Source organism: Rattus norvegicus, chromosome 8 (genome assembly GCF_021556685.1).
Source record: "Rattus norvegicus strain SHRSP/BbbUtx chromosome 8, alternate assembly SHRSP_T2T, whole genome shotgun sequence".
Taxonomy (NCBI): domain Eukaryota; kingdom Metazoa; phylum Chordata; class Mammalia; order Rodentia; family Muridae; genus Rattus; species Rattus norvegicus.
In genome coordinates, this window is record NC_141541.1 from 51,461,072 (window position 1) to 51,532,542 (window position 71,471).

At 47.2% G+C, this 71,471-nt stretch overlaps 1 protein-coding gene and 1 long non-coding RNA gene across 4 annotated transcripts in view; both read right to left on the reverse strand.

The window, feature by feature from the left end:
- Positions 1–6,402: 6,402 nt before the first annotated feature.
- Positions 6,403–41,564, reverse strand: LOC120094130 (uncharacterized). 2 transcript variants are annotated; one of them, XM_087564288.1, is made up of 5 exons: positions 41,421–41,563; positions 40,415–40,518; positions 37,486–37,609; positions 7,195–7,249; positions 6,403–6,516 (listed from the first exon to the last, which is right to left on the reverse strand). In XM_087564288.1, exons 1-5 carry the CDS (start codon positions 41,494–41,496, stop codon positions 6,420–6,422), a joined length of 456 nt encoding a protein of 151 aa, XP_087420414.1. In that variant the 5' UTR covers positions 41,497–41,563; the 3' UTR covers positions 6,403–6,419. The 2 variants fall into 2 exon arrangements, 1 of the variants encoding a protein (XP_087420414.1); XR_015628193.1 differs by lacking the exons at positions 6,403–6,516; positions 7,195–7,249 and adding an exon at positions 25,223–25,355 and having other exon boundaries at positions 41,421–41,564.
- Positions 41,565–65,788: 24,224 nt separating this feature from the next.
- LOC102555063 (uncharacterized) overlaps positions 65,789–71,471 on the reverse strand; it is a 7,199-nt gene continuing 1,516 nt past the window's right edge. Inside the window, exons 3-4 of one of the 2 annotated variants that reach the window (XR_015628195.1) lie at positions 66,379–66,534; positions 65,789–66,063 (exon numbers count right to left, since the gene is read on the reverse strand). This is a non-coding gene — a long non-coding RNA (uncharacterized LOC102555063). Of the gene's footprint in view, positions 66,064–66,378; positions 66,538–71,471 lie in introns of both variants that reach the window. The other variant, XR_015628194.1, reaches the window with a different exon arrangement.

Genomic DNA, 71,471 nt, shown 5'->3' on the forward strand with positions numbered 1-71,471 from the left:
AGTGTGGCATCGCAAGCATGAGCTCCTGTTTTTTTATATAGGTGCAGGGATGGAAGTCAGGCTCTCATGCTTGTATGACAAGCACCTTGCTGGCCAGCTCATCTCCCCATCCTCTCTCTGCCATTTACAAATGCCTGTCAGTCTTTCCAGTCTCGCAATAAGCCTCTTGCTGGTCTTAAAACAGGACTGGGCTGGAGAGATGGCTCAGTGGATAATAAAGACATATGCTGCCAAGCCCAAGGATCTGAGTTCGAGTCCCAGGTAGAAAAGAACTGACTCCTGCAAGCTGTCTTCTGACCCCTTCATGTGCCCTCCCTCCCCCAAAACAGACACATAAGTGTAAAGAAAAGAAAAGAAAACCCCAAGAACTATTTTCGGATCCTAGGACAAGGAAAGCACCAGGATGTGTGTCTCCCAGATCCTATGGAGGGTAAGAGGCTACCTTTGGGAGGGCGCCAAGCTCCCATTTGTTAATTTGTAGCAAATGGGTTCCGTTTTTCCTCTAGATAAAGGCCCACAGATAGTTTCCTGGTAAAGTCAGGCTGAGCTTGCGCTGTCAGTGCTGCACTAGAGTCCTCCTACTGGAGGGCTAGTTATTGTTGGTTCTGAAAACACACGGCGAATTTCTGCTGGGCTGTGCAGGGGGTGAGATTGCCTTCTGTCCTCGCAATCTCAGCGCAGAGCCAGTGATACGAATCGTCTTCTGCCTTAATGCCTTCTCAGGAAGAGTCATCTGTCTCTGAGACTGACCTTTGTGGGGAGCTTTTTCTACACTTCCCACATTAAAAAGGTTTTGCTTTTAAATTCTGCTTCCCAGTCATCCTCCCGGCTAGCCTTCCACCCATGGGTTTCCAGTCTTCTTAACCTGCCCTACTCACTTGCCTCCAAGGCCCTGTCTGCTCCTTGACTTTGGCCCCTATTATCATAGAGTGCAGCTTTGCTAAGAACTAAGTCTTGCTGTTGGAATATGGTGGGAGAACAAAGGCCACACTGTGTGAGCAGATCCTACCAACCTCCTTAGCAAGCTCTCCGCCCACGCACTTGATAGGGGTAGGGTACCTTTGGTGGGCAGGTGCCAAGGCGTACTCCTGAGGAATTACACCACGTAACAGATCTGGTATAGGAAGTTTATTGGGGGAAGGGAGAGGAGTGGGGACATGGGAGAGAGACGGTGACACATGAGGACATAAGCAGCTGCTAGGTCTTTGGGAGCCCGTGGAATTGCCTGTTTGCTAAGATACTATTTCAGGGAATGGGTTGAGACAAGGTCTCATGTAGCCTAGGCTCATCCTGAGCTCACCGGATAGCCCAGGTTGTCTTTGAATTCCCAGTTCTGACTCTACCACGTCAAACACTGTGAATATGGGTACATTTGACCTTCATCCACTTCAAAAACAAAAACAAAAAAAAAACAAAAAAAAAACAAAACAACAACAACAAAAAAAAACCCAACCCACCATATTTATGAATTTTTATTTTATGTGCATGAGTGTTTTGTTTGTGTGTATGTATGTGCACCACATAAGAGCCTCCATTAGGGAGGTCAGAAGAAGACACCGGATCCCCTGGAACTGGAGTTAAGGAAGGTTGTGAGCCACTACATGGGGGCTGGAAATGGAACCCAGGTCCTCCCTGAGAGAAGCACGTGCTATGACCCACTAAGCCGTTGCTCCTGGCTTAGCTGTTAAAGGCTAAAGGTTAAGACTAACAACCAGAAAAGCCTTCACCCACGTTTTAATTAATTCTATTTTATTTATTTACTTCTTTTTCTTTTTGAGAAAGAGTCTCACTGTGTAGCTCTGACTGTCCTGGAAGGCTCTATGTAGGCCAGGCTGGCCTTTAACTCACAGAGATCTGCTTGCCTCTGCTCCTGAGTGCTAGGATTGAAGGCTCGCACACCATCTCCAGCCCCTCGTTCATTTTTAATGTCCTCAGCAGGCCAGTACTGGCTCACAAGCTCTCCTTTAAGGCTATCACTATTCAGAAGGCTCCAAGGTTCTATCTGCCTTCTAGACTTCTTACCTACTCCTGCAGGATAGTCCATTCCATGACACATTCCTTGGACATAGCTTTGTTCACTGTATGGGACAAGGTCTGGTGATCCTTTAACTCCAAACTGGGAGTTTAGGCTCCCTTTATTGCCTGGGTCTTAGCCCTGTATCTCACAGCCTTCATCTCAGGATTCCTCTGGGCGGCTTCTCCCTGACAGGGCTGTGATATGTCCTCTGTAATGCACAGTTCTTGGAGGACCTTTTTAACCCCACCTTCCTGACCTGCACCAAGTCCGAGTAACACCAGGTTGATGGAATGACTATGTAGGCTGGGCTAGCCTGTGGCAGGTGGAGTATGGCCGTCTTCGATCAGAAGGCCAGGGTTTCCTACCTGTGAGGAGCTGTGAGGCTTCCCAACTCTCTTCACTGAGACTGACCGACCCTTTCTTAGCTAATCAACCTGTGGAAATGTATCTGTCCCAACTGGACCACCCAGCGCAGGAGCCCCTGGTTCTTTGCTTTCTCTCCAGAGTAATAAACAGAGTCGTTACGAGGTACCTCTGGCAGTCTCCCGTGCTGGCAGGTTATTTATATGCAAATTTGCCCATCCGAGGCTACGGAGGCTCATAAACATGATAACAGCAGCTTCTGTAGGAGCTGGACGTGATGGAGGGTGGGGAGAGGCCCTCTAGCTTCTGAGGGAGAAGTTAATATGGGATTAGCCACAACCAATTAGATGGTATCAAGCCCAAAGGGATCCTGCAGTTTAGCTAAACTGAAGATTGGGCTGTGGGTAGAGGGAGGCTGTGGCTGTCGGAAGGATCTGAACTTAGGCAAACCCTTCCCCAGAAGCCATGCTTCGTGCAGTCTCTCTCCAGCCCTCCAAATAGTGTGTAAGTGAGGGCTTAGTTGTGACTCAGTGGTAGATTATTCTGTAGTATCCAACATGCTTAAGGTCCTGGGTTTGATTCCCAGCACTTCCACAATGTGTGTGCGCGCGTGTGCATGTGTGTGTGCACGTGTGTGTGCATGTGCATGAGTGTGTGCATGTGCGTGCATGTGTGCATGCGTGTGTGTGCGTGTGTGTGCATGTGTGTGCGTGTGCGTGCGTGTGTGCATGAGTGTGTGTGTGTGTGTGTGTGTGTGTGGTGGATGTGTGGTATGATGTTTGTGTGTGGATGTGTGGTGAGGATGTGGTGTGTGTGTGTGTGTGCATGCGTGTGTGTGCGAGTGTGCATGTGTGTGTGTGTGTGTGTGTGTGTGTGTGTGTAGAGGTAGCTGGCACTAGTAGGCGTCAAAGAGAATTTTGCCCCGTTGAGCAACAATACTGCGTACTCATACATAATTTGGTCCCTCTGGCCAGCACGCATGACCAGCACAAATTCTCCTGGCCCTTTTTTAATATTAAACTTTATTTACTGTGTGTATGTATGTTTTAGGGTGGGGCTACACACTGCTGTGGCTCACATGAGGCCGTCAGAGGACAACTTGCAGGAATCGGTTCTCTCCACCATTTCAGAGACTGGGATTAAACTTGGGTTGTCAGGCTTGGGAGCAAGCATCTTTATCTGCTGAGCCATCGGACTAACATTTCCATCTTCTTTTTTTTTAAATATTTATTTTATGTATGAGTACACTATAGCTGTCCTCAGACACACCAGAAGAGGGCATCGGATCCCATTACAGATGGTTGCGAGCCACCATGTGGTTGCTGGGATTTGAACTCAGGACCTCTGGAAGAGCAGTCTGTGCTCTTAACCCCCTGAGCCATCTCTCCAGCCCCCCTTTTTTAAAATATACCTTTCCATTTTCTTTACCACCGATCGTCCCCTCCCAACCCCCCATACCACATGCCCTAGAAAGCCTTGCCTCCCACAGGGTTCTGTGCCGGGATCCCTGAGGGACTCTCCTTACCTGTTCCTGTGTGCAGTTAGTTAGTTAGCCTTGGCAGGTGTGAACATGCCTGTCATTGTGTTTGACTGCCAGGCACATGAGAGATCGACAAACCAAAGATCTAGACTTAATTCTTGTTAAAAGTAGGAGACTTTTATCACGTGGGGAAAGTTCAAGCTTCAAGCCTCAGCTCCCTGCCCTGAAAGTGGGGACATCAAACCCTCAGCTGACTGGCAGTTAAGTTATTTATGTTCTCTTGCTGTAGGAACCATCGAAAGCCCAGACACACCTGGACAGAAATTTCTGAAGACAGTGTTCTCACATCATTTCTCAGGAAAAGTCTCCACAGAGTATCCCTTGCCAGCCTGAAACCAGCTCTTCAAGAGTGGCCAGGCACAGAAGAAGCCAGCGGGCTGCTCAATGACTCCTTTCTGTGACTCCATAACTGACTTAAGGAAGGGGGGGGGGTCGATTTGGGGCTGTTGTTTAAAGGGATGAAGTCATTTGTGTAGGGAAGGTCCAGAGGCAGGAATACTAGCTGGCCTGTGGCTGCCCTCAGGAAGCAGAGGGAAATGAATCTGGCACTCAGCTCGCTTTCGCTTTGTTTTTGTTTGGTCCAGCACCACTCACATTCCAGATGAGTTTTCCCTCCTCAATTAAATCATTCTGAAAATAGCCTCACAGACCGGCTCAGAGATGCATCTCCTAGGTGATTTCAAATTCAGGCAAATTGACAGTGAGGATTAACCATCCCCCAGGGCATTCTGGGGTCACGTGTTCAAAGCCCCTCGTGTACAACATAATCCCCCTTCCCATAGAAAGAATCATGTGCTTAGGAGAGTCAAGGAGGAAAGAGCCCGAACTACCCTCTCACCCCCCCAACAACCTTCTGTCCTATACATTTCCTTAGTATGAATTGATCTGAACTCATGTAGTCATAGCTTCTGCCATCTTGCTGGTTGGCCTCACAACTTTTTCTTTTCTCTTTCAGAAGCTGGTATCATAGTATCGACTTCTATGCTTGTGGGACACTAAGTCCCTGCTGAACCTCACCATGAACTTCCTCTCTCCCAATCTGTTTAGGGTACTCCTAGGTTATTTCTCTGCCGGCGAAATGAGCCAATTAAAACCAGATTAGACTATATTAAAAGCAGGTTTATCGGGAAGCTGCTCTCAGGCGAGTTCACTGGCCCCAAGGACAGATGCCGGGGAAGTCCATATCAGGAGGGGTGTGAAGAAAGGAAGGGCACACTCAGAGAGAGACGAGAAAGGAGAGGGCAGAGAGATCAAAATGTCTGGACTATATAGGGAGAAGCCTCTGGGGGGAAGAGCAGCCTAGCCTTTGGGCTGGAAAGTTCAGGGTTGGGAGCAGGGTGTGCCAGGTAGGGACTGAGGGATGCTGGGAGAACCTGGAGGCCAGGTCTGCTTTGATTTGTGAAATATGCACCTCAGTCCCTGTCCCAAGTCCAAAACCAAACACTACTCTCTTGTGGGAGCTTATCTCTCAGGATAGTCTATCCTGGGGAAGCTCACCAAGAATTAATCATCTGGGGGCATCATGGAGAGCACGAGAGGGAACAGATTGGTTGAAGAGAGGGGAAGGAAGAATACTCCTGGGAGGTAGCAGGAGCAATAGTGAGAAGCTGAAGAGAAGGGGCGGCAAGCAAGGAGTCAGAGGACATGATGCTTCCTCAGCTGGTGAGTAAGGAGGAGGTAAAGGCTGTGTGCCACTGGCCTGAAAGAGTAACGCAAACCCCGTTTGTCTCCATTTAAGAACCAGGTCTGATTGAGAAAAGAAGGCCATGGGCCCTAGCTCCAGGAACAGACCATAAAATCCAGAAACAAGATCATAAAACCCCCTCCCTCCAGGGGAGACCAAGGGGCAGAAGATTAGACAGTAGACAACAGCTGCTGTTCTTGTGACAGCCATGGGTCTCCATACCAGTTCCCACACTGTCCCTGAACCTTCCCCGGTGACCTCAAGGATGTCTGAGCATTTCTGCATGTGGTTGCATGTTCCTGCGATTATGCCGTGACAATGTGTTCTGCAGAGGCTCTGACAGCCCAGGCTGCAAAGAATAGTCTAGAACTTTAGGTCCACAGCACTTACTTTTCCAAGGGTACAAGTAGGACTGAGAGCCATGGGATGGGCTCCATTTTTCAGTGCATAAATGTCTAGGCAGGCCTCCCAGTCCACACTGCAGATCATGCTGACTCCTTTATTTGTGCAAAGGGGTCATCTTCCTTCTGCACCCCGTAGGCCATACTCTCACTGGTCAACGGCCCAGCACGGGACCCATGAGATTATCTCTCTTCCCCAAGAATAATCCATGGGTAAGTTACTATAAGGGAGACATTCTCAGCTTCAGGCTTATAACTGTTTGCTGGTCAGACATATACAATTCTCCTCTTACCCCACCCTGTATCCCATCAGTCCCTCTAAAAGCCTGGAAGCCTAGTCCTCTCTTCACCTGTGTTAGTAACCTTTATTATGTGACCAAATGTCTGAAAGAAGTAATATAAGCCAGGCACAGTTTATTGCAGCTCACAGCTTGAGGGGAGACAGTCCATCACAGCAGAGACAGCATGGTGGCAGGAGTTCAGCAGGCTGCTGCTCACAGTGCATCTGCAGCTAAGAAACAGCACGAGCAGGAAGTGGGGCTGGGCTGTGAAACCTTTAGGCTTCTCTTCTGTGATCCACTTCCTCCATGGAGACTCCACCTCCTAACAGTTCTCCACAGCGCCACCCACTGGGGACCAAGTGTTCCAACACAGGAGCCCGTGGGGGAAGATTTCACATTCAAACCCCATCCTTTCCTAGCCTAAGATGATGGTGATCCTGAGCTCACCCTCTCCCCTTGGCTCTCCATGTCTCCCTAAATTCTCTGAGTTATGTTAATCCCCTTCTGAATTCTTAACCCCAGGGTGGAGTTGGCTGGATCCAGGCTTTCTAAAAGAGGCAGAAAGTACTGGCAGCTTCCATTCTGCCTCAGAACACAGAGACATTGTCTGTTGCTGTGGGTAAGCAAAGCCTGTGAGCCACCCCCTCCTCCTGGGGGGGAGGAGTGAGGAGGAGGGGTGGAAATAGCTTTCATTCTTTTCCAGAAACTTGTAATGGAGAAGACAAGCCACAGCTAGTCTCTCTTCACAGGCTGTTCCTCCATGAGGCACTGTTAGCTTCCTGACACAGTTCCAAGACAAATCCCATCATGCATCCTCTGCACCTATCATCTTTCCACGGTTCCCTATTGTCCTCTGGATAAAACACAGGCTCTGGGCCACACATGCATCAGGATCCAGTTGGGATTACCTTCTATGGCCTCGGAACTGCTCTTCTTCCTTCTCACTGCTATGTTCAGAAAGATCTAGAATTTAATCACATGGTTGATCCTGGTCACACAGACTGCTTCATGTCACTTAGTTTATTGGATGTACAAATACCTCCCGCCCTTTGCTTTCCCTTAAGATCAGGAGGGCACCTCCTGGTGCTCATTAGATGCTCGTGTGTTAAACCTGACTTTCTGAGATGCCTACAACATCTAGAGAGGACACCTAGAAAGCACGCAGGACACCATGATGCAGCTTGATCCTTGAGATTTTCAGTCGTATTTTGCCCACACATCAGACCTTGCTCATCTCTTTCCATGAGCTTCATGGTTTTCTATGCCGTCTTTAAGATATTTCAACAGAAGAAGTTTCATTTTAGGAGCCGTTGGGGCTAATGGCCTATGTTTTTGGCGAGGAGGTATCTGGTTCTTTCTGTTAGTGGCCCGGCGAGAGCCACTGTCTAGGACCAGCAGCCTGCCTTGACCCCTGATGAGGAACCCCAGTTTTCAGGATCACACTGAGGTTCCTGGACAGTATCAGATTCCCAACCATGCTGCCAGTGGCTCAGCATGGGTGTACAAGAGGTGGAGCTACTGAGTAGCTCCCCAATTCTTTTTTATCTTTCTCATTCTGCAGTCCAACTGCACTCAACTCAGAAGAGGTGGAGGAGCTGATCCCTCTCCTCCTGGGAGGGCTCCATGTGGCCTTTTCACAGTGCTGCCACTATTCCTTGAGACAAGACAGAGGAGGGTCATTTCTTAGGGATGGGCTCAGCTGAGGTGGAGATGGTATCTTCTGTCCTCAGTGATCAACACTTTCTCTTTCCTGTGGACTATCTTTATCTATCATCTATCTATCTATCTATCTATCTATCTATCTATCTATCCATCCATCCGTCCATTCATCTATCTGCTTATCTATCAATCATTTGTTTATTTATTTATTTATTAGGTGGGGGAAGTTAGAGGAGAACTAGAGGGAATTGGCTCTTTGCTTTCACCATGTGGGTCCCAGAGATTGAACTCTGGTTATAAGGCTTGGGAAGGTGCTTCAACCTCCTAAACCATCTGAATGACCTACCCCCTAAACACACACACACACACACACACACACACACACACACACACACACACACACACACTCATGTTTTTGACCATCTGAAACAAGAGATGGCAAGAAAGGATGCCATGCCCATAGCTAAGGGCGACTGTCTTATGACCTCTAACATGTCTGAGCTCTAGTGTTGTGGTGTGTGTGTGTGTGTGTGTGTGGTGTACGTGCATGTCTTGGAGATGAACTGCATGCTGTCTCTGATGTGCCCTGCTTTAATGGCAGTTGACAGCCATCGCTGCTGGCACACCAGGGAGGTTGTCAGTATATGGGAGGAAGCAGTTCCCTCTGTCTTCACTGACAGCCTGAACCCACCACACTGCTGTGGATTCAGCGTAGCTGTCAGAGGTCTCTGGGCAGCATGTAGTCATGAACACAGTCTTGCACTGCTGGGTCAGGGAGTCAACTCTGAATTTGAGAGTCTGTGCATTGAGAGCAGGGAGAGGAATAAGGAGGGGGACATCCAAGAAGCATTCAGAGAAGCTGTCCAGCGTACACACCTCCGTCAGAATCTTTGTGATCTCCCTGGTGTTCCCACCCTCTTAGCTTCCAGGTGAGAGTCTTCTCCAATCTCTATATTTAATTCCTCTTCTCCAATCTCTGTGTTTAATTAGTCACCAAGTCATTTTTATTGCTTCTAAGCAATGTCCACGTTAGAGGAAGTTTCCACTCTAGCCAGTCTGTCTGGGTTTCTACTTTCTCTAGTCTCCCAACTCAGTCTCCTTTCCCCTACTTATCAGGCAAATACCCACCCTGTCTCCTAACACCAGAGGTTCCCACCATTCCCAAAGCCACCATTCCCAGGACCACTTCCTTCCTTGTTCACAGAATCAAGTGTGCTATTGAACCCCTTCTGATGTCCCTAGTTTTTCTCATCACCTTGGCTGCCAGTGACCTTCACACTGGCCAGGCCACACCCCCCTTCAGAGCTCCTCCTCCAGGTGGTTCCAGAAGATTTCTCCACTCTACCTTTCCTAGGACAACCCCACCCCTTTCTCCTCCTGCACCTGCTGCTTCTCAGATCACTTCTGCCCATTTTCTTCCTGCCCAGCTCTTCAGCACTGGGGCCTCTAGCTTCCTGTTGGAGATTTAGTCTCATTGTTGTTGATTTATAAATCTACATCTTCAGTCTACATCATCTGTAATCCCCTGGTGGTGGTTGGGGCTGGTGTGGTGATCAGGAAGAAAGTACTGTGTTTGTTTTTATCTAAAAGGTAAAAACACACACCTTTCTAACTATTTAATATACATGTTGACATACATAGTACTTGTCTTAGGGTTTTACTGCTGTGAACAGATACCATGACCAAAGCAACTCTTATAAGGATGGTATTTAATTGGGGCTGACTTATAGATTAAGAGGTTTGGTTCAGTATCATCAAACCGTGGCAGTGTCCAGACAGGTGTGGTTCAGGCAGAGCTGAGAGTTCTACATCTTCATCTGAAGGCTGCTAGGAGAATACTGGCTTCCAGGCATCTAGGACAAGAGCCTTAAAGCCCACCCCGACAGTGACACACACTTTCTCCAACAAGGCTACAGCTCCTAATAGTGCCACTTCCTGGGCCAAGAGCATTCAAACCACCACAGTAGTTGTGAGAAAACACAGAGATATTGGAGGGTTTGTGGCCCCAATTTTTTCTGAAAATGAGAGTAGCAGAGATTCTTTGGTTGCCTTAGAATGTCCATTCCCTCCCCTCATCCCTTATCATGATAGAAAAATAGTGTACCTGGCTGCCTGGGACAATGACCATTTCACTCTGTCTACTTTTTGTTTAGTAGAAGTCGGGGTGTGTATCTTTGTGGCTATCAGTTGATACTGGGGAAATGGGGATTCTGCTCTTGGGACTGTAGTCTGATTAACAAAAGAATTTAAGAATGTACTCAAAAGGAAGCTCTTGGACAATTTTTATCAATGTTTAAGAAAAACCTCAGGGAGGGTGTCTTAGTCAGGGTTCTTTAGAGTCACAGAACTTAAGGGTGGTCTCTATATAGTAAGAGAATTGGTTGATGACTTAAAGTCTGTAGTCCAACTTCCCAACAATGGTTAGCAGCAGCTGTGAATGGAAGTCCAAGGATCTAGTGGTAGCTCAGTCCCACAAGGTAGGCAGGAGAAAAAAGAGAGACTCTTCCTTCTTCCAATGTCCTTATGTAGGTCTCCAGCAGGAGATGCATCCCAAATTAAAGGTGTGTACCACCATGCCTGGATCTTGGACTTGCTTTGTCCCAAAGGACCTTGAACTCAGAGATTTCCTTGCCTTAGGCTCCTGGAATTCATAGCCACTTTGCCTCAAGGTCTCCACATCAAGATCCAGGCCAGATACTTGTATCTCCCAGCCTTAAGATCAGGATCAAAGGTGAGCCTTCCAATTCTGGATTGTAGTTTATTCCTGATATAGTCAAGTTGACAACCAGGAATAGCCACCACAGAGGGCAAGCTGTAAATCTCAGAAGCTACCCAGAAGAGAATGAAGAAGAGAAGGATAAAGGGGGACTACCATTTGAGTTAAGCCTGGGAGATCTGCCAGCCACATGGAGGATAGATAACCACATGTAGTGGATGAGAGGTAGAGTTTGTAAAGAGTTCGATAAAGGTCACAGAAGTGTGAAGCACCAGAGAAAGCATGCTAAGAGCATACATAGAAGAAAAAAAAACCTACTGTCCTCCTCTGTGCCCTACATAGAGGAAAGGGAAATACTCTTCAGTGTGCTTCAGAGCATTCATAGAAAAAAAAAGGAGCAAGTCAACTTCAGAGGCTGCCTGGCTGGAGCCCTGTAAGGTGCTGTGCTAAGGGATAGGAATTCTGGGAAGAAGAAGCATATTAATTAACTCATTAAAAGGGAAGTTATCTCTCCTATCTCACCTTGCTCAAGGAGAACCTGCCTTTCTAATGATGATCCTAGCTTCTTAAGGGGTGACAGTTTCTTGATTAGTGTAGTGGTTTGAATATGCTTGGCCCATGGAAGGGGCACTATTAGGCCCTGTTGGAGGAACTGTGCCACTGTGAGGGTGGGCTTTGAGAGTCTCCTCCTGGCTGCCTTTGAATCAGGATGTAGAACTCTTGGCTCTTCCAGCCTCGTGTCTACCTCCTTCCCACCATGATGATAATGGACTGAACCTCTGCAGCTGTAAGCCAGTCCCAATTAAGTGTTGTCCTTTGTAAGAGTTGCCTTGGTCACGGTGTCTCTTCACAGCAGTGAAACCTTAACTAAGACAGGCAGATCATTGACTCTGCCCAGCTTGAATGTTAGGTCTCCGCCCAGGTCAGAGGTTCCATTCTCTCACCAGAAGGAACTAGTTTTCCCTAAATGAGCCTTCTCTGCTCTTGTGATGATGTCATTTTCTTTATTATATATAAGTTCACTGTAGCTGTCTTCAGACACACTAGAAGAGGGCATCGGATCTCTTTACAGATGGTTGTGAGCCACCATGTGGTCTGGGAATTGAACTCATGACCTCTGGAAGAGCAGTTGGGTGCTCTTAACCGCTGAGCCATCTCTCCAGCCATGATGTCATTTTCTAACTGTGCCATCGTGACCCACTTCCAGAATGTAAGCAGGAATGGTGGGCCTATTTTCCTTCCTAAAGGAAAGGCTTGACTTCCTTTTCTGCAGCCATCCTTTCTCCTGGTATCCTAGAGCTCCAGAAAGCCACACAGTCCCATAAGTTTATGTGGTTAAGGAAACCAGGTCTCGTTAGGCCACTGCTCTTCGCCTGTGACAGCAGCTGAATCAGAATCCTATCAGAGACATATGGAATACGTTGGTTTAGATCTCCCTTCCAAGTTTTCAACCTTTAGGCACTCCTGGCATCTGGAAGTCTCCACCCCTGGTACCCAACGCACCAGATGTCAGAAGCCAAACTCACTTATTACTCCCTGCCTGCTGTTGGTACATCAGCTCCACTGTGTGTTTTCTGGGGACTCCTGCAGGTGTTAATTCTCACACCCTTGCATGAAAAGTGTTAACAGTGCACTGGGGCTAGGCATGGGACAGTAGAGTATCTCTGACTCTAATGGGGCATTTTCCAGGGTAATGGAGGCCTGTTGCTGAAGTAACTGTCTAGTGAGACTGTGGACCCAATGGGGCCATTTCAGTCCTGGGCAATTGCCAATTCATGGACTGAACCACACACACCCCTCCTCCACTTTTGGACAGAGATTGTCCTGCTCTGGTGTTTGAAGGTAGGTCATAGGGACCATCAGGAGATAGCATCTTTAGAGTTCTGTGAAGTGCTGTCCCCTGGGCATGACATGGCTATCGTCCTCGTAAACTGTAGCTGTGATTACTGTGAGCTATCTTCACATGATGGAGCCCATTAATTTTCCATCATGCAGGAAGGAAGAAGCATGAGACACCACTTTTCCATAAGGATTTACAAACAAGGTTTCTAGGAGACAGGTCTCATGAGACCACACCTCTCTTCAAGATTTCTAGGTATTAATGGTTTAAAGGAGAGGTCTCATGAGGACATATTCACCTAGAATTGATAGTAAACAGTTGCTAGGGAGAGAGGCTTATGCCCCTCCTCAGGACATAGAAATAGTTAATGCTTGATATGCAGGAGAGACACTTTCTGTCTTCCTTTTTTCCTCCCTCCCTCCCTTCTTTCTTTTCTCCTTCCCTCCCTCCCTCCATCCTTTCCTTCCTTCCTCTCTCTTTCCCTCCCTTCCTTTCTTCCTTCTTTCCCTTCTTCTCCTCCTTCCCATCCTCCTCCTTTACTTTTTATTGCCTCCTTGTGAGTTTCACATCATGTACCCCAGTCTCACTCATCTTCCCATCTCCTCATATTCACCCTTCACTCTTGTAACCTCCCCTTCAAAATAAAACACACACACACAGACACACACAAACACACACAGACACACACACACAGACAGATAGACACACACACACAGACAGACACACACACACAAACACACAGAGACACACAGACACAGACACAGACACACAGACACACAGACACACAGACACACACACACACAGACACACACACACACACACACACACACACACACACACACACACACCCATCATCCTGGAAGCTGTTGTATGCCACAGTGTGTCCCACAGTATCCCTCTCTGTCCACACATCTTCACTGGCAAATGTTCATTGCAATGAGTGTGTCATTGGTTTGGTTCAAGATCTTTGGCTTCTGTGACACCATCAATATTGGATCCTTACTGAGACTCCTTCTGGTTATCTTGTTGTTGCCCTGTGTCGTGGAGATCCTGCAGCTTTGGATCAGCGGGATTGGCCCTTCCATGCATCCCAACCACTCGCAGATGATATAGATTTTGGGTCTGGGCCTAGGTGTAGCTGAGCTGAGCAGCACATCAGCTCTCCCTATGTGCACCACTAGGACAGCTCTCCAGCCCTGCTCCAGTTAAACCACCTAGCGTCATCATCCAGGAGGCAGGGCTGGCTCTCCTTCCCTCATGTCCTCGGCTCTCTCACCTGCACCCAGGTCTCCAGAGCCAGCTCCACTGTGCTGCAATCAAGGCACAGGGTCTATTTTCCCAAGTAGGTTAGACCAGCTTTTCTGCTCTCCCACCCTCGTGGTTGACTAACCAGTGCCTTTGCCATCAGGGTCAGCTCTGCTGTGCTGCCCAGGCAAGGTTCAGGGCCCACTCTTCTGAGTGCTGCAGCCAGTGAGGAGCAGGGCCAGTTTACCCGCTCTCATGACCCCAGGGTCAGCTCTCCCGACTACTGCAGGTGGTGAGGAGCGAGGGACAGAGGGGACCCACCCCACCCCACAGTAGAGGAGATATGAGATGGCAGGGCTGGTTCACCTACTTTCATGTCCTTTGGGAGAGACATTTCTTCATGGGGTAGCCTACTGTATGTTGCCTATGCTCTCTTCCATAACTTTTACCACCTGTAAGTAACCCCTCACCTGTGCTACTATAAGCAATGCTAACTCAACTCACCGGTTCACTCTCCTTGGCGATGTCTTTGCTTTGTTTCTGCCCTTAGTACCTTGTCTGAGGCAAGAAGACATTTGCTCACATCTCAGAAACAGTGTATTCAATACATGTACATGGAGTTTCACCTATGACATGACCTGTGGCAGGAAGGGTGCTACGACAGCTCACAGGACGGGGCAACATTGAGTGTAGGCAGAAATGACGTGTCCCCCTCTAGGCCATGCCCATTCTCGCCTCATACCATCCTACATCCCCTCTTTCCAATGATGTCTAGAAAAATGCTGGGGTGACAATGAAGCATTAGAATGGGGCAGCATAGGTCCCTAAAGCTGCTGAGAGGAGAATGTCTCTGGAGAAACACATCAGACCATGGTGAACAGACATGGTGATTTCCCCTGATGAACAGACATGGCGATTTCCCATGGTGAATAGACATGGTGATTTTCCATGGTGAACAGACATAGTGAATGGGGAATGTTTGTTACAGCAGCTGCCACTCTTACCCTGACTAATAGTTTCCAGTGGATTCATAAGTGGAGACAATGGGAAAAGAGTTGATGACTGGAGTTAGCAGACAGATATCCCAACTGGAGACCTCTGGGAGGTGAGATCTCATTAACCCCTTTGTCTTAAAACCTTGCCATGAGGGGCTGGGGATTTAGCTCAGTGGTAGAGTGCTTACCTAGGAAGCGCAAGGCCCTGGGTTCGGTCCCCAGCTCCGAAAAAAAAGAACCAAAAAAAAAAAAAAAAACCTTGCCATGTATAGATGCTGATAAAATAAACCCAGATCTATCTCTCTCTCTCTCTTACTGAAGTGTAAAACGTGTGCACATGTATACACATACATGCACGCACACACACGCACACACACGCATTTACACCTCTAATTTCCATTAATTGATCTAATCTCCTAGAAGCTTTCGTTACGAAGTTGTAAATGACACAGGCTTTTTGAAAAATTACATGTGTTATCTTAGGGTAATTTTAGATTCATTTACAGATGTAGAAAATAATTCTCATCCCCTGTACTGTTTCTCAACAGCCCCAGAAAAAAGTTAAGATTTATGTTCAGGCAAAAATCTGAATGTGCTTGTTCTAGCAGCCTCATCAGTAACACCCTCAAGCTGGAAACAATGTAGATATCCTTCAGCCAATGACAAGCCCTGAAGGTGACATCATGTAAGAATGTACACAGTATCTCAATAAGGATATTAGCATAATGGTAGTCAAGATACATCTCATTTTCCATGATCACAAGTATCCCTCGTATTGCCTTTGTATAGGCACATTTACCTTCTTCCTGTGTCTGCCTCTTTAATGTACTCTCATTTCAGGTTTTCCATTTCAACAATGTCCTGTGAATAGAATCCTGCAGTGAAGAATATTTTAGGATTTTTCTTCTTGGTCACTTTTGTTATTCTGAGAGTTGATTCTCTTTGTTTTTGTTTTTCCCTGCTACATAGTATTTCATTCTATAGATCTACTCAGGTTATTTAACCTTACAGGGTATTGCACGGTTACTTTGAGTGTCCTCACGTGGATCCAGCCTTCCACAATTAGCACATCAGCTGTACGTCTTTGATGCTTCTTCTCAATCCTATTTCTCTGGCAGTTTTTTTCCCCTTCAGTCACTCATGGATATTGACTTAGAAAAAAACTACTTAAAAAATTATTTGAGGCTGGAGACATGGCTTAGAGCACATGTTCTTGCAGAGGAATTGAGTTCGGTACACAGCATCCATGTTGGGAGGTTTAGGACAGCCTGTGACTTCTAAGCAATCCAATGGCCTCTTCTGGCTTTCATTGGCATCCCCACATGTGACAATCACACACACACACACAAAATACACACACAAACACACACACAGAAACACACACACATACACACATACACACACATACACACTACCCACATACACACACATACACATATACACACACACAATCACACACACACATACACACAATCACACACACACAAACACACATACACACATAAACACACACATACACACAAACACACACACAAACACACATGCACACACATGCACACACATACACACACAAACACACACACATACACACACATACACACATACACACACAATCACACACACACATACACACAATCACACACACACAAACACACATACACACACAAACACACATACATACACACAAACACACACACAAACACACACATATACACACACACAAGCACACATGCACACACATACACACACATACATACACACACACAAACACACGCACACATACACACACAAACACACACACATACACACACATACACACACAAACATACACACATACACACACACATACACTCTTAAAAATTATTTATGATTATGTTCACGCACATGCATGTGTGCTTGCATGCGTGTGTGAGTGTGTGCTTGTGTGTGTATGCATGCGTGTGTGTGTGTGTGTGTGTGTGTATGTGTGTGTAGGTCAGGGGAAGACTTTGAGAAATTAGTTTTTTCCTTCCACATTTAAGTGGGTTCTAGAAATTGAACTGAGGCTGCCCAGTTTGTGAGGCAAGTGTTTACCTGCCAAGCCATCTTATTGGCCCATGGACCAAATGCTTTCACTTCATTAACTGATAAGATCCTGAAACTTTCTTTTAGCCTGTTAGCATTTGATTCTCAAACATTCTACTAGCTTTTCATCTCTGGAATATATTCTACTGCTATCATGTAAAATTTACTTAGGTATGTATGTGTGTCACAGTTTTGTTTCTGTTGATATAATAAAATACTCTGATAAAAGTGGCTGAGGGGAAAGGTTTATTCCAGTTCATAATTCTAGGCTACAGTCTTACTGCAGGGAAGTCAGGAAGCAGAGACTGAACCTAGCTAGTCACATCCACGTCAAGAGCAGAGAGAGTAAATGTGCGTGTGTTGGTGCCCACCTTGCTTTCTGTACTCACACAGTTCAGTCTCCAACCCAGGAAGTGGTGCCACCCATAGTGGATAGTGTCTTCTCACCTCAACAATGTAACAAGACAATGTCACACACACAGTGCCCACAGGCCAAACTATCCAGAACATTTCTCATTAACACTGTCTTCCCAGGGGATTCTAGATTGTTTAAATTGACAAAAAACCAACCAGCACAGGATAGATAGATTAACTAGAGTAAACTTGGAAGAGGAAACAATAGTTGAGGAGTTGTCTCCATCAGACTGGTCTATAGGCAAATCTACGGAAGCTTTTTTTTTTTCTTTGATTAATGATTGATGGGATCTGTAGGGTCCAGCCCACAGTGAGCAGTGCTACCCTTGGGCAGGTGGTCCTGGGTGTACAGGAAAGGAATCTAAGCAAGCCAGGAGGAGCAAGTCAGTAAGCAGCATTCATCCATGTTCTCTGCTTCAGTTCCTGCTCTAGGTTCCTGCCTTGAGTTCCTGCCATAACTTCCTTCAGTGATGTACAATAATTGGTAAACTGGATAAATCCTTTATCCCCCAAGTTGCTTTTGGTCATGTTATTTTTCAGAACAACATAAAACAAACTAGGGTTGATCTGTCTGTCTGTCTTTCTGTCTGTCTGTCTATCTATCTATCTGTCTATCTATCTATCTATTTGTTTATCTATCTATCAATCATCTACCTTATTTTGAGACAATTTCTTATGTAGCCCAGGCTGACCCTTGAACTGCTGGTCCTCCATCTTCGACCTCCCATATACTGGGATTTCTGGCACACCCCATCATGCCATGCCAAGGTCATAATTTATATATTTATGAGTTACCATTTGATGATATTTTGTTAAGGATATTTTACATTTATATTCATGAGGGATATTGATCTCCGGTATGCTATTCTTTATCCTATCTTTGTGTATTAGGGTAATGCTAGCTTCAGAAATACACTGGAATTCCTTCCTCATCTAAATTCTGGCAGAGATTGTATAGAGCTGGTGTTAACTCTTATTTAAACATTTAATAGAATTATCCAGTGAAGCCATCTGTGCCCAGAGAGTTCTTTTTGAGGGAGGCTTTAAAATTATGAATTCAATTTCCTTAATAGTTATAGAAATTATTCAAATGAAATTCTACTTTATATTGGGTGAGCTGTGGTGACTCGTGTTTTTCAAGAAATTGATTCATTCTGTCTGAGTTGCTAGCTTGAAGTGTACAGAGTTGCTTGGAGTCTCCCCCACATCCCATAACCTCACTTATCTCCTCTCATTCTGATGAAGTCTACAGGGCCTCTACTGATGTCTCCTATCACTCCTGTTACTGAAGGTTTAGGTCCCCCATCTTTCTCTACCCCTCCTTCCCCACTCCCCCACATCCCCACTGTGCCTTTGTCAGTCTTGCTAGAAGTCAGTTTCATTGATTTTTCTTTTCAGGATTATTCTCCCTTTTTAGTGATCTTAATTCTGCTGTTTGGGCATTTGTTACTTCATTTGTCTTTCTTTGGGTTAATTTTGTTCTCCTTTTTCCAGATCATTATCACTTAAACATCTTAACAACTGAGTTAATTGAATGTGAGTGCACGCATGCACACACACACACACACACACACACACACACACACACACGCATATAACATGTGCAAAGGTCAGAGGAAAGCTCTTTGAGTGGGTTCTGACCTGCCATTTTATGGGACAGTGAACTGACCTCTGATTGTCAGTTCTCTACATAAGTGCTTTTAGCCATTGTCTTAGTCACTGCTTCTGTTACTATGAAGAGACACCATGACCAAGGCATATAAAAGAAAGTATTCAATTATGGCCTTGTCTACAGTTTTAGAGGGTTAGTCCATGATTAGCATGGTAGGGAGCATGGTGGGAAACAGGCAGATGTGGTGCTGGAGCAATGGATAAAAACCTATACTGTATCTGCAAGATAGTGGTAGAGCAAGAGCAGAGAGAATTGGCCTGGCTTGGGCTTTTGTGACCTCAAAGCCCATTCCCCCAATGACATACCTCCTCCAATAAAGCCACACCCTCTAACCCTTCTGAAATAGTCCACTATGAGAGACCAAGCATGCAAATATATGAATCTGTAGCGGTCATTCTTATTCAAACCACCACACCCATTGAGCCATCTAGACTCTTGGGGGTTATGTTATTATTTTTAGTATCCTATCATTTGTATTATGTTATTATTGGATCTTGCTATATGGCCCCAGCTGGCCTCTAACTTGGCAGTTCTCCTGTTTCAGCCTGAAGAGAGCTGCGGGTACAGTGCATGCCTCCACACCCAGCTTCCAATATTTCTAACACACACTCTGCTTTTAGTGCTACAAATGTCCTTCTCCGCGTTGCTTTAACTGCATTCCACAAATTATGTGCTTCCCAGTCACATGTCACCTGAGGACATTCCCATCCGTGATAGACTGCTGTTTGATGGTGGTTCTGTGAGGTTATATTACAAGTTATGTCATAGCTGTTTTATTTTGTCTAAGTACACTCTATGATGTTCACGTAAAACCGCATAAGAACACGCCTTGCAGAATGTGGTCCCATCGTTAAGCAATGCACGATTGGATTTTCTTCCTCTCCCTCTGTAACTCTGAGGCCATGAATGGTTCCTAAGGCTTGCTTCTGTCTGTTTCCCATCTATTTTCTCTTCTGTTCATGGTGGGTAATTCTTATACTCTATTTCAGCTCCTCATTCTCTCCTCTGTCCCCTTCATTCTGCCCTTGGGTCCATCCACTGAGATTTTAATTTAATTACTGAGTGCTTCTCTTCAAACATCTCCATCAGTTCTTGATAGCTTCTTTTCCTTTGCCTAAACTTTCTCCTTTTTCTTTGTTTTAAGCTTGTTTATGCTCGCTTATTGAGAGATGAAAAAAATAACTACAGTACTAGAAAAATGACTTGGTGGGTAGGTAAACTGCCTGTTGTGTAACAATGAGGACCCAAGACTGGATCCCCAACATCCACATAAAAGGTCAAGTGTGGCAACGCATGTTTGTAAGCCCAGCACTGTGCTGCAGAAACAGGTGGATCTTGGGAGCTCACTGGTCAGCAATCTAGCTGAAATGATTCAATGAGAGACCCCATCTTAAAAAATCAGATGAAGAGGGACTGAAAAAAGAAATCCAGTTGTCATCCTCTGGCCTCCAAATGTATCTGTACAAGTAAGCACACCTGCACACACCTGCACACACCTGCACACACCTGCACATACCTGTACTCCCCAATCCTGCCACAACTCATGGTTACTTGAACATCTTTGTCGGGTGACCTTAACTTCTCTCTGGTGGCCATAGGCTTCATTGCTGCTCATTTGTTATTTAGCGTGACGTTATCCTGGTTCTTGGTACAGTATGAAACCTGGATATCATAGTAGAAAGTTCTGGATCTTATTTAAATGAGATTATAACTCATCTGCTTCTCTTTTGTTACTGCCTGGTGGAGGAAGAAATTAGGTTCCCCCGTCAGTCTTTATGGGGTGATTTGGGTGAGTGGAGCAGGGTTAGAAAGTTCCAGGTATCAACAGATCTTTCCTGATACTAGACTGGGGACGGCCTTGCTACTGATGAGCGAAGGTCGGGGTCTTGACTCTCCTCTGAACCTCCTCTCTCCCCACACCAGAAGGGAGAGAGACACACATATCCTGCTATCAGATGGGAGTCACACGAGTGACGGCACACCGTGTGCTGGTGTCCCCTCGCCACTCTGCTTTCTCTGACGCAACCTCAGCTGAGTTTTGGGGTGCCTGGTATAACTCCACAAGCTTGGGAGCTGGGGTTCCTTAGTTAGCTTTGCTGGCAGAGTGATCACCATGGGGAGGAGGGAGAAAAGCACATTTTCTTCCTGTGATGTTCGGCTGCACTGCAGACATTGTCAATCTTACTGGAGACCAGGCTTTGCTTAGAATTTTTATTTCCCGGGGTGGAGAGATGGCTCAGTGGTTAAGAGCACTGACCGCTCTTCCAGAGGTCCTGAGTTCAATTCCCAGCAACCACACGGTGGCTCACAACTGTCTGCAATGGGATCTGATGCCCTCTTCTGGTGTGTCTGAAGAGATCGCCAGTATACTCACATGAAATAAATAAATAAATCTTAAAAAAAGAATTTCTTTTCTTGTAGCTGTTTCTGTTTTTCAAGTTACCAACTTCTCTAAGTCTCTCTTTTTAGAGTCTTCTTACATTTGTTTTATGGTCCAGGCTGGGTTTTCGGTTGTTCTGAGTGAGATAAAAGGAAGGAAGTACATCTACTCTATTTTCTAGCAGCGAAAGTTTCCCCATTGTATTCTTAACAGCTTAATTGGAGTATAATTCTCTTGCCAAACAATCCACACGGAGTGTATAATTCAGTGGGTTTTTGTGTGTTCTCAGAGTCGTACAACCACCACTACAATCAATTTTAGAATATTTTTATAACTCTAGAAGAAGACTTTTACTCCACCCTCCACCCTCCACCAAGGCTCTTAGCTCCAGGCAACTGCTCATCTGCTTTCTGTGTCTATGAAACTGTGGGTCGTGGATATTTTATGTCCGCGGAATCTTTTCGCGTGTCATAGCATACATTGGTTATTCCTTCCGTCCTTCGTCTCTATCTTGACATTACAGAGATTGAGGCTAGGACCTTGTTAAGCAAATGCTCTACCACTGACCCACATCCCCGGCTTCCTTTCGTTTTTAATTACGAGACAAGGTCTTCCTAAACTGGTTAGATTGAGATTGTCCTCAAACTCACCCCAAAGCCCAGGCAGGCCTCGAACTCGAAGTTCTCCCGAGTTAGCTGGGTTCCCAGGCCTGTATCACCAGCCCTAGCTACTACCTCATTTCTTTTTCCTTCCGAATAATAGTCCACAGTAAGGATTGATCACGTTTCACTCATCCACACAGCAACTGATGAATGGAGAGGCGCTTGGATTGCTTACACAGTTTGGCTACAATGAAAAATGCTGCTGTGAGCCGTTCCTATAAAGGATTTTTCTTTCCGAGGGAGGGGAGACATATGTTTTTACTTCTCTTGCATAACCGCCAATGAGCGGGGTTGCCAGATGATGTCTCGACGTGTCTAACCATTTGATGAACCGCCAGACTGTTCTCCTCGGTGGCTGCATCATTTTGCATCCCCATTAGCAATGGATGAGGGCTGAGCATTCTCCACATCCTTGCCAATGCTCTCCGCTGTCTGTCTTTTTGATTACAGCCATCCTAGTGGGTGTGAGGCTGAATCTCATTGTGGTTTTGATCTGCATTTGCTTGATGACTAATGATGTTGCACCTCTCTTCCTGTGCTTACAACCAAGTGTTTGTCTTCTTCAGAGAACTGTCTGTTTAGCACGTCTGCCTGTTTCTGAATTGGTTTACTGTCTTTTTTTTTTTTTTATTCTGTTGGTTTCTTGTCTTTGCTTTTCGCTGTTGTTGTTGTTTTGGTTGTTTTGCTTCTTGAGACAAACAAGGGATGCAGTGGGTAGCCATGACAAAAATGCAAGGTTATTCTTGAACACACGATCCTCTTACCTCAACTTCCTGAGTCCTGGGGTTCCAGACCATGCATCTATCTTTCTTGATAGAGAGTATTGTTTAAAACACAAAAGTTTTTGAAAAATTTTCGCATGTATTAATATTCTCTCTATGTGTGTGTGTATGCGTGTGCATGTGCATGTGTGTGTCAGACGTGTGAGTCACAGCATGTGTGTGAAGGTCTGAGGTATAGAGCTTGCTGACAGTAGCTTCATCCTCTGACCCATCTCACCGTCTTCACAGAGTTTCCAAATGATGCTGTCCAGTCTGCTTACCTTCCCTTTATTGCTTATGCTAAAAGATAATTCTCTAAAGGTCATAATAACTAGTGCCGAAATTGAGGAGAAGAAAAAACCAATTTTCTTCAAAGGGTTTCGTAGTTTTATCTCTTACATTGATAGCGCCCAGTTTGAGCTGACTTCCGTTTGTGCTGTGAGAAACTGACTGGGTGCCACCATAGTGTGCAGGACCAGGCAGCCGTGTCTGCTGGAGAGACGGTCCTTTCATGGTTGAGTGGCTGGACCTCCTTGTGACAAATTAACCAACCTTAAAGAGGAAACCCACTCTATGAGTTTTCAACTCGATCCCATTGATCTGTTTGTTCTTACTACATGTTAAGCTCCTCTCTACAGCAGCCAGGCCTTGCCTTCATATTTCTGGCCTCTGTTGGGGTCTGGGCACATGTAGGGAAATGCCAGGATTTGTGTCTGCTAAAGGCAGATACTACAAAATGCAACAGACTGGGTGGCTCAGTAGGATGAAATCATTTTCTCATAGCTCTGATGATCTGAAGGCCAAGACTAGAGTCAACGGGGGTGGATTGTGTGGGGGTGTCTCCTCATCTGACAAATGGCTGTCTTCTCCCTGTGACCTAACACACCCTACCTTGATGAATGAGTATCCTTGGTGTCTCTTCTTAGAATAATGTCCATCCCATTGAGTTAGGACCCCTCCCTTGTGCCTCATGTAACACTTGTTAAAGGTCCTGTCTCTGAAATGGGTGCATGGGGTCTAGAACTCCAACACGTGAGTTTTGGGTGACACCACTCAGCTCACAATCCTAGGTAATGTCTGTTGACTGAAAAGAAGCCTGGGCCGAGCAGTACCTGTGAGGGATGGAAGCGATGATGAGGCAGCCAGCAGCAGAGTAGCAGAGCATGCTCAGTAGGAACGAGCCTGTTAGGAAACTAGCTTGACTTCCTCAGGTCAAGTGAGGACCTGACATGGACAATAGGGCTGTGTGTGTGTGTGTGTGTGTGTGTGTGTGTGTGTGTGTGTGTGTGTGTGTGTTAGTTGTAGGAGGGAGAAGTTGGCCTGAGAAGAGTCTCCATGGAGGAATGTGTACACACATGTGCTGTGTCAAGTGGATGCTCTGCAGGGACTCCTGCTTCCTTGAACCAGAGAAAACAGAGGGTCTAGTGGCCATCACTTTCCCTGTAGTGATGGCTTCCCGTTACTGCTGGATATTTGCTGTGGACATGGATGAGACAGGTATATTGGGCAGGGCCCAGAGGAGCCACACTTCCGGGTAAATGAGAACTGGTGGAGGAGGGACAGCAGCATCTCCCTCTTGCTTTCCTGGGTTCTTTTGAGCCCTCCTGACTGTCTTCCCTCTGTTCTGCATGGCCCCCGAGCAAATACCTCCCTGAGAAATTGCCCCACCCCCATTATCCTGGAGGCAGGCAAGTGATTCCAGCTAATCAACAAGTTTCCACAAGACTTGGGGGTTGGGGATGGAGGGAGAAGAGTGAGGCTGAGCTAACCGATGTGGGAAGATGGGAAGACATGTCTTGCATGAGGAACCACTGGCATCTCCCAAAGCATGCCTTAAGCGTGTTATGATGCTGGGTAGAAGCTTAAACGTATGATTGTGATTCTATTGGAGGGCTCTGTGGTTAGCCGTCAAAATGCTTTTCATTTCCCAGGGCCTTAACTTGCTCACTGTGTGTAGAAAGTTCAGGTCAGGAGTGGGAACAGAGTCAGGCAGGAGGCAGAGCTGGGGAAATAAATGTGAAACTCTCCTCTATTCCTTCCTTCCCAAGAGCAGAGCAGGCAGCAGAGCTTGTGTGGACATCAAAGCCACTTTCCATCCACTGAACTCCCAGGAGACCAGCACTGTCACCCACTCTGGGCTACGGAGGTGATTCGGAGGTTAGAGTCCCAAAGGCGAGGATAGATCATGAGAGGCTGAGGTTCCCATCTTCTGCCTCTTCAGAGGAGGCTGAGAGCTCTCTCTGAGTCATTTGTTTCCACATGGGTAGGCCACTGTGATGAGGCATTGACAGGTCTCAGCATTCCGTATGCTTAGACCCTTCCGAATCTCCTTGTCTTCTTCATGCTTTGCTCTTTGCTTGCTTGCTTGCTTGCGAAGGGGGTGGTACCGCCCGTGCCTATATGACTCTCGCCTTCTACTGCATGTAACAAACCTGGGGTGGGACAGGAAGAGACTGGCAAGGCTGGGAAGGACCAGGACCCAGGAGTTTGCCCAGTGTTTCTCATTCCCTAAATAAGAAATACTCAACTATGGCTGGCACATTTTATTACAATATTCTCCCCTTCGTTGCCTCCCACCATCCATGACATCTAGTAGGGATTTTCAAGAACAGCAGGGGAATCCATCTTGAAAGTATTCTTTGCGAGTCTGTCGCTGGGATCCTGGAATTAAAAGAGGGCAGCTGGAGCTTGGGGAGATGGACACTGGAAAGACTGGTGGAAAGGACTGATTATAAAATGTTGAATGATAAATGCCCGTCAGACCAGGGCAATAGATAAATGATAGATGGATACAAGGACAGACAGACAATAGCTGCATGAGCTGGAGAGAGAAGGAGAGCGAGAGAGAACGAGAGAAACTCATTTACCACCAGTGGAGGTGACTATTGAACCAATTCCTTATTCAGAAAATTAGTAATTGAAAAGGAAGAATTAGCATTTATCCATCCTTTGTAAGAGGAATTGTAGTTAATTCCCGTCGATGATGGGGAAAAAAATTCCTTTTTGTGAAAAACACTAGCCGATAAATATGTAAAGAATGGTAGATTTAGAAAAATCATCATCTTTCAATATTCAAAGAAATAATCTATTCAGGCAAACACAATCAATAGAAGGCAAGGCGTCAGGTAAAATTGGTTGAAAAACAAGATCTTTTCGGCAGAAATGCATTGCCCTCAGTGCCTCGTCAGAGGGAAGATAAACCTTTTCACTGGCTGGGTCTGTCAGGGGACACCTTAATCAAACCATGAAAATTAGTGGGCCAGCGTGATGCTCTCTGCTTCTTCTGATGTTTGTAATATGCATTTCACAGCATCTCCTGGGAAGTTGTGTTGCTTATTCGGGCTGGCAAGCAGCCTACAAAGACAGGCTGTCATATTTACCTAGGCTGGGAAGGCATAGATCAAGATGCCTGTCAACTCAGTTTCTCCCTTCCGGGTGGGCTGTCTTCCTGGCTTGAGACAGGCCACTTAAGGTTGTGTTCTCACAGCTGGATGGAGGAATCCTGCTCCTCCTCTGTTAGGCTATTACCTGAAGACCTGAATCTCCACAAGGCCCTACCCCAAGTATGGTTGTCCTCAGGCTTAAGATGTCAACAAATAATTTGGTGGTGGGAGGGGCTCGTGGGAGGAGACAATTCAGTATAGCCTGTTTCTATGGCACCCACCAAGTAGCCTAAAACAGCAATCATTTATGACTGCAGTGTTTCTGGGAGTCAAGAATGTAGGTTGGGTGTCTTCAGGTCAGAGCATCTCATGAAGTTGCATTCAAATGGTTGGCTGGGATTAGGCCCCATCTGAAGGCTTAACAAGTTGGGTAGACCTGCTTCTAGGTCTGATTCTTGAGGCTGTTGGCAGGCCTTAGCCCTTGAATGTTGGGTTTCTACACAAGGTAGCTGGCCTCCACCAAGGCAAAAAACAAAGATGGGGGAAGAGAAGCACAAGGCAGAGGCCAGTTTCAAACAATCCTGTCAGATCAGGCATCTAATTACTTTGCCATATTTGCTTCTCAAAGTCTAGCCTTCACTGGGGAGGATCTCCGTAAGGACAGAGCCCAGAGAGGCTGTCTCATAGGCCACCTACTATAGAAGTATTCAAGCCAATAATCTCTGACTTGAATGTGACCAAGCTCAGGATAGAACATCCTAGGTTAGGCAGCACTGTAAAGGGAAGAATGAGGCAAGTCTAGAAGGTGGGACTTTCTGCAAGACCACTGAGGTGGTTTAAAGAAGATGACCCCCATAGGCTCACTGGGAGTGATACGCTCAGGAAGTATGGTCGTGTTGGAGGAAGTGAATCCCTAGGGGGCAGGCTTTGAGGTCTCCGATGCTCCAGCCAGCTCCAGTGTGACTCTCTCTTCCACGTCTGCCTGCATCCAGCTATGTTTCCCACCATGTTAACAATGGAATAAACCTCTGAGCTATAAGCCATCCCCAGTGAGATGTTTTCCTTTATAAGAGTTGCCATGGTCATGGTGTCTCTTCACAGCAATAGAAACTGTAACTAAGACAACCACCAGCACTAGTTCTTCAAAAAAGCCAATATCATGACGGATGTGATGGGGCCTACTTCAGACAGAAGAGGTTCAGCAGAATCACAACACTTCTGATTGGAATCTATTTAAAAAAAAAAAAACAGCTTGAACAGTCACTTCCGGGATAACTACAGATATCTGAAGATGGGTTTAGAGGTATCTAGTCTGTGGCGTGTGAGTTGTGCACATCTTAAGGTGGATGGTTGCGCCATGATGTTATAAAAGAGATAAATGTAGGCGCACTCTTGAAAGCTGCGAGCTTGGGCACTTCTATGATGTTACTCAAGGTAGTTCTTTGTCCTGAGAAGCCAGAAGTTTGGAGACCCTTGGAAATGGTTTCTTACGTATAATAATGGTGCTTGGAGCTAGTAGCACGTCCTTATCTTTAAAAGAAGTAGGGTGAACTATTTAGGGGTGCATTGATTTAATGGGTGCAACTTATACTCAAAGGCCTAGAAAAACACAGAGCTGAAGCAAATGTTGCTCATTTCGAGCATGTAGGCTATTCCTTGAGCTTCTCTGAATATTTGAAAGATTTTTTTTGTTTTTGAGACAGGTCTTACTCTACAGCCCAGGCTAGCCTGATGCTCTTGATCCATTTGTTTCAGCCCCTTGGATTTTCTAGGCATGCACTACTACACATGGCTTGAATTTTCCCTTTCTTTTCTCTTTTTTGTTTCTTTGTTTCTCTAGGTCCTTGTTTTTTTGTTTTTTTGGTGGTTTTTGTTGTTGTTGTTGTTTTTGTTTCTTTCTTTGCTTCTTTGTTTCTATGTTTCTTTCTTTGTTTCTTTTTTAGACAGGTTTCACTATGTGTCCTTTTCTCTGATTAGCTTGACTATGTAGAATATCCTGACCTTAAATACACAATGATCTGCTTGCCTCTGCCTCCCAAAGTGCTGGACCGTATGCACCACCATGATCTGGGTAACTGAAATACACTTTCTAAAATTGATCTATTTATTTTTATTTTATGTATTTGGGTGTTTTGCCTGCATATACACCTGTGCACTGTATGCATGCATTGTCTGTGGAAATGAGAAGAAGGTATTAGATCCTTGGGAATGGGAGTTTCAGGCAGCTGTGAGCTCCCACATGTATGCCGGGCACTGAACCTGCATCCTCTGCAAGAGCAACAGATGCTCTTAGCCACTGAACCAACTCTCTAGCTTGAAATATATTAAAAGTATTATTTGTTTGTTGTATGTTGTATGTGTATATGTATATGCAAGCATGCTATGCACTTATATGGAGACCAGTAACAACTTGTGGGAGTTTATTCTCTCCCTCACCATGCCAGTTTTCAGGTCACCAGGTTTGGAGGCAAGTCCTTTTACTCTCCGAACCATCTTTTTGGGCCTGAAATACACTTTTGTGGTAAGAAGCTGAGAGGAGGTTCCAGCCCCATAGCCTAGGGTAACCAGAAGACACCCGTGTCTATCCTGTGGCAGAGGGCACTACAGTGAATGGGTATGTGATGGAGAGAGGGGAGAGACAGGAGAGACGGAGTAAACAGTGGGGAGAGGGGAGAGAAAGTGAAGCCAATCTGTCCCTGCACTGTGCACAGAGACAGAACTGGAGTCATGAAAGTGGTGAAGAACAGGTGGATATGAGGAGCCTGTGAAACCACCTGAGGCCATGGTGATGTCTTGCCCAGGCTGCTGCCGAGGGCCATGTCTGGACCCATGGCCCTAGCGCAGCCAAGTTCTGTGTTAAGGTCTGTGGCCCATGTTGGCACCAAAGGCCATCTGGATATCAGTCTAGGCTACTGCTTGAGACCATGTTGATGTCCAGGGGCTGGGCTGATGCTGGGGTGGGGGGACTGATCTGAATGGCCTGCACTGCCACTGGAAGCCATGGTGACATCTGGGTTCCTCTTTGGGTCCCATGGTCCTATCCCAGCTGGAGTCTGTGTTGATGTCTGAGACCCATGTTGCCACCAAAGATTCTAGTCTGGGCAGCCACCTGAGGCCATGTTGATATCTGATAACTGTGCTGGGCTGGTGAGAGCTGGCCCTACCCCTTGTGCATGGGTGTGGGAGAACTGGCCCTGCCCCTCTCCTGGGCATTTCAGGAGAGCTGGTCCTGTTGGTGAGAGTGAAGGACAGCTGGTATGCTCAGCATTGAGGCCCAGATTCTAGGTTTTGATCTGCCCCACCCCAACATCTATCCTACCTATGAGCTTCTGGAGTTTGTGAAGGGGCTGGTCCCATAGATCTCCATGACTCAGAGAAATAGCAGGATATCCAAGAGGAATCTCAGCGAGGGTCCAGTTGACACTGTTGTTGAACTCAGAGACCTCCAGCCAGACCAATGATTTGCTGCAGTGAGCATTTACAAGAGAACGGTTTGGACAAAAGACTGTACTGTGTGGCATACCCTGGCTTCCAAGGCAAGACTTTCTTTTTCTCTTGTGGGGGATGTTACAAGGGTGGAAGGGTGAATGTAGATGGACTGGGAAATGAGCAGCACTGAGGTGCATGACATGAAACTCACAAAGAATCAACCAGAGAAAACTAATTGCGACAGCCCCCCTCCAAATAAAACAAGGTAAAACGAATAGGCGTTTTCTCTCCCTCGGTGACACAGACATAGGCCAGATTAGACCAGATTAAAAGTGGATAGAGACAGGTTTATTAGGCGGTAACTCTCAGGTGGGTTCACTGATCCCACAAGTGGATGGAGGTTAGTGATGTCACACATCCGGGCTAACGTAAGGGGGTTTTATAGAGCTTGGGTGAGGAGCGATGACATCAGCTAGGAGCTGGGATTGTGTCCATACGTGGTAAAAATCTGAGCCCCTGGTGGGCACTGGGTGGGTTGCTGGAAATGGGGAGACAAAGAATGATGACAGGTAAGCCTGGAGTTTTCTCCAAGCAGGCAGGAAGTTTTCTCTGTGAGGGTGGATAAGGGGAGGGAGGGCAGATGGGGTTTCCCAGCTTATGCAGGGGATGACCAGGGGTTCCAGTCTAACAAAAATGCCCCCTTCCAAAAAAAAGAGTGAGAGAAAATGAAGTCAGCTCTCATAACCGTTTAAGCCTCAGAGCAGAGCACCAGTATATTTCTCAAGCTCATGGAAAATGGTCCCAATTTTTCACCGAGTGTCTGTTTTTTCATGCCCAGTCTTGTTCTAGAAAAGATTTAATGGGACTCCTTCCCTCCCCTGCTATGGCTTGTTCCTGGGGCACCAGACCCTGGAGAGGAAGGGATCTGCCTGTAGCTCCTCCCAGAGCTGGCCTTACACAGATTTCTGGTCACATTGGGCAGATGAGTGGGTAAACAAACTCAGATTTGATTCCTGGTTCTGCTACTTGTCCGATCCAGATCAAGTGCCTTAATTGTTCTGAATATCACGAGTCTCCGTGTCTAAGAGAACATATTCCCCCACAGTTGAAGGATTAAAAGCCATGATGGGAGTCCTTGCTGGCTGTGGCTCTCGGAGTATGTGGTTGGGCATTGTTTATGTACAGAGATGTATGATGTTCTTACTTAGATGTCAGGCAGGGCAGGAGAGCTCTGAGGACTCCTTGAGGGACACCAAGAGTATGGGGAAGGGTATATAATCAATGGGAACTTCTTGCAGGTGACATAGGGTTCTGGACCATGTGGATTGTGGGTATCACTCATGTGGCAGAACACTGGCTCGCCATGTTTTCACCCAGCCTAGCCTGGGATCACAGCATTCATTCCCCTATGCCTGACCCTCTCTGTGACACAGTCAGTTACAGCTCAGTCCCCACCCCACCCCTCAAGCCCATCTCTGGTGACAGGAAGCTCTGCAGCTAGGTAATACCCAGCAGCAGGAGGAACTGGAGAGAGGAACCAACAGATCTCCTCAGCTCACATGTTGGGAGCTTTTGCTTCCTGAAGTGTGGGTTGATGGAGAAGCCCCAACAGGGTGAAGGCAGGGAATACATGGGTAAAAGAACTGCCGGGTTCAAATCTAAAAACACACAAACAGGAAGCCCAAATGAGTGCAGTCTGGGGCTTGGCACTGAGCTGACAGGAGGAGAGATGAGACTTAAGTCCAGGCATCAGGGAGCCACTCTGAGCGTGGAGAGAAGCAAAGAGACCCAACACCCATCACAGAGCCACAGAAGGGTGTCAGAGCTCATCTGAACGGCCAGGAGGCACTACTAGGAGAAGGCCTCCATGGAGCCCTCAGGACATAAGCACAGATGACTTGAGAAGTGTCAGGAAGCTTCAGGACCAGGACCACGATGTCTGAAATTCCATTAACAGGGTCTGCATTTGGGCAGGGCAGCTCCCTAAAGACCAACACGTGGCTTCAGAAGTAAGCAATGAAGTCATTCACTCAGGTCCTCCATAGACTCCACCAACAAATGCTTCCCAACTCCCTGGTTGAACCTGGCCAGTGCCAGGCTCTGCAGATACCCCAGGAATAAGCTATAGCCCCCCTTCTCTCTCTCTCTCTCTCTCTCTCTCTCTCTCTCTCTCTGTGTGTGTGTGTGTGTGTGTGTGTGTGTGCATGCGTGCGCGCATGAGTCCATGCACATGTGAGTGTCACACAGGGCATTAAATAAGCAATTGCAATGCAGATGCCAGAGCCTGGGTCTGTTGTGCTCTGCAGCAGCCTGAGGCTAAAATCCAGTCAGGGAGAGGGTGCTGAATGGGGAGGAAGAAATAGGAGAGAGAAATAGGCAAAAAACAAGGCAGGGTGTAGAAGAAGTGGGAGGCCTATCCATCCAAATGCTCCCCCAAAAGCCTGCCCAGGAACAAGCTGGCAAGGAGGAGATTTGACCTGCTGATGTGACAGAGCAGAGATGCTAAGGACTGCATCAGCTACCCTCTCTCTTTGATCCCTCGGTCCTGCTGAAGGTGACTTTCGCTTGGAGCGGATGCAACAGAGGTCTCAATGTTAGGAGGCATCAATCAGCCTCTTTGGAGGTTGCTCTGCCAGCCCAGACTCACCCAAGCCCTGTCAAGGCTGTGGGATCTCCCTGTCCATGACACAAATTTCCCCCAAGGTGACTTGGTTGAGGTGGCTTTGGGACCTGGAGTTCAGCATCCAGGAAAGTGGCAGAGAGGGAAAATGGAGAGGGAAGGCGAGGAAACTAGATGTCTTCAAAGCTTTAAAATCCTAGGACTTCTTTGTGTAGCTACCCAGAATCCAAAGGAGTCCCCTGAGGGAATTCAGGACCTCCTACTGATGGATTAAATGAAATAATGCTACCAAGTGTGGAACATTTACATTGAGCTCAGTAAATATGCATCTTCCTAAGTCCAGTACATCCCTAGCTGAACGGCTGGTGGGAGGAGGATCCTCACAGAAATATGGCAAAAATTCCAGTATCTTCCAAAAGGGAACAGGAGGGAGTGGTGGAGATCGCAAGAGCCTTTCTGAGGTCTCTGGGCAATTTTTAATTCAAGATCAGTGGCAACACTGCTTTTCTGATGAGTAGAGGAGACTCTTGATGAATGAACCCTCCCATATTCAAAAGGTGGGAAAAGGTGTCAAAGGCTCCAGAATAAAACTGGAGGTTTGGGGTGGGATAAGAACGGGGAGGGAAAAGGCTTCACATTTCCCGAGAACCTGGGAAGTCATGCTAGGAGGCAGTCTCTGCTCAGTCTTGAGGAGGATGGTGCTCCAATCCCAGCCTGCCTCTGTTCTTAGAACTGAGCCTACAGGGTGGAGGTGCGGGGGGGGGGGGGGGGGGGGGAGGAGGATCTCCCAGAATCCTTGCTGTTGAAGACCAGCTTAATCCGGGTAGGATTTCAGTGGATTCCCAGTAGGGATCAGGACTGATGCCTCTGGGGAGACTTTGGGTTGGAGGCAGAAGGCAGGCTTTAGAGAGAAGGAGCAGGGAGTGAGAGAAAGGATAGAATTTCCTCTCACCACAGGGCTACCAGCAATGGCTTCAGCCAACCTGAGAAAGCTCTGACCCTAACCTGCGGGTCAAATCTGTCTTACCTCCTTTGAAGTTGTTCCTGTCGGGTGTTTTGTTACTGTCAAAGAGAATCAGATTCTCGTTGTTCTTTCAGAGCAGCATATCCGTCCATCTTGTTCGAGCCATGCACCCCATCTGATTCCCCACACATTTCCAGGCCCTTGGCCCTGCCCACCTTGTCTTCAATGTCCTTCCTTTCCTGTCTCTGCTGTTCTAATCTCTTCCTTCTTCCAGCTCACAGCCTATTGATACTCTTAGGAAACTTTGGCACGTGCTTTTTTTAGTTTCTGTTTATTTGGTTGGGTTTTGTTTTGTTTTGTTTTGTTTTGTTTTGTTTTGTTTGTTTGTTGGTCACAGTGATCTTTTGTGGCAGAGTCTTTCCCTGAAACTACAGCTCAAATTCCCTTATCCAAGATGGAAGCTACAAGAACCTTAAATCCTCCTGTTGCTGCTTACTACGCACAGGATGCCTGGCTTGTTATGTGGGTGCTGGGATTTGAACTCTGGGTCTGATGATTGTGCAACAATCATCCTTCCCGCTGAACCATCTCTGAGGCTCCTTAGTAGAGTTCAGGAGAGGATGTGAGCACAGAGCAGAAACCCTCCTATCAAAGGGACGGAGCAACTCATTTGATCCTCATGCCTATGTTAGAGGTAGGGGCTACTCACCCACTTTACAGATGAGAAAACAGACACAGAAGTGGAGGGTTTAACTGCCCCACCCCCATGTTCAGAACCAAGACCTGAGCCCTAGTAACAAAGTTTTATCTTCGTGGAGCCCGACTTCCCCAGGTATCTCAGCCACTGGGACCTGGAGGCTGAGGTTGGGGTTAGGCTTTGCTTGGGGTTCTGTCTCTGTTACATATCTCACCCATCTCTTTCAGTACAGTCCTTCTCACGTGTGTTTGAGCTTGTCCCCTGTGTAATTGATCTATCACTCACGCTGGAATCAGTTGGGCATTAACATCAAATATTTATTTAAAATTCTCCTCTCATGTCACCGTTTTCAACTGTCGGCTGTTAAAATTCCTAGGCTTTTCTGTTTCTTTGACAACATGTTGAGCGGATTCGATAACTTCTTCTCCGTTAATAAATAAATTAAGTTTCAGATTCCAGAATCACAAAGGATTGTAGCTCATCTTTTTGCAGGCTGAACAGCCTAAGCCCTGAGGTCCAGCCTTCTCTACAATAAAAGAGGTAGGGGCCAGTTTTCCAAAAGAGTTCCAGGCCAGCTCAGTGCTCTCTAACCCTATAAACTCCTGGTCCCTCTTCCTTAGGGACTGGATCCTTCATGTTACAGGTGGCCTTTGGGGATTGGCTACCACACTAGTGACTACCTAGACCCAAGGAAAACTCCCCTGTCCTTGTCACATCCATGGTGTGGCCAACCATTGCACTCTCCCACTTCTAATTTCTGTCTCTAGTGCAAATAAGCATAAACCCAGCCAGGGTGCTGTCTAAGCACATGTTCTGGACAGAGGAAGTTCCCTTTCCTTCTTGCAGCTCCGCCCATCTCTAAATGCATCTCTGAGAGCTGCACCCCCCACCACAAACACGACATCCAGTGAGTGAAACATGGCCCCTTCATTATGCCTTCACCAGCGAAGGGGAGGGAGAGCCCTTGTACTTCCCCAGCCTTGATACTTCTGTCTTGACAACACAGGAGACAGCTCCTCGTTGCTCTGAGGAGTGAGCTGTACCCATTTATTTGAAGCCATGAGGATCTCGCTGCTCTGGTTTCAGCTTCGTGTCTCAGTTGCCTACTCTAGGGTAGCAGAAGAAGGTAGATTTACAGCCCCACTGTCTAAGACTACTGCCTCAGGGAAGCTAGACACCTGAGGACAGGCTGGCTCCTTGTGGCTCAGGGATGATACTGGCTCACCTTTGACTGGACTCTGTCTCTGCTGAAGGAAGACTGTCCACCATATCCCATGAGCGTCTCCAAGAGAGGGGGACTGGACCAGACCCTCCAGGTGTAGGTCCTGAGCCCGTCACCCATGTTGTCTGTCACCTAGTTCCTTCTTTCCTCTGCGCCTAGGCTCTATACCTCCCTTATGGATCCTTCTGTGACTTTTCCAGTAAAGCTACCATTGGTTCTTGGCTTCCCACGCTGTCCTTCTCACCCTTCAATGCCTACCCCCATTGCTTCTAAGTCGCTGTGCCGCTTCCCGGTCATTCTTCCCCTTTCTGATGCCCTGGCTCCTTCTGCAAGGCTGAGCAGGTCTAACCCAGGGCAGGCCCTGATGAAGTCAACCTTAGTGGAGCTGACTGCATTTCTGGAGAGAGATGCCCTACTGTTGTGTAACTATTTCATTTCTGAGGCTCCAATGTGAGGAATCAAGAATGGGGAGACAGAGACTGCCTGGTGGATGTGGCTCCCAATATGGAGCTCATTCTAGGTCCCACTGAGGTGACCAGTTCCTTCCTTGGACCTGCCAAAGGAGTATATATACCCTAGTGGCCTGCTGGTGCTGGATCTGCCATGTTCTTCTTCAGGGAGGGAGGAGGGAGGGACAGAATAGAGAGGAGAGAGAGAGGGAGAGGAGAAAGAGAGAGCACACCAGGAAGCCATACAGTGTGCTGGAATGTTGTAGACAGGGGGAAATGATAAGGTTCATTTAGAAAGCAGTAAAGTGGAGATTTCAATTTCCTTTGAAAATCACAGCACAGTTATTCTTCCGTGGCACTTCTCAGAAACAGTGGAGTTCTGCTCTTGGACCCACTCAGGGGAAGCTAACAGGGAGAGGGAGTGGGGCAGGGGTGTCGCACAAATGTGAGATTGACTCTCTGGAGGTCAGGGATGCTTCCCGAAAGAGGTGGAGCTGGGGCAGCTGTCCACAATGTCAGGTGTCGGGGACTTGTTTGCAGACCTTCTGCATGGCCCTAAGAACCAGAATGTGTGCATGTGTGTGTAAGTGTGTGAGAGTGTGTGTATGTGTATAAGTGTATGTACATGCATGTGCAAGTGTGTGAGAGTGTGTACGTGTGTATATATGTGTGTGCATTGCGTGTGTGTATGTGCGTGCACGTGTGTAAGTGTGTGAGAGTGTGTACATGTATGTACATGTGTGTGCATGTGTGTGCAAGTGTGTGAGAGTGTGTTTATGTGTATGTTTAAGAGTGTGTGCCTGTGTGTGCAAGTGAGAGTGTGTATGTACATGTGCGTGTGTGCATGTGTGTATGTGTGCATGTGTGTGCAAGTGTGCAAGAGTGTGAGTATGCATGTACATGTGCATGTGAACATGTATGTGCATGTGTGTGCAAGTGTGTGAGTGTGTATGTGTATATGTATGAGTGTGTGTGCAAGTGTGTGAGAGTGTGTGTATGTGTGTGTACATGTGTGTGCGTGTGTCTCTGTGTGTGCAAGTGTATGAGAGTGTGTGTGTATGCATGTGCATATGTGCGTGTGTGTGTATGTAACATGGTAATGGACAAGGGGGTCTGCGTACGTGGCTCTTCATTTGCACAGGGTGCCGGAAGTGTTCTGTACCGTCTTGGTTGGAGCATGTACTACATTCACTTTATGACCATGCCCTCTCTGCATTCTTCTCTCTGTGTGTGCTAAAAGCAAACATGGTAACCATGTCTGGCAAAACCAAGCAAACATCTGTCTATGAGCAAATGAAGAGAGCAGAGGCCTTAAGGTTGTTATTAGAGGAAACTGATTTAGACATCAGAAAGCACTTCTGGACTCCGGAGGGAAACCCGTGCTGGCAGGCAGGTGAGCTGAGGATGAGACCCATCACAAAGGCAGACAACCTTGGGGTTGGACCCCAGTTCCTGCTGAATTTTAGCTGTGTGACCTTGGGTAAGCTGCTGAGCTTCTCTGGACCTCCATAAAATTGCAACAAACATGGGGCTGTTGTGAGGCTTCGTGAGATGGTGTGAGAAACTGTGAAGACTCAGACTCTAGACAGTGACCCAAATGTTATTGGAGATATGACTTTGGAGTACGACAGGCTTTAAAAAAAAAGCTCGGAATTATTTATTATTACAGTGTGTGTGTGTGTGTGTGTGTGTGTTCTATATTTCAGCTATGAGTGCTCTTACACACATATACATGTACACATGCATACACACACTTTTGCACACTTGCACACACACATGTGCGCGTGCGAGCGCAGGGAACATATAGACATATATACTACAGCCTGGGTGTGGTGGTCAAAGGACAACTTTATGGAGTGAGTTCTCTCCATCCACCTTTACGTGGGTTATAAGAATTTAACACAGGTCACCAAGTGTACATGACAAAAGCCCTTACCATTGAGGCATCTTCCCCGAGTCATTTGTGGACTTCTTGAAAGAGTGCCTATGTCTTATACATGGAGGCATTCCCCATACAGTCAACCAACCTTTGCTGTGGATGGTTTCAGAACTGGGATGCCCTCTTGCCTCTGGCTCCTTGGGATTAGCTCTAAGAGGATCTGCTGGCTTCAGGCCCTTGGATTTGGTGAGACTTCTGTTGTCACCTTCGAGCTGAACAGAAAAAAAAAAAAAAAAACTACTGAGCCCCTTTGCGTGCACCTAGGCCGTCTGCTCTGTGTCAATAAACTTAATGACTTGCGACATGACTGATAGGGAACTCAAACTCACTATAATCCGTCTGTTGAGTGGGCAATGGTGGCAGTGTCACGTTCCAGGGAAAATCAGGCTGGTGCCCTGGGGTTGGAGAGTGGGAGAGTAGATTCCAGCAGGGTTTACCACCCCCCACCCTCACCCCATATCTAGCCTGGGGCAGCCTTAGAGACAGAGCCAAAGGGAGACCACAGAAGTGAGGAGGAGAGCCGAAGGGGCACTGTATGGAAGTCAGGAGCACTGCCTCCTCTGTCTGGTCTATGATGCTCCTGCAGGTTCAGGCAGCCCATTAGCATCCCTACTTCTGAGTAATGACTTATGCCCTGGGCTTGTGGCTCCACTTACAGCCCTCAGCACATTGTTCCAAGGCGCTCAAAACCCCAAAGCTGGGCAGCTAGGATGTTACTATACTTGTTGGGTTTTCTGCCACAGTTCCTGGCATGGAACTCCCTTTTCACCATGACCTCTAGGAAGGAGAACATCCCATCCTCGAGGTGGTGCAAAGAAGCTTTGACCTTTCCAGTCTTTTAGTGTGGGAGTCACACACACACACACACACACACACACACACACACACACACACACACACAATTTCCCCAGGGGCCGGGAAGACCTTCAATGCACTTGTTCTTACAGAGGACCTGGGTTCAATTCTCAGTCCCCTCACGGCAGCTCACAATCTGATGTCCTCTTCTGATCTCTGAATGCAACAGGCATTCGCTTGGTGTGCATGCAGGTAAAACACTCATACATATAAAATAAATAAGTCTGAGAAAGAAAAAAAGAAAATAAAAAAAGATGAGGTAGCCAAGGTTAAGGGTATGAACTGAAAGAAAGAAAGAAAGAAAGAAAGAAAGAAAGAAAGAAAGAAAGAGAAAGAAAGGAGAAGAGAAGCCCAATCTGTTCTTATCAGATTAGGGCTGTCATAGAACCTTCCTCAACACAGAGGGGTCACACATCATCTGCAGGCATTGATGCCTGTGGGATACAGGCTTTGTATAAATGCAGAAGGGATACAGGGTGTAGGGAGCCTCCAGGTGGCTGAAGTTCCTGGCAGGGGCTGAGTCTGAGGGTAGGATAGAAGCCCATGCCCTTCTTCTAGTCCTTGTTTTAGCCGTCCCTTTCTGTATTTCATAGTGAGCTGCTAAGCGGGTTCCCCGAGTCCTGCGAGCACTGTAACAAAGAGTGGAAACAGAGTGGGGGCTTGCAGAACCCAGAGTTTTGGCAGAAGCACGGGCAAAAACAACCTGAGGAAGGGTCAGTGGAATCTCAGGGAACCGAACCCCAGTCTGTGGGATCTGAGCTGATACAAGGTAGACATTGTTAGAACTGACTGAAATTCTGGGAGCATCCTGTGCCATACCCTCTGAGGTTGCTTGGTGCGTGTGGACAGAGGTCATCTGTGTCCCCTGTTCTGTGGCAGTAAGGGAGAAATCAAGCCATTGTTTCCCTCTGCACAGCCTACCTGCCCCTTCAACTGCACCCATCACTACTGCAAGGGGGTAAAACGTCTTTACTTTAAGGGGCTTGGTTCAAGGTAGGATGGAAAAACACCAAATGCTACATGATATTTGCCCTTCAGAGCTCTGTATAAAACCAGGCTAGGGCTGAGACTCCCAGAAATCATAGCCTTTTAGGACTGCCTCTCCTTGCTAACTATGCCTACCTGGCTGGTCTTCCCTGGTAGCACGCCACTATCAAATTCCCTGCCCATCTAAGCTCCTCCCAGGGTCTGCTTCCTGGAGCTCAGAATATGCCAGAATAGAAAAGGGTCTCAGTCAGTGACAGCTTTTGTCTATGTCACATTATAGAGTGGGGCAAGCTCTCATAATGTCCCCTGGCCAGGGACAATGGGAGGGGAATTCCAAACCTCATTCTGGGAGGCTTAATAACAATTTTACAGCACACAGTCATTTGTACACACTTCTGGGGTGCAGCATGACATCTCAGTACATGTGTACAGTGTGTCATAATCAGAATGGGTAATTGGCAGATCCATCACCTCAAACATTTATTTGTTCTCCGTGATGGGAACACTCAGAATCCTCTCTGCTGATTTGAAACGTTCAATTAATTGTTGTCAGCCTTAGCTACTCCACTGGGCTGTGAGGCACTGGGAGTTACTCTCCCAAGTACCTGTGTCTGTTAACTCTTCCCCATCACTCCCAGCTCCATTTTCCCTGGGAGGGTTTTGATGGCTCCTGCCAGCCCCTGCTGCGTTCGGTTTCTTCGTGTGCTTGCTCAGTTATCAAGTGAGCTAGTATTTCCTGGCAAGCACTGGGCAGCCAGAATATGGGCCAGTTTGTTGAATGGAGGGACCGTCAGAATAGAATCCTCTGGGGAAGGAACTGGGGGACTCCAGTCTCCAGTTAAACACCCAGCATGGATAATTGAGAGAGAATTCTCCACTCACGGCCAGTTGAGGATTCATTTTAAATGTAGTCTGGTTTCTCAGGACAAAGCACTGTTAGCTGCCTTAGACTTCTTGTGGGAGGGAAGAAAAAAAAACATGTTTTTCCTCTTCCTAGAGCGCTTTCCCCTTCTCCGCCTGAGAGAGAGAGAGCCGCTCACTTGTCCCATCTCCCGATAAATACTTGTTGAGCATCCAAGTGCAGACACCTGCCATTTGGTTGCTGCTGTCTCTTCTTCACTCTGTACAAGACATCCAGTGCCCTGCTTCTCTCTGAAAAGGGCTCCCTTCTTTACCTGGGTTCGTTCAGAGTGTTGACGCCACCTCCAATTGGACACATGATCAGGCCCAGCCAATGAGAGCACTGTATCTCTGTTGTACCGGGCAAATACTCCTTGATCTAGGATGGGATTAAGTATTGATAAATACACTGTTAGATGAAGATACTGTAAGGAAAAATGCATCAAGTACACCTAAAATCACAATACTATCCTTAGCAATATAGCATACTGCATTGCGTTGGTGTTCATCGGGGGCCATCTTGGCTTGACTGGTTGCTTTGACTCACTGCCACTGGCCAGCATCAGAGAGAGGACCATCCCACCTTTTTTTTTAAGCCCAAGAGCAATGGTGATGGGTGGTGAATGGATGAACGGTGGTGACGGTTGGTGAATGGATGAACGGTGGTGACGGTTGGTGAATGGATGAACGGTGGTGTTGCATGATGGATGGATGAGCGGTGGTAATGAGTGTTGAGGACGCATAGACCCTGGTATGGAAATGTGGAGTCCTTGTTAAACAGCAGTGACCTTCTTGCAAGTTTCTCTGGGAAGTAGTAAGCACAGGTTGAAATGGGCTTGCTTGCAAACATGTGACATTTACTTTAGGCTTTGCTGAGAGAACCACTTTCTGCCTGTGACCTGCAATCTATGACAGCTGGGGATCAGAGGCATGGAGGCCTGCAAAGGTGGAAAGCAGAGTGAAGAGACACAGCCTGGAAAGACAGACTCTCCCCAGACCCCACGATGAGTTCCCTCGTGCATAAAAAGGACACCCTTGGAGTCAAAGAGCTCGGCCATCTCCTCCTATCATTCTGGGTCATTATTCCCAGTATCTTTGTGGGAGTAAGGTGGGATGGAGTGATCTGCTTGCTGGGGACATGGTTGAGTAAGGGCAAGCTTGTGAGCTTGAAGCCTATGGCTTACTGAGAAGTGGGTTCCATATTAACCCAAGGAGCAGAGCCTACAGCTCCTTGGAGATCTGTGAGAATTCTACAGAGAAGCAACACATCTAGTCCATTACCTGCCGCAGACAGTCCACAGTAGCCCACAGGTCTCTCCCACCACATCAGCATCAGGGATAAGACTGTTCCACACATGGCCTTCAAAGTCAGCAGACAAAGGAGGTCACTGCAAGCAAAAAGACCCTCACTGTCTACTAGGGGCTTTTGGGAATGGTGTGCGCTGTGCGCTTGGCAGGAGTGATGGTACTATTCTTTGTTGACATCATCCTGCTCTGTCTGCCACTGTTGACCTCACAGGTGGTAGGAAGGGTAGTAATTTATCATAGACAAAAGTTGTCTGCCCCTAAGAGGCCACACCTAGAGCTAACCAAGGAAAAGGAATGGTATGAAGGGCAGAGTGGGACAACATTTAATGTAACCCTCATCCTTTGCCTCACAACTGGGCATTCCAAGCAAGTTTCTTCACACCTTCCTGCCTCTGTCTCCTCATTTGTCAAAGGGGTTAGCCTTGAGATGTATATGTACCCTGGATCATCTCTCTTTGGCTGACAACAAGGGAGTCAGGCACAGTGGAGAAGTGGAGTGATACCAGGTGTGCCCAACGTTGTGTGATCTCCAGGTTCACACCCAAACCAGGCCTGTGGCTTCCTGTTCACTTATATGGAAAGTACATTAGATGAAGGGAACTGAAGGAACTTCCCCACCTCACTCTCAATCAGGACATGCCAGCCAGCGTCCCTAGTGTGTGTGTTAGTTACTGGATTCACAGCTTGGCCCTCCGTCTTGTGGAAGATACATAGGTTTGTGCAGTGGGGAGAGAACTGAGCTAGAAGAAGTTTGAGGTGGGGGCAAGAGGCATCCAGGATAGAGATGAGGCTAGGGATAGGGTAAGCTTCCCGGGATGTGGACTATCTTGGCTGAGTCCTGGGGGAGGCTGAGGCTCAGTAAGGCAGGGATAGGGAAAAAAAGCCAGTCCTGAAGGGATGGCTGATCTATCTCACCCTTGCCAGGAATTTCAAGGATGGATGGTAGAGCTTTCCAAGGGTGTAGAATACAGGGTTTATGCTTGACTGGAAGGCTAAGCTGAATTGTTGAAGCAGGGAACACAGCCCCCAGACAGCACCAGGACCACTGCACACAGGAGCTGCTCCTCTCTAACATTGCCCCGGCCTGGTGAGTCCTCACGGCCTTGTCTAGCCCTGTTTTGTTTGGCCCATGCTTCATTTCAAAGTGTTCTCTTTTTTTCCCCATTGCTGTTACGTTAATTGTTACTAAAATTTAAAAATTGAGAAACCTCACATGATAGTCTAAATTGGGATCTTTTTTAAAAGCAACAGCAACAACAAAACAAGACTCAGTGCCTAAGAGTGCCAGCCGTACATTCCCACAGTTCAGTGGTGGACTGGCTCTGAAACCCAGTACTTTTGGTCTCACAGTGTCCCGCCTTACCCAGGACTCTACAGTCCTTCACCAGACAAGTAGGAATGAGAGTCTGTGGGCCCCACTGTAGAGTAAGGACTTGGTAGATGTATGTAGATTGGGCTGCGAGGACCCCGGCTGATAGCCCTACCAAATGAGCTGTGGGAGCCAGGGCCCCTTTCTGGCTTCTTCTGAGCTGGCATGGAGGGGTATGTCTTAGGAGGAAAGGGTGGGTGCTGGGCCTTAGATTCGGGCACTAGAAGCAGGGGTGAGGGCTTCTTTAGCTTATGCCACTCAAGACTCCTAACATGGCAAATGGACCCTTCCATGGAGCCCAGGCTAGGTATGGAACTCAGAGTGGGTCTGGGGACACACAAGGCTGGGGGAGACAAAATGCATGCCTTGTCTTATTTTTCTCTTCATGTTATCATGTTATACAATTCATATATTTTGTCTTGCCAAAGTCTGTCTTGCCATGTAGCCGAGGCTGGCCTGGAACTCACAAGAATCCTCACATACATCTCAGGTCCCAATTCTTAAAATTATAGATACGGGTTACCGTGCCATGTATCGCCTATATAGCCTATCTTTTTTTGGGGGGGAGGGGGAGTGTATTTTGGTTTTGGTTTGAGACAGGGTCTTACTAGTGTGGAACTCACTATGTGGACTAGGCTGGCCTCGAACTCACAGAGATCAGCCTGTTTGCCTACCAAGTACAGCTCATCTTTTAAAGCAACTCCCTGGAGGCAATATTCAAATGTTTCTGGATCATCAGGAAAGAGCCCATTATAATGGCTTCTTTATGTGTGCATGTAAGTACATGTGAGTGCCTGTATGTGTGTACATGTGAGCACATGTATGTGTATGCGCACATTAGACATACGGATGAGTAGAGTGCGTATATCCCTCTTCGAACATTTGTTTGACACTTGTCCTTTCTGTTTTAAATTTGGGCTGGATTTAAGTGCTATTAACGTAAAATCCCCTGTTTGAATCCACAGTTAAGGCTGTTTGTGATGCTCTCCCACGGCTTCTCCCTGTCTTTGCTGAGGTGTAATTTATGGGCCTATTTGAAGCATGGGGAGCTCAGTGAGTTTTGATGAATGAAGCCCTCACAAAACCAGCACTACAATCAAGATACCAACTTTCCCATCACCCCCCGAGCGTCCCTGATACTCTTTCTCCTCAATCTCCCCATCGCTCCTGGTCCCAGGCAATCACCAATCTGCCTTCTCACCACTAGAGATTAGATTTCTCTTTTCTAGAGGTTCAGATAAATGGAATCATACAGTGCGTTCTCCTTTGTGTCCGTCCCCTCTCACTTGCTATATTTTGGGGATCTATCCATTGTGCTGCGTTTAATATCATTCCTTTTTTATTCTCCAGAACAATATTCCACTGGTCACATAGCAAATGGGATATGTTTACCCATTCATCTGCCAAGGGTGCACATTTGAGTTGTTTCCAGTTTGAAGTGTTAAAAACATAAAGTCATTACAAACATGCATGCACTGTTATTCACATAATTCACAGCTTCCGTCCTTCCTTGCTTCCTTCTTTTCTTTCTTTCTTTCTTTTTTTAGACAAGAACTCAAACTCCCAGAGATCTATCTGACTCTTCTACCAAAGTGCTGTGATTTTTAAAAAAAAAATATTATCTATCAATCTACCATTTACATGTCTATCTACCTATCTATATACTATCTGTCTATCTACCTATTATATACTATCTGTCTATCGACTACCTATCTATATACTCTGTCTGTCTGTCTGTTTATCTATCTATCTATCTATCTATCTATCTATCTATCTATCTATCTATCTATCTATCTATCTATCTTTAGTAAATGTTTCTTTATGTATTCCCTGGCTGGCCTGGAAATGGCTATGCAGACCAGACTGGCTCGGAACTCACAGACATCCACCTGCCCCCACCTCCCGCCTCCCAAGCACTGAGATTAAAGGCATGTGCCACTGTATCTGACTTGCTCATGGTTTCTTTATCTGTAGGATGCTACTCAGTTGCAGTTATGTAACTGAATGTGAAGGCTGTAAAAAAAGGGGGGAAGGCAACAATGGATTTTTGAAAGTGTAACAATTAAAAATTAATTCAAAATCAAGTGTGAGGTGAACCTGAGGTATTCCTTGCAGGACCTGCTCATCTGTCTTCTTATGTCTTCACTGTACCCTTGACACTGGACTTAGAGTGTGCACGCTGCATAGGCGATGAAGCCACAGAGCATCTCAGGACACCGCCCAACACCCCTCAGCCAGACCCGAGGCTACTATGTGTTGTGAATTGCTGTTTGCACTGGACACCAAAGCCTTCTGCTCTCACAGAAATGTAGTGGCCTTCATATGGAAAACAGTGACTTTAAATATTTTCCTGCCTTCATCCCTCACACATGAATCCAATCAGGACACCTTTGGATTGGATTGTGTTTGATTTTTAAAGTTGTTGTTTAAGTTGCTAACATGAGTTTCACACAAAAAAAGAAAAATTGCTAAGGAAATTCCCAACAATTTCTGAAGGGCCAAAGCCCATAAATGTGGTTCTGCCATTCTGTGTTTATGGGAAGAGGGATTTACATCGTTAACAATTAGAAAGTCAAAATAGCAGTCAACTCTTAAACATTTTGTTGTGCTCTATGTTTTGCAGCATTAAATAGGTGTATTTTAATTCTTCTAAAAATTGTTTTATTTATAATTATAATAGTGTGTGTGTGTGTGTGTGTGTGTGTGTCTGGCAGTGCAAACGTGGGTTCAAAGGACAACTTGTAGGAGTCTGTTCTCTTGTCCACCATGAAGTCTGCGGGTGAGCGCAGGCTTTGGCTTTACTCACTGGCGACACTTAACCATTCCATTCTTTCACATGGAAGCCACTCTAACGAGTGCACAGTGGCATCTCCTTGTGGCTTCATTTGCATTTCCCTGATGACTAGCAACACTGAACATCTTTTCATGTACTTATGGACCATTTGTGTGTCTTTTTGAGCATAATAGCATCTTAATGCCAACTCTTTCAACCTCTAATCGAGGCAATAGAACATTATGCAGATAATTAGTGCACAGTGTAGTAAATCACTTCTATGAAAAGAACTGATCAGCCATGGCAGAGAGAGAGAGAGAGAGAGAGAGAGAGAGAGAGAGAGAGCGCTTACATTTGATCTCTGAGCTGTAGCTAGAATGCTGGGACTAAGTGGCTAGGGGAAATGACAGGCAGAGCTCAGAGCTCTCAGACCTGCTTCCTGTGATGGCGCTGATGCTCTGGTGGCCAACCCTGCTGGGCAGACAACTGTGGGCAGGGTGCTGATAGAGAGAACAGCAGGCTGCAGGCTTGAGAGAGCTTTACTTCCTTTGAGTAGGTTTCCTTGTTCCTGGGCGTAAGGTCTGAGCTGGCCTGGACTTTCCAAGTCTCTGAAGCCAGCTCTGCCCTTGGCTGCAGAGTCAATAGGGATTGGCTATGATCCTGTGTCATCATCGAGGTCCCAGCATTCCTGGCTATCTGAGCTTGCTATGACTCGTGCATCAGGAGTTGGGGCTACTCTATCGGTCTACACTCTGATGGCTAGGTTGAATTCTGAAAGATATATTCATAGCTGTGTGTGTGCAGACAGGATCCAGACATCACTCAGCAGCCAGCACCGGCCTTTCCCCTGACCTGGATGAAGGATTGACTTAAACTGGTCGGGTGCACATCAACTGACCAGTGTGATCAGTTGGAAAACTGCTTTGATTGATTTTTCCCTCCTCTCCTTGACTAGAACTGCTGTCTGCTGGCCCTGATCAAAATGAAATCTGGCTTTGCAAAGTCTCTGTTACATGGAGTATCTTAGTCTCTGTGTCTGCCTTGCTTTTGCTGTTTGCAAGGGCTCTCAGGTTTGGCACATGCATCAAAGTTTTCTGTGCTGCCAACAGGGTATGCTGTCAGCACCATCCAGAGAAGGGGGTGCTGGTTCTGGAGTGCACCAGAATCCGGGTTTAGTCAAAACCATGTCACTTAGAGCCATTGAGACCTTTGGCGAGTCACTCTTAAGACCCTGTCCTCCTCTCTAACAGGAGCAGTGAAAGGTACCTCCCGATATTCTGAGGATTAAAGCTGGCCTGTATACCTGACATTCCGGAGTATGTGTCATTTTGTTAAGCCTCTACCTTTGAAAGCTGAGTGGGACAGATGGGTTCTTATGCACCCATTATGTGTGTTATATTGGTAACTTACGTGTTTAAGCTTGTTGAAAGTGCTCTCTGGGATTGAGGAGGGACTTCCTGTTTCAGACTCAGTCACTCAGGTCAAGTGTTCTCTCAAACATCTTCCTTGATCAAGCTGGCTCCCTAACTTTGGGCCAAGGAGAAGGGAGACAACAAACAAGCTACGGGCGCTGAAAACATTGTGCCCCTGAGAACAGCTAAGAGGCAAACTATTTCCAGCAGAGGTTACTAGCACTTACCTCATGATATAAAAAAGGCCTGCAGCGGGAACTGGAAGCCAAAAGTTCAGCCATGGGAAATTGATCGCTGTAGCGAGAGGACCTTTCGCTTGCGGCGGTCGACCTGGAACCCCAGCTTCTCAGTTTTGTGGGCTGTTTGTAAGCTCCCGATTTGATGGTATTTTCTCCCCAGCCTCTGCTTCTCTGTAGCTCTGTTGTTATTTCTTTCACTTTTGCCTGCTATAGACTTAGTAAATTACCCTTTCAAAGCAAACTGTGGTTACTGTAGCTCCTCGTCTCCACCGTACAGAATGCTGCCTTCGGTGCGTGACTGGGGAAGAGCAAGAGAGGTTCTTTAATTTAGATCACAAAGTAACCCTTCCTCCCCGCATATTAAGCAAAGTCTGGGGAGAGAAGGTCGCAGTGTGATTATGTGATCAAAGGAAAAAAAATCTATAAATAAGGGAACTCTGAACCTTAATGGTAGCTAATTTGATGCCCACAAAGTACTGGCCCTGAGGTAAACTACTTTTCTCTTCAGGCCACACCCCCATTCATTCAAAATGTCCATACAGTTGAACGAGCATTCTACGGAGTCAAAGCCAAGTCTTCAATTCAGTGGCTTTCTCTTTCACAGACTTGGCTATGGTACCCCACGGTGCCTCAGTTTCCATTTTATCTCAGGCGTGCTATGATAGAAGATTCTTTCCAGGGTCACAAAGCTGTGGTTATCCTCTCAAATGCCCTCCAAAGTCCGCCCGTCAGTGGGAGCTGACAGAATGAGTAGCAAGAATTATTACTAATTAGTGAAAATATGTATAATCGCATAATTGGAGTGTGTAATTGATGCTCCACTGCTGCAGGCAGAAATGAGGGCTGTGGAGATGAAAGCCCAGGAAAAGGAGGTGGCTGTGGGTCCTAACTACTGAAAAGGCAGTAGCAATGTGGAGGGGCCGGCATCGGAGCTTCCTTGCAATGCATGCATTGAAGAAAGCCGCGGAGCTAAGAAACACAACGAAATACAAGATAAGTCCTTACCCAGCGTGCACGTGTGTGTGCACACGTGAGTACACACACACACACCACACCCATATACAGATACCTCATATATACACACACCACACATAATACACACACACACATATATATATATATATACATATACACCTCCCATATATACACACATATACATCACACATACACACATATCCCACACACATAATACACACATACACTTATGCATACAATCATACATACATAATGCATGCACATATACAGTCCCCACATATACACTCTCATACACACACACCTCATACATGCACATATACACCCCCATACGCACACACCACTCCTCTCCTAGGAAAGCATTGGATACCCACAGTTTGAAGCTTCTGTGTATTTCTATTGTTGTTTACAGCAGCACCAGATTCTCACGCAAGGGCTCAGTTGATTGGCCACAGTTGGGGACAAGAGATAGTCACCAGCCTTGGTGACCTCTTGGGACCTCTTACGTTTGGTCTTTGAGTCCAAAAATGCACTGTCAACGTCTCAGCAGAGTTCCTGATCCTACCTGGTCTCAATTCAAGGTTTGATATCTGGGCTCTCTGTTTCAGGGTTCATTTGCTGGAGGAGAGGCAAACATGTAGAAACTGGAGTGTTTTCTCCGTACATGTGTTGAGGTTGTCCTTCGCTTGAAGGAAGGAGGTGGAACTGGGGCAGGAAGTAAGTGGGGGTAATCTTGGAAGGGCATATCATCATGAGTCTATCGAGAATAACAGTCAGTGAGATAGATGACTCAGCGTAAGGGTGCATGCCGACAGACCTGATGACCTAAGTTCAGCCCCTGGAACCCACATGGTGAAGGTGAGTACCAACTCCCCTAGCTTATTCCCTGAGCGTCACATATACACCACAACACTGGAAAGTATACGTACACACACACACACACACACACACACACACACACACACACACACCCCACAGGGATAAATAAAGAAGTGTAATCTATTTATAATAAAACAAAAAAACTCCCAGGAACAACCGGTGCCATGTTGTGTCAGGCGTGTTGAGTTAGCTCATGGTGTCACGTCAGTTGAGAATGTGGGTGCTGTAATTGTTTCTACTTCACAGTAAAGTGAATGAAGACCAGGGAAGAGAGCCAATTGCCCAAGGTTGCCCAGCTGGTTAGTGATGGAGCCAGGACTCCAGCCCAGGTCCTACTCCAAAGCCACCACCTGCTCTGCTCCCCTGGCACCTGAAACCATCAGAGCGACCGCCACTGCTGCGACAGCACCACCTCCCTTCATACTTCCACTTCCTGCATGAGCTCCCATCAACCCCACAGGCTTGTTGGCAGGAGGGAGCGAGCTGATACTTAGTAGTAAGTATCTGGAACAATGGCTGGGCTTTCAGAAGCACGCAGCCCTTATGAGGTGTTGTTCTTTCTTTTGTGCGTGCTGTTACTGTTTCTCTGTGCCAGATGCACAGTCCTGGGTGCTTCAGAATTAAAGAGATAAATCCTGCTCTCCTGGGCCTTGCCATCAGAAATAAAATGCAGAAGCTGCTGCTCGACACCCATATGGCTCACACAGGAAAGGCAACTCAAATTTAGAGCGAGGACCCACGACCTACCCTGCATGGGTTGAAGATGGAAGGCTTCCTGGAGGAGTTGAGATATGCCCTTAAGCTAAAAAGAGGTCTGATATTTTTAAATTTCAAGATGGAATGCATGAAACCAGTGCATTTAGATGGGAACAGAAACCAGGATGTCCAAGTTGTTCCCATCCCCCAAGAACAGGGGATGGAGGCAGGTGATGAGATTTTGGTGTGCTTTGTGTTTGCGGCGTCTCCAATGCCTAGACAGGGCTAGCTTTAGAGTGTCAAAACACACGTGAGAAAGGAGTGAAGGAGCTGAAGGGGTTTGCAACCCCATAAGAAGAACAACAATATCAACCAACCAGACCCCACAGAGCTCCCGCCATCCCAACAGTACACAGGGATGGACCTATGACTCCATTCGCATATGTAGCAGAGAATAGCCTTGTCGGGCATCAGTGGGAGGAGAGGCCCTTGGTCCTGTCAAGGCTTGATGTCCCAGTGTAGGGGAATGCCAGGGTGCAGAGGTGGGACAGAGTGGGTGGGGGGGGGCGGGGGGGTAGCACCCTCATAGAAGCAGGGGGAGATAGCAGGTTTCTGGAGGGGAAACTGGGAAAGGGGATAACATTTGAAATGTAAATAAAAATATTCAATGAAAATATTTGAAAGAAAAGAGAACATGGATAGGAATTTGTATATGTTAGGTGAAGTCTACATACAGATCAATTAGCCAGTAGGAAGCAGGTGCTGGGGGAGGACACATGGAGACGGGTTTTCATGGGATGTAAAGACCCAGTCAGAGAGGGATGACAGAGCATGAGGTTTGAATGACTGCCTGGAGAACAAGTGGAAAAATCCAGTGTGTGCCAACCCTGGCATCATTCCCACCCTCGACACCTGGAGCAGATGAGAGGAAACGGGAGCAGAAGCCTTCTTCAGAGAGGTGTGGCTCCAGGGCAGGCAGTGTAAAGAAGGCAGATGCAGCACACAGACACCTGGTTCTATCATCCCAAGTCCCATCAGTGTGCATGTCCCCGTCATAACCTGCAGCGCATGACATTCATCTGCCTGGCTCTGTGCGGCACCGTCACCGAAGTTGCCAGAGGCGGTATCTGCTGACTCTCCGAGGGCCTGCTTGGCAACTGCTCAGTGGATTCCATGTTCCTTCTTCCCAGCAGCTTCTGAGGGACAGCTCTGTGTGTCTCTCATGCAGTGCAGTGACCAAACTGTTCATGTATGAATGCAGTTCTCTAGTGAGACCTTGGGGTGGGGAATGGGGCGGGGCTTCTACATTACCTTTTTCTGGGGAGATATTTTTTTAAAGAGTCTATTCCTCCCAGATAGGGCACCAATGACAAACCAAAGTAACAATGCCACTCAGGTCAACACACAGAGAATATAAATAAGAGGTTATAGAAGCATGGGTTATCCCCCCGGACAGCCTCGGCACCAAAAAGTCTCAGCCCATCATGAACGACAACTTCTCCATAGCTGTTTAAATGGAGTCTCTCCTTAGGCTAAGCAACCACACTTGTACTCTGTTACCTAAGACCCCAAACCATGTGCAGCTGAGGACAGACTACAGACGGAGGGAAGTGTGAGAAAGAGTGGTTGGAATCTCAGGTAACAGTTCAGTGACCCTTCTCTGCTCTCTACAATGAAAGGCTGTCAATGGGCTGGGTCTTGACAGTCTCTTGTTGGCAGTCACAGCTGCTCTGATGAAGATGGCAGTGGCTGTTAGGTTTGGCCGACACCATTCTGTAGTTCGTGGCATCTGTTTCCTATGCCTCTGTTTCCATTGAAATTAGTGATGTTGGACCTCGGTTTGGGGGATGCAGCAATTTCCTGCCATCATGTTGGACAAATGCAAGGCGTTCAGCTGCAGTGTGCACAGACGAGGAGTGGGTTAGCCTGGAGCAGAGCAAACTATTAGCCTATCTCAGCAAGGCATAGATTAAACGTTGGGGTATGGAGTGATAAACATGGAGAACATAATGGCATGGTCCTGTTATTTTCCCAGAGGAGGCTCTCAAGCCGTTCTATGGGAGCAGGAGAGAGAAAATTCTCAGATGCTGACAGATCTCAGTTCAGTCTCTGTTACTTACAAGTTGATTGATTGTTGTTAAATTCCTTCAACCAAGTAGTTTCCCATTTTGAGGGGGTGTTAAGTGCTCCCCTCCCCCAAGAGGACATTCAGTAATATCTGGATACATTTTTGTTGTTGCTGCTGTTGCTACCATCCTCAGGAGGAAGAGCTTGCTACTGTATCAGGTCCTGGAGCCCAGAGTGGCTACTGGGCTTTCCCTATAGCCTAGCTAGGACAGTGCTCACCTTCCCCTAAGTATCTGCCTGCAGCTTTGAGAAGGCTGGGAAAACTGTCAGCCCTACTGAGTCTGCTTTGCCATCTGTCCAGTGGGGTAAGGAGCAGCCAGGAATAATATGTATGAGGAAGAGCAATGCCTGCGCATAGTAGGCCCTCAGCGTCGTTCTCTCTGTTTCTCCTACAAGTCCTGTCTTCGTTCTGGGTGTGGAGAATCTGGGGAGAATTCAGAAGTGTTGCCAAGTTAATTACAGGGCAGGGAGTTACATTTTGAAGACACATGAAAGGACCTGAGGTTATTTAGCCCGAAGAAGAAAGGAGGCTCAAAGGTGATTTAATAATGGTGTTAAAGCCCTGGAAAGGCTATGAGCTCAGTGAAGTCAATCCATTTCTTCTCATCTTCACTGGGGAATGAAAATGAGCTCCAAGTAGGGCGGAATAGGGCTAGATGTGGAGCAGAACTTTTATTTCTACGAAGGTGACTGGGAGAGAGCCTTCGGCAGCGTGAGAAGTCTAATGTCAGTTTCAGACCTCTCAGGATGACCATCACCCATTAGTGACATCGGCGTGTTGGAGGAGCTGTGGCTATGGAGGGCTGCATGGGCGGAATGGGTTCTGCCTTACAGAGCTCAGGATTAGTTTGGGGGGTTGGGGAGCGAGGACAATACTACAGGTGAGCCTTAAGTGATGGCTCCCCAAATGTCAAAGATCGGGGGATACAAGGGAGGATGGGACAGCATTTGAAATGGGTTTCGAGGATCCGTCAGGAGCTGGAAGATAAAGAACAGAGCACAGAAAGGTGGGAGTGGTGGACAGGAGATGGAAGAGAGGGGGCAGGGGCAGGGGCCACTCTGGAGCTTGGAGCAAACCAGGGCCCTGGGAACAGAACAGCTTGTCCTTGGACCGGGTAGGTGGAGGTACACCTGGGAAGGCAAAGGAGCTGCAGGTGATACAGGGAGCAGAGGAGTCAGCTGAGGTCTGTGGCTGGAGGACATATGGCTAAAGACAGGGCTGAGGTAATGAGAGAGGTGGCACCTGGGAGAGGTGCCAGATCTCTCCGAAATCTCACTTCCTGGGTGTGCCTCGGGTCTCTCATGGAGAAGACAGGTTGGCTCCAAGCGGGGCCACCTGCTGATCTCATCCCTGGAAGCCATCCCAGGCTGGATCCTTTCCTCCCCGCTTCGGAAAGCTGGCACATGTCTGGGTACCCTGGCTGCCACTGGCTCTGCTGCTGCAGGGGCTCCTCTCCCCCTCCCCCGAGCCCAGACAGATCCCCCCACCTGTTCTCCCTAGCTGCCATCTTTTGTGTGTCCTACTGTTCCCTGTGTGGTCCCTGGAGCAGCTGGGCTGTACTCCTTGGTGGTGATGTGGGTGGGAATGTATAAGTAAATGGGGATTTGGGAGTGGAGTCAGGCTCAAAGGACCGTCTAGGCCTCAGAGGGCAAAGACTCTATCATTGTCAACCATGCAGCTAATCCGTGAATATGTGCAAAACATCTAGGTTGTGACAGGTCACTACCAGAGTCACTCCTGACTCCTGTGGCAACTGACTGAACACCTGCCTTCAGAAGTGGCTTCTAATGCCTGAGGTCCAGTCTAAGAAGCAGCACCCACAGTGCACCTTGGCAACTTGTCTATCCAGGGCAGGATGGCCTTACAGTCTTTCTCAAGGCTGAGGTATGAGGGGTAGGGTTTGCAATAAAAGGCCTAGGGATCAGGGCAGACCTAAGGGAGGATTTCTTGATTCTGTAAGGTGGATGCTTTAAGGTGCAGTATTGCTGACAGATGATACCTAGGAACCAGCTAGAGAGCTTGGTTAATAAAAGACTAAGGCTCTGGTCACAGTGGTCCAGCTGAAATGAAGGTGGGGGTTGTTCATAGAGCACCACTTGTCTCTTTCCTGTCCAGGGCTCCTGCCACTGCGGAGACAGACATTTTCCGTGCCCCTTTATCTAGCCTGGCACATCAACAACATACTTTGCTGGGGCCATTAGACGTCATCATGATCAGGCCTCATATCAGGAAGATGTGGAGTTGGCTTCTGGCCCTACGGTATTCATTCTGGGACCATCCCCATGGTAGGCAATTGTACCAAGCTTGGCTTCTTCCTGCTTAATAAATGAGGGTATTGCTTCAAATTCTGTTGGATCACTATGAGGATAAATGAAATATCAGGACACTTCTACCTTGTTGGTCCTCAATAATTAATATTCTTTCCTTTTCTGTCCCTGGGGGCCAGTACTGGAATAAGCCAGCTGGGAAGTTTGAAGAATGTTCCTGAGGCTTGTGTCTCAAGGACCGACCACAGGAGCCCAAGAGAATGCCCCACTTTTCGAATTTTACACACCGAGGGCTCTCTTGCTTATCTTGGTTCCAGGGCCTGCTTTTCCCATGAACGGTTTATAATCTGCAGCCCCAATTTAAAGGTTGAATAACACTCTGAAAGATCCTTGGGGGTTGGGGGGTGTCTTAGAATCTACCAGGTGAGTAGACAGACATACCTGTGTGGTGTAGGCATCAGAGGAGATGAGCCCACAGTGACAGGGACCAGGGCTGACATCTGACTCTGATTTTAGCCGGACCAACTAAGGTGTAGAGCTTCACAGAGGAAGTTAGTCAGTATCACACACATCCATCCTTGTGGCAGGACCCCAGCCCCAGCTCCTCCTCTTCTCATTCCCTCACCCGGAGGACAATTTAGCTCTGCCCACACTGCAATCCAATGGCTGTGCCTGCAGGGCGCCAACCACCTGTGCTGAGTGAAAAGCTCACCAGATCCTTCCAACGATCAGAAGGTGGCATGGCAGAGACAGGTGCTGGCCAGTGTTAGCTAGCATGTGGAAGCCCTAGAGGGAGTCTGGCTCAGGCTATGAGTCCCACAGACGCCTTACAGCGAGCCCACTGGCTCCTTGCTCCTGGGAAGGAAAGACACCACAGCCTGAAACACACCACTCCCCAGTTATTTTGAAAGGAAGTTTCCTGAAGGAAGGAGAGTTGCAGAACAGCAGCAGCAGCAGCAGCAGCAGCCCTGGGAAATCGTGCCCAACTTCCCTCGCAGCCATCATTCAGATCAGTTCTTTTCTCTTTGCTCAAGGTGCACGTGACAGGACAGTTCACGCAGAGCCCTTGCAGGAAGCTATGAGCATGCGCGTTCGTCACTGAACCGCTTTCATCCCTCCATAGGTTCCGTATGTCTGCAAGGCACGTCCTCATCAACAGCTCCTGAGGCGGGCTCAACAGTAACTGAGCTTGTTCCTTGGCTTCCAGCTGAGTAGGACTCCCTTACAAGCACCAAGCGCTCTTTATTCCACACAGAGAACACTGGAGAGATCCCAAGGCACGTGTGGCGCCTTCTGTAATGTTTTCACAACATGACGCCCACCCCAGAAAGCTCCCTTCCTCTCTACCTCCATCCATGCCCTACAACTCACCACCACCTCTGGTTATAGCTTTATAAAAACTCCAGCTAGCTCTAGTAGAAACTTCTGGGCTAAGCATAGTTGATGAACAGTACCGGGTAGGGTTGCCTAGGGATGAAGTTGAAGGAAATAATGGATGGAGCCCTCTCCAGACTTTCTGAAGCCGTGATTAGAGAGCAATTGTTGCTGGAGGTCTGATGTCATTACCTGGGTAACCTTGCCCATCTATAGTAATGTCAGGGTCACAGAGATGAAAAGGCTTTCTCTCACATTCCTCCCAACCCCTGCTGTCTTCTCTGCCTATTCTAAGCTGAAATCTCTGAAACATGGTCCTTTTGAGGTTAGTGTTAATTGTCAGCTTGACCAAATCTAAAAGTTACCTGGTAGTCAGGCCTCTGTGCATGCCTCTGGGGAGCTATCATGAACGTGTTCATTGAGGTGGGAAGACCTGTAGACTATTGGGGTTTCATTCCCTGGCTGGTAAGTGGAGGAGAAGAGCTGAGAAATTGTGTGCATCCATTAGCCTTTTCTTCTTGACCGCAGATGCCAGGTGACCAGCTGCTTCAAGCGCCCGCTGCCTTGATTTCCTGGCTATGATAACCTCTACCCTTGAACTGTCAGCACAGTTAAGCTCTTTCTCCCATAAGCTGCTTTTGTCAAGGTGCTTTACCACAGGAAAAGAAATGGAGACAGCTCCTTTTCCTCTTCGTTAAGTGGGTTCTCACTGTAAGAGGCTCAGGGCTGTCTCGATGGTCCCCAGCTTTCCTTCTGTTGAGCAGAATTCTGCACACCAGGTTGATGGCCTCATGAACTCATGCTTTGCGCCAGGTGAAGCATGAAGAGGACTCTCATCCTTCTTCTACCACAGCCTGGATTATGCCAGAAAGTGACTGACATATACATGGATTCTTATCTTTTCCAGAAGGATCGGTAAGTCTGTTTCCCTTCATGTACAGATTTGGAAGTCTCTTGGGTTGGAAGTAAATTTTTGAGACTTACCCCAAGTCAAGCTTTTTCCTGGGGGAATTGAGCAGGAAACATGAACATCTTAGATCCTGGTATGCTAGTTGATGAAGGTGATCATTTATTCCAGAAAACCTTGCCTCATTGTAGAATTCAGACTTCTGGCTGGCAGTCAGCTGGCACACCACTGACTCTGCCCAGAACCCTGGACTTAGGGGAAGGTTAAGGGGGAGGAGGTAGCTAGCTGAGCTAGCTCCCTTGGTCCTCCAAGAAACATAAAGACTCAATGATATTTACTAAGGAGGCTGGAAGAGACAAGGAAGACAGAGAAAATGGTGGTGGTTTAGTCAGGCAGTGGAGCAGATGCTTCTAGGGGAAGCTGGGTCAATTGACAGAATAAAGCTAAGAGAAAAGAAGTGGTGGTGGTGGAGAAGGAGGAGGAGGAAGAGGAAGAGGAAGAGGAGGAGAAGAAGAGGAGGAGAAGGAGGAGGAAGGGGAAGGAGGAGGAAGGGGAAGGAGGAGGAGGAGCAGAATAATAATAGCAGAAATCAAAGAGAAAATTACACGATGGTGGTTTCTGTGTTTGGGTGTGCATGTGTGTGTATGTGTATGTGTGTGCGAATGTATGTGCGCACATGTGTATGTGTGTATGTGTGTGCTTGTGTGCATATGCATGTTTGTGTAATAGGAAGTTGTGTTAGAGGTTCAACACAGGATCCTAATGCTTGGCATAGCTGCTCTTCTTATCTTTCAAGTGGAGACAAGGCTGACTCCCTAGGGGACTCTCAATGGGAGAGAACCATTTAGTGGAAGAATGTCAGGAGGCCCTGGCCTGCAGGATACCTGTCTTTGTTCAGTGTGCACACAGATGTGTCTGGCCATCAGCACCTTCTGTGAAGTCAAGCTAGATGTCTGCAAGGGTGGCTAGACATTTTGTCTTATCAAGAAGTTGCCCTTTGCGAGAGAGATCACCCACCAGTTGAGGTGACTGGGCTTGCAGGTTGACGTTACAGAGAACAATTCTAGTTGGACAGTTCAGCCCTTCATTGCCCAAAGCAGCAGCATTGGTAGTCCTGGGCTGCATTTTTCCCTGACTGTGTGGTTTAGACCTACAGGAGCTTGGGTCCTCTCTGGGAAGAACAACCCTTCAGAAATAAATCTCCTTGCTCTAGCGACTCCCAATTCCTTTGTGTCCCGACTCTGGGCCAGGCTTAGGATACATCAGTATTTTCCATTTCATGTCCTTTCCGCTGCTCACCTTTCCTTGCTGCAGAACCATCTGGGGCTTTGATTTGTTGCTGTTGTTGGAATGCACATTTTCTTTGTGTCACAGTCATCCCTTTCTCCTGTTGCCCCACATCATTGTTGAATCAGCTGCTCCTTGCACCTGGCTATGCCTCCTAGCCTGGGGATGAAAGCCTGGTGCCCAGTGGCCCTGCTCCATATGACAGCTCATCACTGCTAGTGTCTGGAAGACAGGGTCTGAGTCATCTGTGTCTGAGATGGGGGCTTGGAGAAGCCTTCATATCATCCCTGGTGGTCTGCTCAGTATCTTGGCAACCAACAGCTATGATATTCCCACAATTCCCTGGCTGATGGAGATCCTAGCTTCTGTCCTCTTGCTTCAGGCAGGACTGGCCCACAGCCAGTCTGCACAGATTGAAGAGGGGTGGTGGGTGTGGAAGAAGTCAGCTCCTTGAAGAAGTACAGAGAAAGAAGTCCTAGCATCTATCTTCCATGTTCTCCAGTTTGGAAATGTTCTCTGGGGTAACGAATTGGTCTGGCTTAAATCCTGCTTTCAGTCATTTGAGATGAACCTACCTTAGAAAGATAGGTCTGGATGTGTTCTCTTGGGCCATTGCTCATCAAGGCTGGTCTGGCCAGTCACCAGGGATCTCTGTGTGTTTCATAAGTATATCCATATGACTCAGGAATTTGGTTCAGGTCTTACAGACATTTTCATGTGTCAGTGCATGTGTGCCTGTGTGTGTGTGTGTGTGTGTGTGAGAGAGAGAGAGAGAGAGAGAGAGGGGTGTGTGTGTGTGTGTGTGTGTGTGTGTGTGCATGTGCCTGTGTGTGTACATGTATGGGTGACCACAGATGCATATGGAGGCCAGACGACATCAGGTATCTTCCTCAATCAGTCTTCATCTTATCTATCTATCTATCTATCTATCTATCTATCTATCTATCTATCTATCTATCTATCTAGGACAAGGCCTCTCTTTGGCCTGGAGCTCTCAGATTTATCTAGACTGGTTGGCCAGTAAGCCCTAAGGATCTGCCTGTCTCCACCTTCGCAGTGCTAGGGTTACAGGTATATACTCTCCTGCACAGCTTCTTAACGTGGGTTCTGGGGACTCGAACTTAGGTCTTCATGCTTTTTTGGCAAGCATATTACTGGCTGAGCTGTTTCCCAGCTCTGCTCATTCACCTCACACAACCCTCCATGGTAATAAATGGCAGTGGTATCTCAGATCAAGCACAGCCCTGGGGATTGTTCAGTAGGTGATGAGACTGTGGTATCAGTGAAGCAGGCTAAGATCTCTGCTCCATGCCAGAGAGATTTCAAAGCAAGGGAAGGTGCTGGTCTGCCCATGCTCCCATTTCCTGAGTTATTCATTTGAAAACACTCTGACTTTCTAGCCTCAGCCAGTCACTGTGCAGAGTATGGTGGTAGGACTGGGGTGAGGAAAACATGGGGCTTGTTTCCACGACGCCAGTGTCTTGAGAGAGACACGTGTGCAGGTGTATTCTACAATGCCATGTGATAACACCACAGATGACAAGTAAGAATGGTGACCATGCCTAGTGCTTCAAAGAGGACATTGGACAGAGGTGGCATTAGAACTGGGTCTCTGTAGGAACTCAACAGTTGACAGGAAAGGAAAGTTAGGGTACAGGGGGGAGGCTGGAGAGATGATTCAGTGATTAAGAGCATTTGCTGCTCTTCCAGAAGACCCAGTTTCAGGTTCCCAGCACCCATATCTGCTCTGACAGCTTACAAACACCTATAATTCCAACTTCAGAGGACTCAGGGATCTGACACTGTCTTATGGCCTCTTTGGACACACACACACACACACACACACACACACACACACACACACACACACACACCTTTCTTTTAAGCAGGAAAGAGGAAGAATGGCGTGAATCATCAGCTCAGGACCGACCCGGTGCGGTGGCCTATTGAGTATCGCCTGCAGGAGTATGAGAAGCTGGCAGAAGCAGGAAGATCAGTCACTCTGGCCTTCTCCTGCCTCTCCTTTTCAGAGCAGACCATACACCAGTGTGGGAGAGGTGCCCCTCCTATCCCTGCAAGGAAACATGCACCCAATTCTTCAATGATGAAGGAACACAGAGGGTTCAGAATGTGCAAGCCTTGCAGAGTTCTCCGGGCTCACTGTGCTCAGCTCAGTCTCTGCCCTGCCCTGTCTCTCCACGGCTGTCTGCTCTTCTATAGTCCTGCTGCGATCCACACCTGGATTAACTACTTTGCCAGGCCTTTATTTTCTTACAAAAATAAAAGTCAAATATAATGTCAGATAATCACAGATTAAGTTTGTATGTTTTTCCTTTCTTGCTTGCTGATCTGTCTTCTCTTATAGCGTAAGCCAGCCAGTCTCTTCTGGTACTACAGCACGGACTAGCTTGTTGTCATGTGCAACAGCCACTACGCCTGATGGTCTAGTATGGCCCAGCTGGCCATTCCGATACTGTGATGTGGACTACCCGGTTTATCTCAGTCGCTTTCCACAGGGTTTGTCTCCATGCGCCAATCGGCAGAATTTGAAGTTATAAAATGCACCGTCAGGTATTTCAATCAAGCGATGTGTGTGATCAGGGGTGGCCAACTGTGCTGGCTAGGTTTTCGCCATCCTGACACAAGCCAGAGTCGTCAGGAAAGAGGGGATTTCAACGGAGAAAATGCCTCCATCGGATTGGCCTGTAGCTCAGTCTACGGGGGCATTTTCTTGATGAGTCATGTGGAAAGGCCCTGCTCACTGTTGGTGGTGCCATCCCTGGGCAAGTGGACCTGGATTGAATTAAAAAAGTAAAGAGCAAGCCAGTAAGCAACTTCTCTATGCCCTCTGCTTTGGTTCCTGCCTCTCTGCTCCTGCCCTGCTTGAGTTCCTTCCTTAGCTTCCATCGATGACTGAGATAGGATCATGCAGGTCAAATAAACCCTTTCTTCCCCAAGTCCGGTTTGGTCTTGGTCTTTACCACAGGAACAGAAAACCTAATTAATACATCAACTCTGTATGCTGGAGCATGTTTCATGTCCTAGCTGCTGTTCAGAAAGGCTGGGGACATCCACTCCACCCCCTTGAGAATTCAACAGGCACAGCCAAGACTGTCCTCCATGTGCACTGAGCCAATTCGTGTTCTGTTCTACCAGAAGAGATCAGAGAGAACGGCTTATTGTCTGAGCCTGAGTTCCCAGGTGCCCCAAATGTCCTCATTCAAGATTTAGAGGCAAGGGAACATAAATCCATCCAGCTCTGGGGCCAGAGGAGGGTGGATGTTGGTGTTCGCTCTTTAATCAATAGCATTAGGCTTTTGGATGGACAGTTCTTAATTTGATAATCTCCCCAAGGAGTCATTGCTTTTGACATGGATGTATTACATGGTTTCCTGGCTACCAGGGAGACCGGGCCAGTTTCCCGGTGGAATGGGAATGTTGTTCTCTTCATGTTCTCTTTGTTTCCGGATCCAGCAAGGGGCTTGGTTTGCATCACAGCGTTGAAGATTTAAAGCTGGAACGCATCTTGGTCAGTTCACATCTCTGCTCCCAGAAAGACCACCCAAGGTTCTGGTAAACCATCCTCACCAAGCGAAAATGCTCACTGCATCCAAAAAGAACCAGATGTCTCCTCGTGGGTGGGCGGTGGGACATTGGCACTGAGGGTGAAGACCGCAAGGGTCAGTGTCCCCTCAGACTGGGCTGAAGCAAGGAATGGGCAGGCGATGTCCGGTCAGATCTCAGGACGACCTCTTCTTTGACAGAGGGCTGCACCCTGCCGCTCTTCATCCCATCTCTACTAAAGTCATTCTCTATTTTCCCGTCTGGAGTGTTAGCTGTAAGAGTAGCAACAAACAGGGCCTTTTGGATTGTCAAATCCTCTGCCGAATTATTGATGTAAAATCATTATGAGTGGACAATAGCTAGGATATATAAAGAGCCCCCCCAAATTAACACCCCACCCTGAATCTTCCAATCTATATGTGTGTTAGTGAACATGAGAGACACTAAGAGTTCTTAAGCGATGGACCACATATGGCCAAAATATATATATAAAAGTTCAAACATCTTTAGTAGTCAGAATTCTGTAAATACTTCAATAATTATTGGCAAGTCCTAAAGCTATTTGAGATTCTATCTAATTCTAGGTAGAATGGCTACAATTGAGAGACAGACAGATAGACAGAGAGAGAGAGAGAGAGAGAGAGAGAGAGAGAGAGAGAGAGAGAGAGAGAGAGAATGGTAAGGATGTGGGGCACAAGAACCCTTATTCACTACTAGTTGGAGTGTAAACTGATCAAGTCATTATGGAAATCAATATAGGTTCTCCATAAACTAAAAATAGGACCTCCATGGCCCTTGCTCTACTACTCCTGGGTGTATACACAAAGGACTCTAGGTCCTACCACAGAGATATTTGTTCATCTGTGCTCATTGCTGCATTCTGCACAATGGCTAAGAAACAGAGGCAACTTAGATGCCCATCCACAGGTGACTGGGTAAAGAAAATGCACACACATACACACAGTACACACACACACACACACACACACACACACACACACACACACACACACTGAAAGGAAGAAATCCATTGCCACATCAACACAAAAGTAATGCAAAGAAAATTAAATTTAAAAGCAACAACAACAAAAACCTGGGGAAAAAGTTATTCTTGAGCTCTAAAGTACAAACTAGACATGTATTTTCCTAAATTCGTGCTTCAAAGATTCTATCCTAGTCATTTTAAACAATTTTTACCTGACACTTTGTTCTTACCAATCTCCAGGCCATTGTCTGTGAAATGCACCCCTGCCTGCAAGGCTGCTGTGAATAATCACTTATGCGAGGTGATCCTCACGGGCACTGCTCCCTAAACAAGCACACTGTGTAGATATGAAGCACAGTAGAATTGTCAATGTTTGGTCTTCATCTAGTGATCATCGTTCTTTCAGTTGTCAATTATAACGGAGGACCACAGAGAGAGCTCTGTGCTCAAGGCCTGGGCACTTCCTTCACTTGGGACAGTGACTGCTCCAAGAGCTGAGCACAGGATCCTAAAGGGCTAATTAGAGCTCGTCTTTAAGAACTCTTGTTTGTGTGCAAGGGTTGAGGACTGGAAGGCGAGCCATGACTCAGAGTAGTGCAATCATAATAGTTTCCCGTCAAGAAGGAAGAACAAGAAAATAGGATAAAATAAGACTGTCTACAGATGAAAACAGAGGCAAACAGAAGACACGGGTCTCTCTTGAGCCCTGGTGGCTGCTGGATTCCTAGAGTTCTTCCTTTAGACTTTGACACTCCAGTTGTCTTCAACACGTAAACCCACATTTTGCTTAGAGTCAGCCATAGCCAGTCAAAAAGTCATTCTTTGTCTTGTTTTTTAAAAAAAATAATTATTTCTTTATTTCACATATATGTACACAGTAGCTGTCTTCAGACACACCAGGAGAGGGCATCAGATCCCATTACAGATGGTTGTGAGCCACGATGGTTGAACTCACAACCTCTGGAAAAAGAGTCAGTGCTCTTAACCACTGAGCCGTCTCTCCAGCCCATTCTTTGTCTTGTATTTTTAAATTTAGTCTCTGTGATGTATTCATTCAAGGTTTATTGAACATGAATGGCATCGCTATGAAGTAAAGGATTCAGCTCATCTTCCTGAGAAAGAACTTCTAGGTCTTTGGGGTTTTCCAATGGTGGCAAATTCATGTTGCATATTTCCCTTTGTTGGTACAGGTACCTTGGACCACATCTGAGTTCATACTGAAATGACTGAGGAAGGAGCTGCTTATCTGCAGACCTGTCATCTGTTTAGAAAGTGGGGCTCCAAGCCAGATCAGGGGAAGGACAGTCAGTTTTATTCATGGATATAGCTCCTGGTAGGTCAGTCATGCTCTAGTGGATGACCCTGTATCCATGAGTATATGTGTAAATTGGACCTGGTGAGTGTGCTGTCTTTTATGCCAACTTGACACAAGCTACAGTCATCGGAGAAGAGGCAACCTCAATTGAGAAAATGCTTCTATAAATTTGAGTTATAGGCAGACCTATAGAGTCTATAGGTATACCTATAGGGTATTTTCTTAACTAGTGATTAATGGGAAGGGCCAGCCCATTCTAGGTGACCATCCCTGGGCTGGTGGTCCTGGGTTCTATGAGAAAGCAGGCTGAGCAAACCATGAGGAGCAAGCCAGTAAGAAGCACCCCTTCATGGCTTCTGTATTAGCTCCTGCCTCCAGGTTCCTGCCCTGCTTGAGTTCCTGTCCTGACTTCCCTCAGTGATAGACTATAATGTGGAGGTATAAGCTGAATCCTCTCCAACTTGCTTTTGTTTTTGGGTCACAGCATTAGAAACACTCACTAAGACATGACCTGAAGACATCTCACTAGACTCTACTCCCTAAAGGTTTCATTCCCAACCTTGTGCAAGGATTCAGGGACTCAGCCTACACACATGGATCCTTGGGAGACTCAAACCATAGCAGCTCCCTATCTGATTTGCTGGTCTCTGGTCTTACTATGTTACCACATTCCCTCCCTCCCTCCCTCCCTCCCTCCCTCTCTCCCTCCTTCCATCCCTTCCTCCCAGAGTCAGTGACTTTATGGGTTTCTTGTCTCACACCCAAGAAGGATAAGAAAATGTAGACAAGAAGTGATCAGAGAAAGCATAGGGTTCTTAAGGAAAGGTGAGAGTGGGAGGGGCTGCAGTATTGGGAGGAGGAGGAGGAAGAGGAGGAGGAGGAGGAAGTGGAGGAAGAGGAAGAGGAGGAGGAAGAAGAAGAGGAAGAGGAAGAGGAGGAGGAAGAAGTAGAGGAGGAAGAGGAGGAGAAGGAAGAGGAGGAAGAGGAAGAGGAGGAGGAAGTAGAGGAGGAGGAGGAGAAGGAGGAAGAGGAGGAGGAGGAGGAAGAGGAAGACTACAGCGTTCTTCTGCCTAGAGGGCTTTTATGGCTCTTATGGTGGGAACTGGATGGAAACTGTGGTCATCTTTATTGAACTGGTCGTTTTTGAGCCCACCACAAGCTGAGCAATCTATCTGACTTATGCATGCTCCCTGAGCCCAACCAGAGCTTGTCCATCAAGGGATGGTTCAGCTGTGCTACAGGATGAACTCCCGATTCACCATGAGAGCCCTGTCATTCCATGCCTAAGGGGAACTTTCTTCTGTTTCATTAGCCTCTTAAACTTCTCCTCCACAGTCTGTACTCTCATAAATGTTACAGTCGTTAACTTATGGTTTGCCTTCCCACCAAGCCACATCCTCCAGGAGAGAAGGGACCATGTTTGTTTTGTTAACAAGAGTACCAGAAATATTGGGTCATCAGTGCAATGGGCTTTCGGGATTACTAGAACCAATGTGAAAACATTAAGCAAGTTAAGAGGAAGCCCTTAAGACAGCACTACGGCGAGTCAGAGAGAGGAAGGCCTTTAAGAGGGAAGGCGCCCAGGAGCAGGCCAGGCCTTCTCTGTGGTGAGAATGAACTGAGGAGGAGGAGGGGGGAAGGGAAGGAGAGGATGAAAGTGTACAGCTAGTGTAGGGACAAGAGCAGCTCACTTCACCCAGCTGATTGGCTTACAGAATGAGAAGACAGAGGGCAGCGAGGGAAAAGCCTTGAGGCTAGAACTTGGAGGGTGTGAAATATCCAATTAGTTGGTGGCCAAGGGGAGCCATTGGAGATTTTTGAACAGGTGAACTACATAATCAGTTAAACTCCTCCTGCTGATTCCTCCCCTCCCCTCCCCATCCCTTCCTTTTCCCCATCTCTTCTCTCCTGTTCTCCTTTTGTCCTCTCCCTTCTTTCTCTCTTTCTGATAACAAGAATTATGATGAGCAACACGACATTAGGAAGGAATAGAGACCGCAAGGGGACGTCTATAACTTGGAACACTATCCAAACATTTGGGTCTTGGGTTTGAATGGGAAGGAGGGGGCGTCCATCACGAGAGCAAAGGTATAAAACAGACAGCACAGCCCAGGCCCAGGCCTGACATCTGATTACTTAGGGAAGATGAAAGAAAGAGACTACGGGAGAATGAATCAGCTCTTTCAACTCCGTTTCCCCCCAAGGAGGACGGTATCTTTATTAAGTATCACCAGAGAGTAGATTTGGTAGGGAGGCTGGACTGAGTCAGGGAGGGGAGAGAGAGCATTTGGAATGAGCTCAACCTTTATGGCCACATGAATGCAATACCTCATATTCTTTGATCAAGAAATTCAGAGACCTCTTTCCCGCTGTGCTTGGGTCCTCTGGGAGCCTCTGCCAGTCAAGAGGATGGGAGATCCATCTTCTTCACTGAGATTTCCCCCCACTCCTGTAATAAATAACAATGCTAAATTGCAAGCCTATGGGGGAGGGGGGGACCAGAACTCAGCTCCTCGATCCTGCTATTGTGTTCACGAGCTGGGTAATTAGTGTCTGATAGTTTTAAACAGATGGGTCTCTCTGGCAGCAAGGATTACGGCTTGAAATCAATCCTGAACAAATATTATATTAATTTCCCAACTCCCTCTCTCTGTGGACAAAATGAGTTCTTTGCCTGCGAACACTGTAATGACGAGGACATTAATATTAGATCAGTTAGAGATGAAACGGAAGTGGTAGAGGGGAAAGAAGGGATGGGACTTACCAAGGATTGAGGGGAAGAGGCAGATGCTAAAAGTTTCATAGGGCTGGATGTGGGAAGAGGAATTCTGAGAACACCCTGGGTTGGTGGGGCTACTGCGGGCGGCTCTTCTGGGTCCTGGGGCTCTCCAACCGTTCTGGTTCAGCTTGACATTGGCACCTGCTTTGATAACACAGAGGGCTTGTCAGGCGGGCTGGGTAGCCTCTGATGTTTGTTTCGTCTTTGAGGAGAGACCAGTTGCACATAAATAGGTCTGCAGGGGGCCTGGCTAGACTTCTGACTTTCCAATCAAACTCAGCAATCTACAATTCAAAAACAAACTGGGCTGCCTGGAGCGAGCCTGCAGCTTCTCCCGCTTCCCCAGCTTCCAACACCTGAGTAGCTCAGCCTTTTCCTCCTACCTAGACAGCTAAAAGAGAAAACCTGCTATCTAAAGCCCCACCCCCACTTACGGGTGAAAGATGAGCCTCTCTCTCCCTGCCTTAGGTGAGAAATAGAGGTTTAAGCGTACAGTCGAATGCTAATGCTAATGCGGTCCCCCTCCAATTCTCTTTACCTTTACAGCCCTCCCCCTTTTTAAATCTTTCATAAAGCCTTACCTACCTAGCCAAGCGTGGTTCAGGCTCATATTAAAAATACGGCATTAAGCGACAAACTGTGAAAAGGGCACAGACCTTGTGGGTGATCCTGCTCTGTGTACCTCAGTTTCCCTATTGGCAGGATAGGACTCTGCCTTCATTCCCACGAGTGGGGTTAGGAAGATTCAGTACGTCAATGTACGCCTAAATTCACAAGGCCAAGTGGGGCCACAGAAAGGTGCAGCTTCTAATACTGACCCCCTGGGAATAGGGAGTAGTGGAGAGAGAGAATCCTCCTGCAAGTGAACTCAGAGGCTGGATGCAAACAATACCAATGTAGAGTCCCACGGGGGAGTCTGTTGTAGTGACATCATCTTGTGAACAGAGGGGCTTGGAGGACTGGCCTGCAGAGGGAAACAGACTAGCTGATGTGAGTTCTGGGTCTTACCTGACTTGCTTAGCGGACATGATAGCCTGCCATGACTTCATGTATGCTGGGTCAGAGACAAAGGACTTTGTCACACAGCTGAGGAAGCAGCCAGAGGGGGAAAGGTTCCTCTGCCCTGCTTCCAACAGCAGGATTGGAAGATGGTTAGGTGACAGGTGAGAGGCATGGTCCCATGCAGTTGGGTGTGCTCCTAGAGAGAACTTCAGAGACTTTGAGTCTCTTTTGAGAGGGAGAAACCTGGCTTTACTTTTGCCCTTTGCCCCAGAAAGAGATGTTTTAAATATTAGGCACTTAGCTTCTTTCCCTTTGCTTTGGAGAGACTCCATCTCCATCTCCCAAGGCTGTTGGCTATATAAACATCCTTGAGGAGATAGTTCCCAACAATTAATTAGCAGGCTGTGCAAATTCAAGAGGCCTAGGGAAAATTACCTCCCAAGGGAAGGCCATCTCTAGGAGTAGGGCAGAAAGCTCTCTGAACCTGAGAGTCTGTTTGTGACTTCAGCAGGAGAACCATAGGCGTACATGTGCATGAACACACACACACACACACACACACACACACACACACACACACACAACCACTCCACCCCCATCTTAGTGAAAGGTCTTCACCACTTAATGTGGCATAGAGCAATTTAACATTGAACTATTGATGGGCATCAGCAGGAAGTCATTAGAAATATAAATTCTCAGGCACTAGTGGAGCATTAGAAATTCTAGTGGTGAAGGGTATCTTGTCCTTCCTGGTGAGTCTAATGCTCATTTTAATTTGAGACCTCCAGACTAGCTCTTTCCCAGTCTTGTTCTTGCTGGTCAGCCCCCCGTTATCTCTCAACAGTTCTCAATGGTTCCCTTGATGTTCCTTTTGCCTAGAACTCTGCTTCTTCCCAAAAATTCTCATAGATGAGTCTTACTTATTCTCATTTCCTAGCTAGGAATCACCTCCTCCAGGGAGATTTCTCTGAACTCCATTCCCAAGTTTCTGCAAGTCCTCTTCACGTATCGATTTATTGATTTATTTATGTTTGTGTGTATGCATACTGGAGCACATATGTGTGCATGCAGGTACATGTGTATATGTCTGGAGGTGCATTCGTGTGTGCATGCAGGTACGTGTGTGCATGCAGATGCACACGTGTGTGTACGTTTACACATGTGCATGAGTATGGAGGCCAGAGGAAAACATCAGGTGAAGTGTCATCCACCAGGTCTTTCCTTGGCTTGGAGCTCACTTCTTAATTAACGGAGGCTGGCCGGGATCCATTTGTCTCTGATTCCTCAGCGCTGGGATTGCAGGCACAAGTCACCACGCCTGCCTGTCTGTGGGTTCTGGGAATGAACTCAGGTCTTCTTGCTTATGCAGCAAGCACTTTGCCAACGGAGCCATTTCCTCAGCCCCCCCCCCCCATTTTAATGAGTTGGTACCCTCTCTCTTCCTCCATATAGAAATGACCCACTATCATTGTCCCTATTACCTAATCGTCACCCCCAAAGGCCCCATCTCCTAAGACCATGGATTTGGGGGTTAGCTTTGGGGCTGGAAACAAACATCAGGCCTCAGCGTTCTAGTCCAACCTCCCACCCCAATTCACATCCCTCTCATATGCAGGGTCACTTAGTCCATCCCATAAGTCTTAACTCATCTCAGCTTTGACTTCAAAGTCTGAGATCCAGAGTCCCATCTAAATACCATCTAAATCAGATATGGATAAGACTCAAGGTATGATTCATCCTGAGGCAAATTGCTCTCCAGCTGTGAACTTGTGAAATCAAACATTACTTGCTTCCAAATTTCTATGGTAGAGCAGGCATAGAATGGCTGTTTTCATTCCAAGAGGGATAAATAGAAAAGAAAGGGGTCACAGGTCCCAAGTAAGTCTGAACCACATGCAGGGTAAACAAGAGTAAATTTTAAAGCTCTCTCTGGCTTGGTGTCCTATTTTCCACATATGAAGTCTCATAGACTCCGGGTGGTCCTATGCCGTGGCCTTGCTGGTGCAGATTCTGTGACCTTACTATGCACGCATCTCTGCGTAGTTCACAGTCTCTATGCACTGGCAGAGATGGGACTGTGTGGAGCAAGTGGACCATGCCATCCGACAAGAGAACTGGTAAGGTTGAAGCAGGTTCAAAACCCCTGGGGAATCTCAGAATCTCAGAATCTCTGAGAATGGTAGGCATGAAATCAGTTTCCTGCTGAGCTCTACCTGTCCTGGAAGACACCCCATGGAGAGGGCCAAGGCAATCAGTCAAGTAGGGACAATACCTGAAGTTCTTTCCCATGCTAATAGGGCATCCCTAACAATCTCAGATTGAGCCAATGGGAAGCATCTACCCCAGGAACCCACCCTGCTTCCAAAATATTCGTAAGGGCTACATGAAATAAGGCACACAAATTGTTGTCTGAGAGTGGCTGTTTTAACACTCTGGGGTAGAGTTTTCTCCTACTGAAGCATCATTGCTAAACCTCGGATCTGCCCAGCAAGCCGGGCCTGTGCCCCTCTGCCCACAAGTACTCACTGCTGTTCATTCCCCATCACTTACTTAGGGGCTCTGGCTCTGGATTTATCCTGCCAAACACCCACTGCTGCCACTAACATAGCCGCTGCTATGGTAGCAGGAAAGACAGTGGCTATCTGCCCTGTCCGGGCTTCCATTTAGAGAACTGTAACACTTTGGCCTTTCAGGCCAGACCAAAGCCACCAGGAACCTTTTGTTCCGGGCTATGAGATCCTTGTATTGAATTCTGTCTCCCCTGAGTGGCTTGCCGGTGGCCCTTGGTCACCCCAGTGGCAAGGCAGACACAGAGCAGGACAGGATTGTACAGGTTTGTCTACTATCTGTGCTTGCCAGAGGGGTAGCCACCATGTCTATATGACTTCTGGCCCTGCTGGAGCCAACCTGAGGACAGCCAAGGGAGGTTGGTGGTGGTCCTGGGTAGTAAGTATCCAGTCCCCTTAGACATCTATCACCTCTTCTTTGAAGCCACTCTGCTTGTAGGCCTGGATCTCTGACCTTTGGAAAAATGGCTCCAAGAATCTACTATTCCTCAGTGGTTGTGACAAGCAGCACCTGTATAGAGTCTCCTCTTCTCATGGAGTGGGCACTTGGCCACACCCTGGGTATTTTCTCTCTGACATGGTTTCTTAATCCTTCCTTCCTTCCTTCCTTCCTTCCTTCCTTCCTTCCTTCCTTCCTGTCTGTCTGTCTTTCCTTTACAACACAGGCTGAGGATTCTCGAAGTCCTTTTGATTAGAAACTCTGTCTTTAAATCATTCCTATTGTCTCACATTCTGTCACAACCATTCAAGAGAGTTCAAGTCGCGTCTTCAATACTTCTCTTGGAAATGTCTTCAGCCAAACATGCTATTTCATAGCTCACAAGTTCTTCCTTCTACAGAACACCAGAACATGAACACAATCCAGGCAAGGTCTTTGCCGTTTTTTTGTTACAAGAATCGTTTTTCCTCTAGTATCCACTGAGATATTCCCTGTTTCTAAGACCTCTGAGAATAGCCCTTACCGCCCATGTTTCTCCCAACATTCTGTTCATGACCATTTGAGCTACTCTCTGAGAAGACTCACGTTTCCTCTAGAGCTCACCTCCTTTTGAGCCCACTCCATGGCTGGTGTTCTTACAGCGATGTGGGATTTGACTGGCAAGTGCCTCACAATCCCTACTTCCACAGCTTTAGGTATTTGACATAACATTTGTGGTTTCCCAAGCCAGATGATGGATGGTGGAGCATAGCCCATATCCCAGCTACCTCTGAGAGAGTTCTGCAGTAGTAGGTGTGCTCCCTACCCAAAGCAGGCTTGGGCTTACTCAACTCCATGGAGACAAAGGCCCACTGGCAGTCTGCTAATCTGGGCATAGGCTCAGAAGGTCCCTGCCCCCACTACAGCAGCTCCTCCCTTGTCCTTTCTCCTCCCCTCCCCACTACTCGAGCTACATAAGCTAGCTGTGCTATTTCAATAAACAAGCTGTCTTAGGAAACAGTCGATCATTCCCGCCACACTCATTGCTGCCTGAGACCCTGCTCTCCAGTTCCTCTGCATCCTGTGACTGC

Excerpts from the sequence above, each read along its gene's own strand:
- LOC120094130 (XM_087564288.1), bottom strand. The coding sequence starts at position 41,496 with ATGTGTGGAACAGTCTTATCCCTGATGCTGATGTGGTGGGAGAGACCT. Across the intron at positions 7,250-37,485 it reads TGAAACCATCCACAGCAAAG|ATCTTTCTGAACATAGCAGT; the intron begins GTTGGTTGACTG and ends ATTAAATTCTAG. Across the intron at positions 6,517-7,194 it reads CAGTTCCGAGGCCATAGAAG|CTGCAGATGCACTGTGAGCA; the intron begins GTAATCCCAACT and ends GCTGTTTCTTAG.